Source organism: Aquarana catesbeiana, linkage group LG08 (genome assembly GCF_042186555.1).
Source record: "Aquarana catesbeiana isolate 2022-GZ linkage group LG08, ASM4218655v1, whole genome shotgun sequence".
NCBI classification, from domain to species: domain Eukaryota; kingdom Metazoa; phylum Chordata; class Amphibia; order Anura; family Ranidae; genus Aquarana; species Aquarana catesbeiana.
In genome coordinates this window covers 53,703,686-53,775,774 of record NC_133331.1, presented here as the reverse complement: position 1 = coordinate 53,775,774, position 72,089 = coordinate 53,703,686, and positions in this window count along the sequence as shown.

Here is a 72,089-nt window from a genome sequence, read left to right as displayed (position 1 = left end):
AAAGAAATAATTAAAGTTTGATTGGAATAGAAATGTCACTTCAATCACAGAAAGTGTTATTTTCTAAAGATTTTCTTGCAGTCTGCTTGATGCAATGTTAATAGAACAAGTATAATATTACAAAGTCACAAATACTGTAGATGCTCTGGAAAATTTAGATCTATGAAAACGTCCTATCCGTCACAAAGGATTTGTCTGTGAAATCGCCCAATTCCTGGCTGTGTGGAAGATGAAGGCGACTTTTTATTCTGCTAAATTCTTTTGGTATGGCATGTCAATAAATATTAACACTGTGCAATATAAAGAGCATAACAGGTATTATATTATAATCTAAAGCCATTTCCAGGATTACCATGTGTTTGATATTGGTGGATACTGGGGCAGATTTCCATCATCTATAGGAGCAGACTGACTCATATGTATGGTACTATGTACTGTATTTAAAATGCTCTGATGTCATTGTGTGCGTAAAGTTGTTATTTATAGATATACTATTTTGCAAAAGTATTGGGACGCCTGCCTTTACACACACATGAACATTAATGACATCCCAATCTTAGTCTGTAGGGTTCAATATTGACTTGGCCCACCCTTTCCAGCTATAACAGCTTCAACTCTTCTGGGAAGTCTGTCCACAAGGTTTAGGAGGGTGTCTATGGGAATTGATCATTTCAATTGATCAATTTGACCATTCTTCCAAAAGAGCATTTGTGAGGTCAGGCACTGATGTTGGATGAGAAGGTCTGGATAGCAGTCTCCTCTAATTCGTCCCAAAGGTGTGCTATCGGGTAGAGGTCAGGACTCTACCAGTGCAGGCCAGTCAAATTCCTCTACCCAAAACTGGCTCATCCAATTAAGGACCTTGCTTTTTGCACTGGTGCGCAGTCATGTTGGAACAGGAAGGGACAATTCCCGAACTGTTCCCACAAAGTTGGGATTATGAAATTGTCCAAAATGTCTTTGTATGTTGACACCTTAAGAGTTCAATTCACTGGAACTAAGGGGCCAAGCCCAACCCCTGAAAAACGACCCCACACCATAATGCCCCTCCACCGAATGATTTGGACCAGTGCACAAAGCAATGTCCATAAAGACACGGGTGAGCGAGTTTGGGGTGGAGGAACTTGACTGGCCTGCACAGAGTCCTGACCTCAACCCGATAGAACACCTTTGGGATGAATTAGAGAAGAGACTGCGAGCCAGGTGTTCATGTCCAACATCACAGTGGTGTAGTGGTTAGCACTTTTACCTAGCAGCAAAAGGGTCGCTGGTTTGAATCCCAACCATGGCACTACCTGCCTGGAGTTTGCATGTTCTCCCTGTGCCTGTGTGGGTTTCCTCCAGGTGCTCCGCTTTCCTCCCACACTCCAAAGACATGCTGGTAGGTTAATTGGATCCTGTCAAAATTGGCCCTAGTATATGAATGTGAACTAGAGACCTTAGATTGTAAGCTCCATGAGGGTAGGGACCGATGTAAATGTACAATGTATATGTAAAGCACTGTGTAAATTGGTGGTGCTATATAAGTACCTGAAATAAATAAATAAATAAAATAAATAAAACATCAGTGCCTGACCTCACAAATGCTCTTCTGGAAGAATGATCAAACATTCCCACAGACACACTCCTAAACCTTGTGGACAGCCTTCCAACATTAACCACTTCAATACTGGGCACTGATACACCTTACTGCTCAGACCAATTTTCAGCTTTCAGCGCTGTCGCACTTTTTAATGACAATTGCACGGTCATGCAACACTGTACCCAAACTACATTTTTATCATTTGTTCTCACAAATAAAGCTTTCTTTTGGTGCTATTTGATCACCTCTGGGATTTTTATTTTCTGCCAAAGACCAATTTTTTTTTTTTTTGTTTCTGTTACAAAACTTTGTAAATAAGTAAGTTTTCTCCTTCACTGATGGGCACTGATGGGGCTGCACTGACGGGCACTGATAAGATGGCACTGATGTGCACCAATGAGGTGGAACTGATGAGGTGACACCGATGGGCACTAATATGCGGCACTGATAGGTGGCACTGATATGCAGCACTGATGGGTACACATAGGTGGCACTGATGGGCACTGAAAGGCAGCACTGATGGGCACTGATAGGCGGCACGGATGGGCACTGATAGGCGGCACCGATGTACACTAATGGATGGTACTGATGGGCATCACTGATTGGCAGGCATCCATTGTGGGCACTGATTGGCAGACGCGAGTGAGGAAAAGCCAATCAATGGCTCTTCCTGTTTACACTGGGATCAACCGTGATTGGACATGGCTGATCACGTGGTAAAGAGCCTCCGTCAGAGACTCTTTACCTAGATCGGTGTTGCGGTGTGTCAGACTGACACACTGCAACAACGATCGCCGTGATGCGCACCCCTGGGGCTTATTATCCTGAAAGACGTTATATGACGTCCAGTCAGGATAAGCAAACTGGTTACATTAAATGTCCAAAAGGATGAAAAGATGACAAATGACCAGTGGTGGCAGGTCCATAAGGGGCGCGGGGCGCCGCCCCCCCTAAAGTTTTGACCAATAGGAAAGCGATTTATAGAACGATTTATTTTTAAATAAATTATAATATGACTAACAATTTTTGAACATCTTAAAGTTAAAAAATGTTAGTCATATTATAATTTATTTAAAAATAAACGTTCCACTGTATGGAGCCTAATAGCTGTCTATTAGCTCCATCAATTTTTAACAAGCACGCGATTAGAGCCTGAGGCTCTAATTGACTTGTTTGACATTGTCCTGAGCACTGCGCCTCAAACCCTCCCACTTTTGCTTTTAGCGAATCAAAAGTTGCTATTGTGTCACTTCCGGTTGACAGCCCAGGCTGAAGGCTCTGTTTGCAGGTAAGGACCTGGAGAAGTTTGTTTGCACCCCCCCAAAAAAAAATTTTTCACCAGCTGCAACTGCACATGAAGATGTATATATGTTTGGTCTTTTTCAAATGGTAATTTCATTCTATTTAATAATATGTTGGTTGTTGGTCTGTAAAATATACGTTCATACATATTTTAAATTAAAAGGGTGTTTTCTGAAGTATAATCGAACTTACATCACACCCCTTAGCCCTTTTGTTTGGGTGGGTTTGGCTCAAGGACACCCTCTAAAGCAAGGGTCTCCAAAGTACAACCCATAGGCCACTAGTAAATTTTTTTCAGCCCACAGCTTGAGTCCTTGTACTCCCTGCAGGGACAGTCTCTGTACAAGCTTTGTCAGGTTGTGGGACCTCCGCTGCATATCCCAGCATTATGTAGCACAAGTGCCTGCGCCACACTGTGTTATTGGTTGCTAGGACCACCAGTATCCTAGCAACCAATTAAGTAGTTCCATGAGAACCTGCTGCACCTCGCAGGTCCCGCCCTGCTGTTCACATCAATGGATCTGTGTAACAACGGGGCAGAAGCCAGGAGGTGAAGCAGATCTGCAAAAAAGACCCGGGCGGGGGGTTCTCTGAGGGGGACTCAAATGTGCATGGGAGGCTGTGATGGGTACAAAAATGTGCATGAGGGAGCTTTGAGGGTGACAAAAAATGTGCAGGGGGGGCTCTGAGGGGGACACAAATGTGCGGAGAGGTCTCTAATGGAGACACAGATGTGCAAGGAGGCCTTTGATGGGGACACAAATGTGCGTGAGGGGGCTCTGAGAGGGACACAAGTATGCAGGTCTCTATAGGAGACATAAATGTGCAGGGAGGTCTCTATAGGAGACACAGATGTGCGGGGAGGTCTCTATAGGAGACACAGATGTGCGTGGAGGTCTCTATAGGAGAAACAGATGTGTGCGGAGGTCTCTATAGGAGACATAGATGTGTGGGGAGGTCTCTATAGGAGACACAGATGTGCGCGGAGGTCTCTATAGGAGACACAGATGTGTGCGGAGGTCTCTATAGGAGACACAGATGTGCGGGGAGGTCTCTATAGGAGACAGATGTGCAAGGAGATCTCTATAGGAGACACAGATATGCGCGGAGGTCTCTATAGGAGACACAGATGTGCGGGGAGGTCTCTATAGGAGACACAGATGTGCACGGAGGTCTCTATAGGAGACACAGATGTGCGGGGAGGTCTCTATAGGAGACACAGATGTGCTCGGAGGTCTCTATAGGAGACACAGATGTGTTCGGAGGTCTCTATAGGGGGACACAAATGTGCATGGGGGGCTCTGAGAGGGACACAAATGTGTGGAGAGGTCTCTAATGGAGACACAGATGTTCAAGGAGGCCTTTGATGGGGACACAAATGTGCCTGAGGGGGCTCTGAGAGGGACACAAATATGCAGGGAGGTCTCTATAGGAGACACAAATGTGCAGGGAGGTCTCTATAGGAGACACAGATGTGCGGGGAGGTCTCTATAGGAGACACAGATGTGCAGGGAGGTCTCTATAGGAGACACAGATGTGCTCAGAGGTCTCTATAGGAGACACAGGTGTGCGGGGAGAGCATTGATGGGGAGACACATTTGCAGGGAGACTCTGATGGGTGATGAGGACACTAATTTGTGGGGAGACTCTGATGTGTGATGGGGACACAAATGTGCAGGGAGGGGCCTGATGGGGACATTCTGATGGGTGATGGGGACATAAATGTGTTAGAGAAATTAGATTCTTATTTTATAATCATTTAATGCATACTTGCAAAAGATTGCTTAGAAGTAGAGTTTCAAGTTACACAGAGTTTTGATTCCTTGAAATGCATATAAATCACAGAGATAAGATAAGAAAATCTTATACAGGTGGTTTAGAAATAATTATGTGGAATATGGAAAAGTTATGTACAGTACATTAATTAAGTTTGACAGGGTCAAACAAAGGTCTGCTTGTGCCCTCATTAAATCTGTTAAAATACATTGAATAAGAAAACACTGATATGTATTGTATATATTAATAATTAGACAATATTGAATAAAGTAGTTGGCCTTATATATATATATATATATATATATATATATATATATATATATATATATATACAGTGGGGACGGAAAGTATTCAGACCCCCTTCAATTTTTCACTCTTTGTTATATTGCAGCCATTTGCTAAAATCATTTAAATTCATTTTTTTCCCTCATTCATGTAAAGACAGCTACCCATATTGACAGAAAAACACAGAATTGTTGACATTTTTGCAGATTTATTAAAAAAGAAAAACTGAAATATCACATGGTCCTAAGTATTCAGACCCTTTGCTCAGTATTTAGTAGAAGCACCCTTTTGATCTAATACAGCTATAAGTCTTTTTAGGAAAGATGCAACAAGTTTTTCACACCTGGATTTGGGGATCCTCTGCCATTCCTCCTTGCAGATCCTCTCCAGTTCTGTCAGGTTGGATGGGAAACGTTGGTGGACAGCCATTTTTAGGTCTCTCCAGAGATGCTCAATTGGGTTTAAGTCAGGGCTCTGGCTGGGCCATTCAAGAACAGTCACAGAGTTGTTGTGAAGCCACTCCTTCGTTATTTTAGCTGTGTGCTTAGGGTCATTGTCTTGTTGGAAGGTAAACCTTCGGCCCAGTCTGAGGTCCTAAGCACTCTGGAGAAGGTTTTCGTCCAGGATATCCCTGTACTTGGCCGCATTCATCTTTCCCTCGATTGCAACCAGTCGTCCTGTTCCTGCAGCTGAAAAACACCCCCACAGCATGATGCTGCCACCACCATGCTTCACTGTTGGGACTGTATTAGACAGGTGATGAGCAGTGCCTGGTTTTCTCCACACATACCGCTTAGAATTAAGGCCAAAAAGTTCTATCTTGGTCTCATCAGACCAGAGAATCTTATTTCTCACCATCTTGGACTCCTTCAGGTGTTTTTTAGCAAACTCCATGCGGGCTTTCATGTGTCTTGCACTGAGGAGAGGCTTCCGTCGGGCCACTCTGCCATAAAGCCCTAACTGGTGGAGGGCTGCAGTGATGGTTGACTTTCTACAACTTTCTCCCATCTCCCGACTGCATCTCTGGAGCTCAGCCACAGTGATCTTTGGGTTCTTCTTTAACTTTCTCACCAAGGCTCTTCTCCCCCGATAGCTCAGTTTGGCTGGACGGCCAGCTCTAGGAAGGGTTCTGGTCATCCCAAACACCTTCCATTTAAGGATTATGGAGGTCACTGTGCTCTTAGGAACCTTAAGTGCAGCAGAAATTTTTTTGTAACCTTGGCCAGATCTGTGCCTTGCCACAATTCTGTCTCTGAGCTCTTCAGGCAGTTCTTTTGACCTCATGATTCTCATTTGCTCTGACATGCACTGTGAGCTGTAAGGTCTTATATAGACAGGTGTGTGGCTTTCCTAATCAAGTCCAATCAGTATAATCAAACACAGCTGGACTCAAATGAAGGTGTAGAACCATCTCAAGGATGATCAGAAGAAATGGACAGCACCTTAGTTAAATATTTGAGTGTCACAGCAAAGGGTCTGAATACTTAGGACCATGTGATATTTCAGTTTTTCTTTTTTAATAAATCTGCAAAAATGTTAACAATTCTGTGTTTTTCTGTCAATATAGGGTGCTGTGTGAACAATAATGAGGAAAAAAAATGAACTTAAATGATTTTAGCAAATGGCTGCAATATAACAAAGAGTGAAAAATTTAAGGGGATCTGAATACTTTCCATCCCCACTGTATAACACATAAGGTGGGGTTATTGAAAGTTCAATCTCTCAAAGTCATAAATTTGTTATCCTTGAAGTTGGTTAAGTCTTATCAGGACGAGGAGGGTTTGATTTAACACAGCTGGGTGCCATACTGTCTTTACACAGGTGTTTTTAATTGGACAAAACCAGTTATAAATCACTTTAATGAACATATAGGTATTCTGGGAAAGAATAAGTTTGTCTGGTTGTAGAACAGGTGTCAGATTTATGGTTAGTTACATTGACGTAGATCTTAGCAACCAATCATATCTAGGAGAGATGGCTAAGATAAGGCTTGAAAAGGTATATAAATGCAAGTTTTACAATTGTTAGACAGACAAGTCAGATAGGAGCCCATAAGGCTGAACTCTATGTATGCTGCCCTATTGCACGGGTCATAGAGATCAGAACCAATTGGCAAATATCTGTCCTTTTGTTGTAACTTGATCCAGAGTGTGGTCTAAGGTGCATTTCCCTCACCAAATGTGCGGGGAGGGCTCTGATGAGGACATTCTGATGGGTGATGGGGACACAAATGTACAGGGAGACTCTGATGAAGATCAAATGTATGGGGGGGTCCGATAAAAACACAGATGCAGGTTCCCATGCACACTGGAAGCTTAGTCCCAGTTCATAAGGCTCTGCTACAGTGCATTGCAAAAGTATTCACCCCCCTTGGCTTTTTACCTATTTTGTTGGCGAGGCAACAAAACACGAAAAATGCCAAGGGGGGTGAGTACTTTTGCAAGGCACTGTATTTAGATGCAGATGGAGGATACATGTACGCCATCCAGCCCTGCTGCTGGCAGCTAGTCAAATGTTACTCTATTCTGCTGCTGTGGATTCATTTATAAATAGGTCATTTCTTTTCGACCTGCAATTATGTGAAAAATATACGATGTGGTCCTTGAAGTGAAAAGTTTGGATACCCCTCCTATAGAGGGTCACAAAAAGCTGCTGGAATTGGCAGCTGTACCTTTCAATTTTCCATCAAAACTATGCACAAAATGTGTCATCTCTTCACTTCTGGCAGTTTTTGGTGCGGATCACATATTTACGTCATTGCTTTCCTCGTTTCTCCTGAATTGTGACTAGTATTGGAATGTTATTTATGGACTGTGTACACCTTTTCTTAATGTTCTACTTCTGTGGTTTGACAGACATTCGTAGGTGTGTGGTGGGATGGCGAAAGTCAGGGAATCTATATTTTAAATCAGTGGAACTCCTTTTCACAAAATAAGTATTTTTAGGAGTTGTTGGTGAACTCTAATGTCTGTATCAGGGGAGGGGGGGGAGGGGGGGGGGTATTGGTACCTGCAAATGACGGAAACGTCATCCCTGTCACCTGGGGCATAAAATGTAGGCAGGATTATGATACTGACAAAAAAATAACTGTATCTTCTGAAATTTCCTTGTCAAAAGAAGTTTATTGAGTATACAATGTTATAAAGATACATAAAGTAAGTTTACAAGGATCTATAAAGTAAGCTCATTGTTTTACAGTAGGGTTTATATAGGTAAATATCATGAAATTTCAAATATTAAACATTGGGTTCACGTAAACCTAAATTAAAGATATATATCATTTCCTTAGTTACTTTTGTAGGTATTTAAATGATTTATACCTACTATACATATTGTTTACAAGTAGAGTGTATATAGGTCAAATAAATTCTGATAATGAGCTTTAATCGTAAGGTGGAGAAAAGGAAAGAGAAAGAAGAAAAAAGGTTGAAATGGTATGGTCCACAAGTTGTCCCGCTCGTCAGTTTATTATTCTTTTTAGTTCTCTTTGAAGCCTTAGAATGGGTGTCTCTGTAAGTCATTTAATCTGTTACCATGGCAACAGGACAGAGTCATTGAAGTTTGACAGGAACTGTTGTTTTATCCAAGGATGCCAAAGTTTTTCAAATTTTGGAATTTGATTTTGATCGATGGCTACCATCTTAGCATGGGACATTGTATTATTCATTCTGTGAATTGTTTCTGCTAGTACCAATGTAGGAGATTTCCATGCCTTGGCCACTGTTTGTTTTGCAGCCGTTATTAGTTGGATCATAAGTTTGAATTGAGAGAGTGTTAACCATTCCGGTTTTAGATTAAGTAAAGTTAAATATGGATCTGGTTGTATTATTTTTTTAAATATTTTAGATGCAATCACGAAGACTTCCTTCCAGAAGGTTTGGATTACTGGGCACGTCCACCATATGTGTAAATATGTGCCTATTTCTGGGCATCCTCGAAAACAAAGAGCTGAGGTATTAGGTGAATATTTTGCCACTCTAGCGGGTACAAGGTACCAGCGAGTTATTTATCCAGGATAAAGGAAGTTGCGACCATTGTTTTATTAGATTTGTGATCTGTCTTAATACAGGAGGATAATTGGTTGAGAATAAGTCAGAATGAGATGCTGTTAAATGAATTCCAAGATATGGGATTGATTTTTCTGCCCATGTGAATGGGAGTGCAGCCCTAGCCGGGATCAATTCCATGTTTGTGAGTGAAATATTAAGCACTAGGCATTTCTTAGGATTAATCATAAGGCCGGATAGGGCTGCAAATCCATCAAGAGCTGGTATTAAGTTAGGACCAGAGACCTGTGGTGATGATAGAAAAAGTAATATATCGTCTGCAAATATACATAATTTGTGTGTAATACCTCCTACTTCAATGCCAGTTATAGTTTGGTTTGTTCTGATGTATTGGGCCATGGGTTCGAGTATAAGGGCAAATAATAAGGGAGATAATGGGCAACCCTGTCGGGTACCTCTTTCGATATTAAAGGCTTCAGATTTGTATCCAGCATATTTTATATAGGCTTTGGGTTTATTATATAATGCTTTGATCCATGTTAAAAAGTGGGGTCCAAAACCCCATTTTTGTAATGAATATTGCATATATTGCCAGGATACTGTGTCAAATGCCCTCTTAATATCGAGAGATAGAAAACATAAAGGGATTTTCCGTTTTTTAGCAATATGTGCCAATAACACTGCCCTGCGTATATTATCGCCTGCCTGTCTATTTGGCATGAAGCCTACTTGATCTCTATGTATTAATTTTCCTATAATGCTATTGAGGCGTTTTGCTATTATTTTTGCTAATAATTTAATATCGAGGTTTAACAGAGAGATAGGCCGATAATTCACACAGGAAGTATCATCAGAAAGGGGTTTTGGGATCATACAAACAATTGCCATTAGTGTTTCTTGCCGAAAAGAATGTCCATCTAGAAGTTTGTTAAAAGTTTCAGTGAGAATGGGAGAGAGTATTTCTGAGAATGTTTTATAGTATAAAGCCGAGTAGCCGTCTGGGCCTGGTCTTTTGTTAAGTTTTAGGTCTTTTATGGCGTTAGCAACTTCATCTATAGTTATAGGCTCATCCAAACTGCTTTTTTGATTCTGAGATAACTCAGGTAAGGTTATTTTTGAGAAGAAGGATTCAGCCTCTGTAGGATTAAATTCATTGTTTGTCTTGTATAAAGTTGCGAGATGTGAGTGAAATTTATGGACTATTTTAACTGGATTACAAGTGTAAACATTTTTTGATAATTTCAAACGTATTGGTTTGAAAGATTTGTTAGTTGAATTTAATGCCCGAGCCAAATATGTACCTGGTTTGTTTGTATTCATGTAGAAATTGTGTTTGGAGCGTTTGAGGGATTTATCAACTGACTCAGTGAGAAATAGATCGTATTCCAATCTAGATTTTTCCAGATGAGATTTTGTACTCTGAGATGGATTATCCTGAAATGATATGTAGGCTGCATTAAAATTGAGTTCTAGTTTTTTTGCTAGATTTTTGCGTTCCCGTTTAAATAGTGCCATTTGTCTTTGTATTGTACCACGCAAGACAGGCTTATGAGCTTCCCACAGTGTTATTGGGGAGATGTCTGTTGTATTATTAATTGATATGTATTCCTTTAAAGCTTGTTCAATGGCCATCTGATGTAGTGGGTGTTTGAGAATTATGTCCGGTAAGTACCACGTTGGGTCATGCGCTTTTGGTATGGCTGAGGCTATAGTAGTGTATACTGCATTATGGTCAGACCACGGAATCGGAATTATATCTGATGCAATAATTTCTGGTATCATTCCTATTGTTAGAAAAATATGATCTATTCTGGTGAAGGTTTGATGAGGGTGCGAGAAATAAGTGAATTTCTTTTTCATTGGGTTACTTTCTCTCCACGAATCTACCAGATTGTATTTGGAAAGAAGTTGAGAAAAAGGTAATCTAGAGGTTATTTTGGATGGTGTAAAAGGTGATTTATCTAGAAATGGGAGGAGGACCTGGTTCGAATCCCCACACATTATCACTGTTCCTATTTTGTGTGTATTAATCACTTGTAATATATGTGAGAGGAATGGTGTAGGTTGTTTGTTAGGAGTGTAGTAGGAAATCACCGTGATTGCTGTATCCATTATATAACCCATGAGTATCAGGTATCTACCTTCTGGGTCTTTAATTTCTGATGATAAGGTGAATGGTGTGGATCGGTGAAATGCAATTAGAGTTCCCCTTTGCTTGGTACAGGCAGAAGCCGTGTAAATTTGTTGATAAAAAGGAGAAATATATTTTGGAGTAGAATCTTTGGTGAAGTGTGTTTCTTGGAGGCATACTATGTGAGCCTTTTTGTTATGGAAAGTACGGAAGGCTTTGGTCCTTTTTTGAGGGACATTTATTCCCTGAACATTCAGGGAAAGTATATTCAGTGGTGCCATGGCAATAGATCAAATAGTTTTGACTTACTTTTTGTTATGCAGAGCTGACTGCGCAGATCAACCTGTGTGGACTGAAGAGATGAAAAGATAGAAAAGAAACCAGTGAATTCTGGAGTAAAGAGTAAACAAAAAACATATGAGATTAGATGATACATTGTATAAATTATTTTTTGCAAGTAATCACAATTTACCCGTGAAAGAGAATAAATATCTCTCTCAGGGGAATAAGTGCCTTCGTCACACTCCCACATAATATGGTTGGGAGAATGAGGAGGGCTAATGGGGGTACACGGATCTTCCGCTTACAGGAGAGAAGTGCTATGTCAAAAGACATCAAAATGATGTTTCATTAATTGGAGTGCAGAATATAGTTTTTGTTGAAATTATTTATTCCAGGGTGGTTGTATATGGTTAGTCTTGCCCTAGGCTAAATAATTCAGTTAGAAAGGTACTGTTAATAACTTTGGTATTGATGAAGATAGTTTGAATTATTTTGGGATTTTAACCCTTTTAGAGTAAACAATTACATATTTTATTCATATGTAACTGTTTAGATATGTTAACTCATAAAATTGAGGTTGTATTGCTTCAGATTAGAATAAACAAAAACATAATTCTAGGAACTAGTTAGGTAATAATATATTTGTTTTAAGAAAAGAAAGAAAAAGCTTCCATTACTTCTGGATTATTGAACATATTTGTCCTAAAAAGTAATAAATCTATTGTTATTACCTGATAATATATAACTGAACAAGAATTTCCTTATTTCACTTATATATTCTAAGGCTATATGAATCAGAAGTAATAAGAAATATAACTGGAATGTAACATGATCCCACACAGTGTGTGACTATCAGAATGTAGTTACATTCAGTTATAAATACAGGTTTTTTTATAGAGAACCATCTCTTAGTATAATAAATGAAGAGATATCAGGAATTAGGATGTCAGTCCATTGAATCTTCTTGGTCCATGGATGATGTGGCATAACGGCCTCTTTTGTGAGAATGATGATTCCCATTTTGTTCTGAAATTTTCTGGGTGCTGCCTGAAGGTGAAGATGACGCCATTCTTCTGCGTGTGGGAGTGTTGCTGCTTGTGGGTTCTGTCAGATTTAATTTTAAAAGGGTTTGTTGTAGTTCATCTGCTGATCTGCTTCTGTAAATTGTACCTTGGTAGTTAAATCTGACTGAAAAGGGGAAGCCCCATTGATACATAACGTTGTGGCGTTGCAGTTCCATTAGTTGGGGTTTCATGGATCGTCTTTTAGTAATAGTAAGTTGGGATAGGTCAGCAAAAATTTGATAATTGTGTCCTTGAAAATTAAGTTCCTTTTTTTCTCTTGCAGCAATTAGTATTTGTTCTTTCGTTCTGTAATAATGAAATTTTGTGATTATATCACGTGGGGGTCCATCTTTCTTTTTGGCTGTGAGGGCTCTGTGTACTCTGTCCAGTTCTAAACGTTCAATAGGGATATCTGGCTTTAGTTCTTGTAATAGAGCAGTAATAGTAGATTGCAGGTCTGTCACAGTTTCAGGTATTCCCCTTATGCGCAAGTTTGAACGTCTGGCTCTATTTTCGTAATCTTCGAGCTTAGTTTGAAGTATTAAATTCTCTTTTTTTAATTGTTCCAATTCTGTTATATTTTCTTGGGTTGTAATTTCAATTTCATCCATTTTTATTTCTAAGGCTGCGGTGCGGTTTCCCAGCTCTCTTATTTCTTTGGTTAGGCTGTTTGTTATTTGGTCTGAGGTTTGTTTTAAAGCCTTATGAAGCATCTTTTCAAATTGTAATAATATTACTGGGGATGCTGAGGAGGCTTGTGGAGAAGTTTGTGAGAGGATTTGTTCTGTATTTGACTCAAATGGAGAGTCTTGCTGTGACATTTTCTGTCTGTGAGAGCGCCCTGATGCTGTATCTTGTGAGGTGACTGGAGCTGCTTCAGCTGCAGTGAGTGCCTGTGAGCTCTTTGTGAGGTGATTTTTATTTCTGCCACGGTTTCCTCCAGTACCATATTTCCTGCCCAAACTTTCACAGTTTGTTCCCTGGGGCAAAAAGGTTCAAATGGATACCTTTTGAGCCTGCAGGCTCCGCTTTGTCCTTCTCTTCTCTCCTCAGCGGTGTGGAGCTCTAACAATGCATGTCTGCTCTGCTAGGCTCTGCCTCCTGCCCCCCCCTCTTCTGAAATTTCCAAGTATTGCCTGATAGGGGCTCGTGCACACACTGCAGCTCAAAAAATGCCTGCTTTTACAGGCATTTGAGCTTTTATTTCTCTGCCTAAAAGCTTGAAGAAGTTTGTGCTTTTTTGTACTGTAGCACCCTGGTGTTCAGGCAGGGTTGCTCCTAAATGTACCTGCCAAATTTACCTTGGCTAATTGTTGAGTATCAATTGATTTCCCTCTAAGTCTGTGATTGCTGCACTTTTCTCTTTTTTCACTAGGTGGCCGGGTACTTGGTGGCGCTAGACAAGGCAAGGGCACTGCAAGGTCAGATTATGGGTATAAGGGGTATCTCAGCCAATGGGCAGGGGTTTTCTTGAATTCCTTGGTCTGCTAGGAGAGCCTATATATTTGGGTGGAGTCAGGTGATCCAGAAGCAAGAGAGCAGTGTAGGGTTGGGATTGCAGCTTGCACTCTAACCAGAAGTGACGGTTCTGCCGGCTGGAGAACCTGTCGTGGTCGGAGGTAGGGGGGAAGCTGTCGCCACTAAGGGACCAACCACCTTATTACCAGGGACCACAGTGAGTAGCTGAAGCAAGTACCAGAGCAGTATTCTCACCAACCGGGGATGGTAAAGAATCTGGAAACTTCATCGGGAATTAAGCCAGGGACCCAGCCAGCGGGTGTGACGCTTGCAGAGCAGCCTTGTGTGTCAAGACTGGGACCGGGCAGGCCAGTGGGGTGAAGCTTGAGAAGTATCTGGAGTGCCATGCTAGGGACCCAGCAGAGAAGCCGGGGTGACGCTTGAGGAAGATACCACCGTGAAGATTGGAGGAGCTCAATCAAGGGATTCAGTGGCAGGGAATAAACTAGTCCGGTGAGAGACTGGAAGCTCAGTGGGTTGAAGAAGTACAAGTAGGGATTATAGTGGAAGTGATGGAACTGTTATGCCCCGTACACATGATCGGATTTTCCAACAACAAATGTTGGATGTGAGCTTCTTGGCGGAAAGTCCGACCGTGTGTATGCTCCATCAAACATTTGTTGTCAGACTTTCCGACCAAATAATGTTGGCTAGCAAGTTCTCAAATTTTCCGCCAACAAATGTTTGTTATCGGACTTTCTGATCGTGTGTACACAAGTCCGTCGGACAAAAGTCCACGCATGCTTGGAATCAAGTACAAGCTGGAAGCGCTCGGTCTTGTAAAACTAGCGTTCGTAATGGAGATATCACGTACGTCTTGTATGTCACTACGTTCGTAATTGTTGGCCAACATTTGTGTGACCGTGTGTAGGCAAGACAAGTTGGAGCCAACATCCTTCGAACAAAAATCCACGGTTTTGTTGTCGGAAAGTCCGATCGTGTGTACGAGGCATTACACTTTCGTGTTGGAAACTGTTAAAGACTGTTGCCATAGGAGACAGCATTCCTACACATGAAGATGTGGCGTCTTGCTGGATGCCTTTCCCTGCATGGCTGTTCTTCTGTAGAAGTCTCGCAGTCTGCCAATTGAAGCTGCAACTACCTAAGGGTGTCCTGGCCCTAACCCCTTTTCCCAAAGTTCTGTTAAGAGAAAGTCTGGCACCTATGAATCTAGTTTGCACTACACCCACTATGCCTTGAAACCCACCATATACAGAAGGATGTCAGCTATCTCTGGCCCTGGAGGTTCTCATTAGAGTGAAGGAGGCCTGGGACCATGCTACAGTACTCTTTTTCGCATTTTTATTGAGCTTGAGTTTTTTTGAGCATAAGTGGTTTTTTTTCCACAAAGCTCATTTTATGGGTTTTTCATGCATTTTCAAGCTTCTTTGAGCTTTTTTTAGCTTTTTCGTGCGTTTATTGAGCACTTAGGTGTCTTTTCTGTTCGAAAGCTCCTCTCAAAAACGTGAGTTTGGTGGGGTTTTTTTATGCTTGTAAGAGCATATGCCTGTAAAATCGTGAAAAAGCCATAGTGTGCAAGGACACATTGGCTAACATGGAGTGGAGTTTCCAGGCTGGAAATACATTAGCTAAAAAGCCTGTAGGAGCAGTTTCTTTGCGCTTCTTTGGGCTGCAGTGTACATGAGCCCTTAAAGACAAATTAACAAAAAACAACTTTGGTTGCAATATTGTACTTCAAACCAGAGATTTACCCTGCAATACTTTTTGTTGCCACTAGTCTGATGGTCAGCTTCATTTAATCCACTTCCTCTGAACCCTCAGCTTGTGACTGGACAGTGAAATTAGATGCAGCACAGTGATGAGCTTGTCAGCACCTGATTGGCTGCTTCTTCCTCACACACTCCAGCCTTGGTATACAGGGAGTGCAAGATGCTAATACCAATGTCATGTTCAGAGAATTACACTGCTTGCATTTAAATCTGAACTCCAGGAAAGGCAAATATTGTCTAAATACATTCATCATGTGTATTCTTCCTTGAATCTTGGTGAGCTTTGTGTATTTCTTCCAGATCTGTGCAGTAATCCAGTGTGAGACTTTTCCTGTAATAAAGACCGCTCACTGCTGCTCTCTCTCCTTGTGCAGGGTGACTGGTCTGGTCTCCGCCCCTCCTGTAGTTTTCTGTAGGCAACCTGTAGTGGGTGGAGCCTGCTGGGCCCCTCCCACAGCTCTGCTCTCTGCACAGGCTATGTACAGTACAGCAATGATGTCACTTCTGCTTTTTCAAGGTAATATCTGGGTTTGGAAAGGCATTTGGTGTGCACAAAGTGGACTTAATGTGTGTTCTATATCTGCCTGGATTTCAGCATTAAGTAAATTAAGTGACCCCCTGACCAACTTAAATTAAGCGGAAGTTCCAAAAATAGAACTTCCGCTTTAAGAGAAGGTGACCCCCTGACATGCTACATTTGGCATGTCATTTTTTTGGGGAGGGGAGCGGATACCCTCTTTTCAGAGGGTTCCATCTTACACTTCCTTCTGGCACACCCTCGGCGCCGGAAGATCACCTCTCCCTCTCCCTCTTGGCAATCATCTGGGACACGTCACAGGTCCCAGATGACTGCGCGGCCAGTCGTGATGCGCAGCGCGGCTCGCGCATGCGCAGTGGGTGCCCGGCTGTGGCTTCAGCCGGCACCACAGAGCGGAGGGGGAGACGAGCGGGGCTTCAATCCCCCGAATCGCTGGACCCTGGGACAGGTAAGTGTCTGATTATTAAAAGTCAGCAGCTGCAGTATTTGTAGCTGCTGACTTTTATTTATTTATTTTTTTTAAGTGGAACTCCGCTTTAAGTGGTTAATCTAATAAATCGGTCTGTAAAAGTAAAAAGTTACCTGTGGGTAAGATGGTATGCAGTATGGACAGTTCTTTTGGGTCGTCAAACATCCCGGATAGCGCATCTGGTTTGACATTCTTTGATCCTGGCAGGTATGTAATGTGGAAAGCGAATCTAGTAGAACAAGAGCGCCCATAGAGCTTGCTGTGGCCTCAAGCGTCTGGCAGATCGTAAATACTCCAAGTTCTTGTGGTACATGTATATCAGTATGGGATGTGCTGCGCCTTCCAGTAGGTACCCCTATTCCTCTAATGCTGCTTTGATGGGCAGTAATTCTCATTCTCCCATATCATAGTTCCTTTCAGCTGGAGAGAGCTGGCGGGAGAAGAAAGCCACCGGGTGCATCAAGTCCTTTAGTCCCTGGTGTTGTGACACCACTGCTCCTACTGCTGTCCCTGAGGCATCCACTTCAAGAATTTATGGTAGGGCAGGATTAGGTCCAAGATAGGTGCTGATGTAAATAATCCTTTCAGGGTTTTGAAAGCTTCTTGTGCTTCAGGGTTCCAGTTGAATCGTATAAGTAGTTTAGTCAACTGTGTGATGGGGTGATGATTGCAGAGAACCTTAATGGACTTCCTATAGAAATTGGCGAACCCCATGAAACGCTGTACCCCCTTCTTGTCGGTGGGTCGGGCTAGTCTAGTCTGTCAGAGACCTTCTGTGGGTCCATCTTGATTCCTGCTGGGGAAATCATCAATCCTAGGAACTGAATGCTCTGGCATTCAAACTCACACTTTTCCAGCTTGGCGTATAGCCTGTGCTGGCGAAGTTGGAGCAGGACACTCTTGACGTGTCCTCGGTGTAACTCCAGGGACATGGAAAAGATCAAGATGTCGTCCAGATATACAATGACAAAGATGTCTAGGAAGTCTTGAAACACATTATTGATAAAGTGCTGAAAAGTGGCTTGGGCATTACAGAGGTCAAAAGGCATGACCAAGTATTCATAGTGACCAAACATGGTGCGGAATAGTGTTTTCCACTCGTCCCCTTCGCGGATGCGGACCAGGTGGTATGCTCCTCGGAAATCTAGCTTGGTAAAGATAGTTTCCACTCTCAACTCTTGAAACAACTCAGGCATCAGGGGAAGAGGATATCGTTTTTTTAACCGTGATCTTGTTTAGTTCCAGATAATCGACACATGGTCATAGAGAGCGGTCTTTTTTGGCCACAAAGAGGATTCCAGCTCCTGCGGAGGATGTAGACTGGTGATGAATCCATTCTTTAAATTCTCATCCACGTACTCTTTCAAAGACTCCTGCTCTCGTTCTGACAGGGGAAAAATACATCCGAAGGGGATCTCTCAGCCCCAGGAAGGAGTTCAATGGGACAGTCATAAGGCCTATGAGAGGGCAATGTGTCTGCTCCTCGTTTGCTGAAAACATCCTGATTTTTCTCATAGTCCTTAGGTACTGGCTGACATACCTCTGGGTCAGAATCCATGCATAATAGCATGGTGGGACCCTCTAGGGTCTGGGGGAGACAGTGTTCTTGGCAGTACTGTGACTGGAAATTGACCTCTCCCGTGATCTAATCGATCTGGGGGTTATGGGCTTAGAGCTATGGTAGGCCTAGGAAAATGGGAAATAGTGGAGAGGAGATAGCATCCAGACTTAGTACTGTAGCTCCTTATGTTGAGCCGGAGTAGTTGCAGGCATAGGTGATATCTCTTGGGTGACTAGTCCGGATATGAGGAGGGAACCGTCAGCTAAGTATACTGACAGACCCTGAGTCTTCAGTTGCAGCGGGAAGTGTTGCTGGATGGCAAATGATAGATCGATAAAACAACTGCAGGCTCCTAAGTCAATAATAGTGTTGACCCACACCATTCCTTTCGGAAGCTGAAACGAGAGAAGCAGAGCGGGATGAGTTGCTTGCGATGACATTGAGGATAGCTGGACTTGGGGTGTAATTGGGAACTTACATAGTTTTGCCGGGCAGGAATGTACGTAATGGCCAGCCTTTCCACAGTATAGACATAAGTTCTTCTGTCTGCGACGCAGATGCTCTTTAGGGGTTAGTGCGGGACGGATTATCCCAATCTGCATGGGTTCAGGATCATTGGGTGCTGGGTTATGTGGCATGTGGTAAGCTGGACTTGGAGCTCTTGGTGTCATCCAGATGGACCGGTTAGGTTGGGTAGCTCTCTCCGTCCTGCGCTCACGGAGCCGTCGGTTGATTTGGATTGCCAGCGTAATTAATGCTTCCAGGGTGTTGGGTACTCCGATCCGGGCGCGTTCGTCCTTAAGATTTTCAGAAAGACCCAGGTGGAACTGGTGTTACAGAGCTGCATCGTTCCATTGGATGTCACCACTCCAGCGTCTGAAATCTGTGGCGTAGTCCTCGGCAGTTCAACGGCCCTGCTGAAGTGCGTGAAGCGCTGCCTTGACTGTGACGGTCCGCTGAGGGTCATCATACAGCTGTGCCATTGCATCAAAGAAATGTGACATTCCTTGGACTTGTGCGTCATTTCTCTCCAGTAGTTGATGGGCCCAGGACTGAGGTTCCCCTTAAAAGAGAGCAACAATGAACCTGACCTTGGTAGCCTCCAGAGAGAATGTCTGTGGTTGGAGAGCGAAAAGTCCTGAACTTGCTGCAATCTCCAGAGAACCACTCTGGCGTAGGGACCTGGCAACATCATCACGGTGGCTGGAGGCATAGCCTAGGCTGTAGAACTGGTTGGGGTAGCTAAGGACTGCACCCGTTCCTCTAACTGTACATAGCCCTCCTGTAAAGCCTTGACGGCCTGTGTAAGGGCGGAGAGATGTTGACAAATCTCATCCACGGGAGAGGGTCCTCTGGCAGGCTCAGTCATGGCTCTCTGATACTGTCACGTACCTTCAGCTAGAGCCTGACAAGCAGAGGACGGCCTCTTGTAAAGCCCCGGTTCGAGGACCACTGAGATTGCAACAGCAGCTGCGAGAGCGCGGTGGGGTAGAAGTGCCTGCAGTGTTCGTTAGTAGATATATAGTAGAGGCAGGTAGCAGCAGTAGCAGCAGGTGCTGCTTGACTCGGATGCAGAGATGATTCTGATGCCAGGTGCTGTGGATGCAGGTGTGCTGCAGATGCAGAGATGAGGTAGGTGGCGGGTGCTGCGGATGCAGGTGTACTGCAGATGCAGGAATGAGGCAGGTGCCAGGTGCTGCGGATGCAGGCTGGTGTGATTGAGAAGACTAGTGCAGAGTCAGACAAGCCAGGGTCATACACGGGAAGGCAGATACAGCAAGACGTTAGACAAAGAATAGTCAAAAATTTCAGGCAGAGGTTTGGCATCAGGAGATCAAGCAGAATAACAGAATCAGAGTCAAAATAAGCCGGGGTCAGATTTGGAGATAATCAGGATAGTCAAGAAAGGCCGGGTCAACAAGATCAAGCATAGGCACAGAATACAGGATACAGGGAGAGACTGCAGATCAGACATCAAAGGCCCTAGTGCAATTGTCATCCTTATATATGCCATTTGGCGCCAACGTTAAGGGCCACGCACACCCACGCGCATTGCTCGGATCCTAGTGCGCATGTGCTGGCCAGTATTTCCCTGACAGATGGTTGTATGTGTAGAGGTGCCCCCGTGGGGTCGCTGCGTGTTTCAGCTCCACACATCACCCTGCTTGGCCAGACATCCATATCAGACACGCTTTCTCCAGTCAATGAACAGTCTTTTGCTTGTTTTTGTTGTTTTTTTATTAGGGGATTAAACTTGGATGGGAAAAAGGGACATGGGATGCCCAAATGATGAATCTTTCTTAGTTGAAATAAAGGTAGTTAAATCTAAATTGACAGTCCCCAGAATCCCAGAAAGTCTGGTGAAAATCCTGCCAACCCTCCTGGCTGCAGCAACCTGACTTCAACAACACCACAGTCTCTCCCTCTGGCTCCACATCCAATCTTGGCATGTCTCTCCCAGAGCTTCTCACTCACCAACCCTGGCATGGATCCCTCCTGAATGACTTGCTCGGCAGTGCTCCCCATCGCCCTCCTCCTGCTCCTGTTCCAGGACACCTCTCAATGACAGTGTAGAGAGAGGCTTCCGAGCTCCAGGGCTGAGTTCACCCGCCCCCCACCAGACAGGTGGCTCCCTCAAAGGCAGTTTAACACTCCATCATTCAGTTCTTCCAACCGACAACTCCTCCCCCAGCAGGCTGACCATGAGTAGGAGGCCTGCCCCCTGCCAATCCTAGTTGGGGACTGGTAAGGGCTCCCAATATACATCCCATGTCACTCCATCCCCTGCCCTGCCTCCTTCCCAGAACCTTCTGGAAACAGAGGAGACGCCAGAGAGATAAAGCACACGTCAGTCACCTGCTGCTACACTAAACCACTCCCCTGACCCCAGATCAAAAACAAACAGGCCTAGCTCACAGCTAGGCCTGCCTAAATTTACCTGCACTGGCAGTACACACAAAAACACTACTCTAGCAGCTACCTACCTAAGGTAGAGGGTGCTGCATATGTGAAAATCCTAGTAGATCAGCAGTTGTTGAACTACTCAGACCAGCCCATCTGGCACCCACAACCATGCCACGTTCAAAGTCACTTAAATCCCCTTTCCTCCCTATTCTGATTCTCGGTTTAAATTTCAGCAAGTCATCTTCACCACATTTAGATGCCTAAATGCATTGAGTTGAGAAAGTAAAGCGGTGTGTGTGATATAGGTTACATGGCTACTCCATCCCTGTATTAGAATAATCAGAAAAAAGTATCTCCCATGGGATTTTAGTGCAGCAATTAGATTCAAGAACAACTGAATTTTTTATCAAAAATAGAAAAAAGTTTTATTTAGACACAAAAGCACAAGCACATACAAGTTTTTTTTTTTTAAATATACGGCCTGGTATAGACAGTCCAATTCCTGGTCTATTATGCAAAAAGATTAAAACATGTACTGAGTTACTACAGTGCCTTGAAAAAGTATTCATACCCATTGAAATTTTCCACATTTTGTCATGTTACAACCAAAAACGTAAATGTATTTTATTGGGATTTTATGTGATAGACCAACACAAAGTGACACATAATTGTGAAGTGGAAGGAAAATGATAAATGGTTTTCAAATTTTTTTACAAATAAATATCCGAAAAGTACGGTATGCATTTGTATTCAGCCCCCTTTACTCTGTTATCCCTAACTAAAATCCAGTGGAACCAATTGCCTTTAGAAGTCACCTAATTAGTAAATAGAGTCCACCTGTGTGTAATTTAATCTCAGTATAAATACAGCTGTTATGTGAAGCCCTCAGAGGTTTGTTAGAGAACCTTAGTGAACAGACAGCATTGTGAAGGCCAAGGAACACACCAGACAGGCATACCTCCCAACTTTTTGAGATAGGAATGAGGGACACCTATCAGCAAAAGTATTCAGGCATAGGACACACCCCATTGCCACGCCCCCTTAAAGGAGAATTGTACAAAAAAAAAAACAAGATTGGTTAAACCCACAAGTGCTTTTTTTACCACTACTATTCCTTTATATTGTCTTTTGGAATTTACAAATGCAGCAATTTAGAAATTAGATGAAAGGTTTAGCTCTGGGAAACACTTTTGATAGGTTAAAAGTGCATTTTATATACATCTATATAGATCAGACCAAAATGAGGGACAAATGAGGAGGAAAGAGGGACAGAGAGACATTGTTCCAAATCAGGGACAGTCCCTCCAAATCAGGGACAGTTGGGAGGTATGCAGACAGCTCTGGGATAAAGTTGTGAAGAAGTTTAAAGCAGGATTAGGTTATAAAAAAAAAATATTCCAAGCTTTGAACATCTCACAGAGCACTGTTCAATTCATCATCCAAAAATGGAAAGAGTATGTCACAACTGCAAACCTACCAAGACATGGCCGTCCACCTAAACTGACAGGCCGGGCAAGGAGAGCATTAATCAGAGAAGCAGCCAAGAGGCCCATGGTAACTCTGGAGGAGCTGCAGAGATCCACAGCTCAGGTGGGAGAATCTGTCCACAGGACAACTATTAGTTCTGCAGTCCAAAAATCTGGCCTTTATGGAAAAGTGGCAAGAAGAAAGCTATTGTTGAAAGAAAGCCATAAGAAGTCCTGTTTGCAGTTAACGAGAAGCCATGTGAGGGACACAGCAAACATGTGGAAGAAGGTGCTCTGGTTAGATGAGACCAAAATTGAACTTTTTTTGGCCTAAAAGCAAAACGCTATGTGGTTGATTTACTGAAGGTAAATCCACTCTGCACTACAAGTGCACTGCAAGTACACTTGAAAGTGCATTTGTAAGTGCAGTCGCTGTAGATTGCTGTAGATCTGAGGGGAAGCTCTGAAATGAGGAGAAGCTCTGCTGATTTTATCATCCAATCATGTGCAAGCTAAAATGCTGTTTTATTTTTTCTTTGCATGTCCCCTTCAGATCTACAGTGACTGCACTTCCAAGTACACTTGCAGTGTACTTGTATTGCAAAGTGGATTTGCCTTTAGTAAATAACGCCTTATGTGTGGTGGAAAACTAATGCCGCGTACACACGACCGGTTTAGCCTTCGGAATAAACTCCGAAGGTTTCTCCAACGGAATTCCATTCAAGCGGTCTTGCCTACACACGGTCAATTGAAAGTCCGACCAAAGTCCGACCGTCCAGAACGCGGTGACTTACAGCACGTACGACGGGACTAGAAAAAGGAAGTTCCATAGCCAGTAGCTAATAGCTTCCATCTCGTACATGCTTCAGAGCAAGCATCGTTTTTTGGTCCATCGGAACAGCATACAGACGAGCGGTTTTCCCGATAGGAATTGGGTCTGTCGGAAATATTTAGAGCATGTTCTATTTCTAGGTCCATCAGAGTTTTCGAAAAAAAAGTCTGATGAGGCATACACACGATCTGAATAGACGATGAAAAGCTTCCGTTGGACTTTTTCTGTCGGACATTCCGCTCATGTGTACGTGGCATAACACTGCACATCACCCTGAACACACCATCCCCACCGTGAAACATGGTGGGGGCAGCATCATGTTGTGGGGATGCTTTTCTTCAGCAGGGACAGGGAAGCTGGTCAGAGTTGATGGGAAGATGGATGGAGCCAAATACAGCGCAATCTTAGAAGAAAACCTGTTAGACTGGGGTGGAGGTTCACCTTCCACCAGAGCAACGACCCTAAACATACAGCCAGAGCTACAATGGGATGGTTTAAGATCACAGAAAATTATGTGTTAGAATGGCCGAGACAAAGTCCAGACCTGAATCCAATTGAAAATCTGTAGCAAGACTTGAAAATTGCTGTTCACAGATGCTCTCCATGCAATCTGACAGAGCTTGATCTATTTTGCAAAGAAAAATGGGCAAAATTTCACTCTCTAGATGAGCAAAGCTGGTAGAGACATCCCCAAAAAGACTTGCAGCTGTAATTGAAGTGAAAGGGGGTTCTACAAAGTATTGACTCAGGGGGGCAAAATACAAATGCACGCCAAACTTTTCACATATTTATTTGTAAAAAATTTTGAAAACCATTTATAATTTTTCCTTACACTTCACAATTATGTGCCACTTTGTGTTGGCCTATCACAGGGGTAGGCAACCCCCGGCACTGGTGCCGCAAGCGGCACTCAAAGCCTCTTTTGCCGGCATTCAACTCTCTCCCCATCAGCAGAGCAGCGCAAGGAAGTGTCGGTGAGACACTAATGCATTCCAATTTCAGAATTCCACACACCGCACCCGCACTGATGGGGAGGCACTGTGCATACCCTCACATACATCACATACATCCCATACATCACATACATCACATACAAGCACGTGGGCTGGATGCGAGAGTTGGATCAGCAGGATGAGTGTGCCAGGACAGGTAGATGTGTCTCATCTCTGCTTCCTTATCTGAGGTGTGGAGTTGCAGGAACTGGGGCTGATCTGAGTCGTGAGAGTGCAGGATGTTAATTTCCCACTACTAAAGTTGTTTACAGCATTTACTTTATAAAAAAAGATTGAGAGTGTGAAGTTGACATTTTTTTGTTATAAAATTGGCACGCTCAATTTCTTTGAAAACATTTTTCCGCACACTGTGCTCAAAAGGTTGCCTACCCCTGGTCTATCACATAAAATCCCAATAAAATACATTTACGTTTTTGGTTGTAACATGACAAAATGTGGAGAATTTCAAGGGGTGTGAATGCTTTTTCAAGGCACTGTACTTAATCTAATATAGTATTGTGTTGTATACATACATATATACTGTATATACTTATGCTCATAGCTATGCACGATGATCTGGTTCTGGGTGTGACCGCATGCATATGACCACCTTGGATCCCCTGTGAGCTCCTGAGTTAGCCTCCTGTCTGTGATCTCTGAAGCGCAGCCTTTTTTCTAATTGGTCTATTACGTTTGTAAATGCATTGAGTTGGTGCCATGTGATTGACTGATTAGCATTTTGTGTTACCAAGCAATTGAACAGGTGTACCTAATAAAGTGGCTGGTGAGTGTATATTCAAAAATAATATATATGTTATTCACTCCGTAGGGTAATCCCAACCAATGCATGTGTATTTATTAGGCTCCTTTCACACTGGGTCATCGGCGGTAAAGCGCCACTATTTTTAGCGGCGCTTTACCATAGTTTTTGCGGGGGTTTTTGGCCACTAGTGGGGCACTTTTAGCCCCCGCTACTGGGTGAAAAAGAGTTATAACGACCCGCAAAGTGCCGCTGCAGCGGTTCGGCAGAGGTGCCCATTCAGTTCAATGGGCAGGAGCCGTGTATACACCTCTCCTTCACTGCTCCAAAGATGCTGCGTGCAGGAGTTTTTAACGTCCTGCCAGCAGGCTTTCACACTCAGACTGCAGGGGAGCCGTTTTTCAGGCGCTTTACAGGCACTATTTTTAGCCCAAAAGCGCCTGAAAAACGTCTCAGTGTGAAAGGGGTCTTAGGATCATCGTAACAAAAGGGTTAAAGCGTATCTAAAATTAAAAACAAAAAAATGTTTTCTTTTTGCACTACTATTCCTTTATATTGGCTTTTGAAATGTACAAATGCTGCAATTGAGAAATTGGATGAAAGGTTTAGCACCGAGAAACACTTTTTGAAAGATAAATAGTGCATTTTATATACAATTATATAGATCACACCAAAATGAGGGAGAAATGAGGGAGAAAGAGGGACAGAGGGATATTGTTCCAAATCAGGGAGAGTTGGGAACTATGCTTTATTGTATAGATCTGTTACTTTTTTGTATTGTATATTTACATTAAGATGACACAACTAGAAGGTCATTTTAAGGATTGTGTGATCGCTGTTCTACCGATCTCCAACACTTCACCACATTCCTGGAACAAAACCACATCTATGGCAGTGACGGGATCTCCATAGGAACCTTTCTGTTTTGACGTGGAAACATATATATCACAGACACTGGATGTATATGGCATGCAAGACAAGCTCCTACTTCAACAAGAAAAGGGATTATTAATGTGATAATTGCATGACTAATAATGGGAGAATGAGCCCACCCATCTTATAATAGCTCCTCATTCTTCTATAAGCAGATGGTGGAATTTTCCACATTCTAGATCCCTGGTTTCCAACGTATGGTCTGGGGCCAGTGGCGGCCCGTCCATACGGGGCGCAGGGGCACCGCCTCCCTAATCCATGCGACCGGCCACTAATCTACATGCAGGGTGCCAGACGTATGGATTCCAATGAGGCTTTTTTTTTTTTTTTTTTTTTTTTTTTTTTTAGGATGTGATTAGAGCCTGAGGCTCTAATTGGCTTAAAAAAATGGTGGGCTCAGGGCACAGAGCACTGCGCCCAGAGCCCACCCAGCTGTGTGACAATAGTGAATTAATATTCACTATTGTCTTCCTGATTCTCCTCACGGCCAATCAGGAAGCGGGTCCTGAGACTCGTCACTCGATTGGCCAAGAGGAGACGCAATCCTATTGGCCGCCGAGGCAGAGGAGGGAGGAGATGCAGGGGAAGCCGCCAAAGTCGAGGAGGAGGAGACGCAGGGTGAAGCCGCTGCCCGCCGCCCAGAGGAAGCGCTAGATGGGGTAAGTGCGGGGCTGGTGACCGACCGACCGGGGGAGGGGGTGCCTGTGACCCAGCCGCCACAGTCTAGGTTTGCGCTATATCCCTACTTTTTATACAGCTGCTGTACTGGATCAGAACGCAATCTAAGATACAAGTTATATAAATATGGCGCTCAGCCAAACTACAAAAAATCCCAACAGAAAAGCGAAGAGAAAAATTTTTATATATAAATAAATAAGCAATTTATATATAAAGTGCTACTTACTCTATACAAAATTGCCCTTACAAACACATGATTATATATAAAAAATCAAGACAGTATAAAAAGTCCAAAATATATGTAGAAGTCCCAAATAAAGTGCCTTGTACAAGAAAAAGTGCCTTAGTGTCCCATGTGCTTTACGGGGTGTGTCTAAAAAGTTTGGTGAATGGTCTGATATCTCAGGTACGTGCGCATGCACATGGCTATCCAGAGACACGTCACCTAGTGTGAAGTACACGTGACCTTCAGGGTAAACCTGCTACGGGCAGTCGAACGTAGTCAGTGTTTGAGGTAGGGTTACAGTGCAATGGAACAACAAGTGACCATCAAGTTCTGCTACAATTTGGGGAAAATGGCGACGGGGACAAATTGTTGGTGCCAGTGTACAGGACGGAAGCCATAAGCAGAAAATGCGTTTACGACTGGTTCAATCGCTTTTGTCGACATGCGAAATCCAAGACACGAGTGCGAAAAATACTCGGCGACTGACTCTACCATTGATGGTTTTGGAAATGGGCATTAGCAAGGACACAGTGCGCACTATCATCCGCGAAGATTTGAGTAAGTAGAAGATCTGTTCCTGGTTGGTGCTGCACAAGCTGACAGACGATCAGAAAAAAAAAACGGATGGAAACCTCTGGAGATTTCATTACCATGCGTGAGCAGGATCCATTATTTCTGTGCGATCCGTGTGCGCCAATTCTTGGCTCAGCGGGCCTGTTCTCAATCAACCACCGTACTCCCCTCATCTGGCACCTGTGGACTTCTTTCTGTTGCCCCGCCTGAAGAGCGTCATGAAAGGAGCACGTTTCGCGGACGTGGCAGCAATCCAAGAATGTGTGACAGCGGTTCTGCGATCGATTCATAAAGAGGCCTTTGCTGACAGTTTCCAGAAGCTTTATGAACGTTGCCAAAAGTGTGTTGTAAAGGATGCCGATTATTTTGAAGGCCAATAAAGGTAATTTGTTTGTGTCTTCTGTTTTGTTGGTTTTCTGATACCATACACCAAACTTTGTAGACACACCTCATACAGCCACCATTGTACTTTTCACTTTAAGCCCACATTCACACTGGGCCAATTTGAAATGTGATTTGACATGTCAAATCGCATGCCAAATCGGCGGCTATTGCCGGATATGACACCGTCCAAATTGGTGCGGCGCCGACTTTGCGGCTCTGCACCGATTCCCAAAAGTAGTTCCTGTAATACTTTTGGTGACTTCGGGGTGATTCGAATAGACATCTGTGCATGAACACACACAGATGTCTGTCAAATTGCCCCTGAAGTCGGACTGCATTGCTGGTTAGAAATCGTGCGAGTTCAGCTGAACCCGCATCAGTGTGAACCTGGGCTTAGCCTGCATTCGCCGTGTGCAGCCTGCACCTTCACAAACCACTCACCAGACATTTACAGTAGACCCACTGCTGTTTAGGGTGGAAACACGCTTAGGATCCTGGAAGGGTTTCCTCACTCCTCCACCTTGCTTATTCAACAGCACCGCCTCAATCCTCCTGCTCTCCAGGGTCTGAACCTAAGAGGTTCCACCACTGCTGTTCTCCTTTACTCATCAGCTAGCTAACTCCCCTTTTATTCTCACATGGATGCTGGCATAGGGATAAAATCCAATATAACTTTCATAGTTTAATATTGTTTATTTAAATAAAAACATACTTAAAAGCAATAAAACCCACAATGCTTTGTGCTGTCTCCCAGCATTAACCTGTTGGGTAGACTTGTGCAATTGGTTTTGTTACGAATTAGACAAATCCGTTAATTTGGAAATATCAGAATTAACGAAAACCCATTTAACAAATTTTTCCAAATATTCCTAAATTCGAAAATTCGTAAATTCCTAAATTCATAAATTAGAAAATTTGGAAATTCAAAATTCCAGAAATTCGGAAATTCTAAATTCGAAATCCGAAAAAGCTGAAAATTCGGAAATTCGAAAATCAGAAATTTCAAAAATCCAAAAATAAGAACGAAGATCTGAAAATTCAAAAACCCAAAAATTCGAAAATCGGAAATAACTAACTAATAATAATTTAAATATTACTAAATATTTAATTATAGGTTTAGGAATTTCCTTTCAAATATGGCTGTTAGTAAACTTACGATTATGAATTTATCCGAAGTTGCGAATTATCCGAAATAACGAATTCCGTATCTAAACTAATGGAACATAACAAATTATTAATAATAAATAACAATAATAATAATAAAAACGTTTTATTATTATTATTTATTATGAATTCATTCCGTTCCATTCGTTTAGATGCGGCATTCGTTATTTCATTTATTTATTCATTCATTTATTATTATATTAACACCCCCCAAAAAAAAAATATATATATAACCCTAACTCCCTAATCCTAACCTTAATCTAACCTTAACTGTAACCCCTAATGCCCCGTACACACGATCGGACATTGATCGGACATTCCGACAACAAAATCCATGGATTTTTTCCGACGGATGTTGGCTCAAACTTGTCTTGCATACACACGGTCACACAAAGTTGTCGGAAAATCCGATCATTCTGAACGCGGTGATGTAAAACACGTACGTCAGGACTATAAACGGGGCAGTAGCCAAAAGCTTTCATCTCTATATTTATTCTGAGCATGCGTGGCACTTTGTGCATCGTATTTGTGTACACACGATCGGAAATTCCGACAACGGATTTTGTTGTCGGAAAATTTTATAGCCTGCTCTCAAACTTTGTGTGTCGGAAAATCCGATGGAAAATGTGTGATGGAGCCTACACACGGTCGGAATTTCCGACAACAAGGTCCTATCACACATTTTCCGTCGGAAAATCCGACCGTGTGTACGGGGCATTACCCCAACGAAAAAAAAAATAATAATAAATGCATAATAATATTAAAAAAAAAGAAATAAAAGCTAACGGAAAAGCTAAAAAAGCTGAAATGCCTAACAACAAATGATGCAACAGATGATAGTTTTCTCTATTGGCTAATAAAAAAACGCCAAAGCTCAAAAACGCTGTATAAAAACGTGCAAGTCGCACATAATAACACGCTAAAACCGCGCATTAAATGTGCAGAAAAAAATGCTCAAAGACGCTACGCTCAGGTGTGAATGTAGCCTTAAAGTAACATCCACTATTGTATAATCAGGCCCTTATCCCCACCAAGTGATAACACCAAGTTTCTAGCATCCACTAAACCACAACATATCTGGGTCTGCAAAGGCCTTTGGTGCACATAAATAGATGCATATCCTTTGTGACTATTATAGAATACATTTTAATTAATGCATCTGTGCCCAGAGCTCAGCTTTTTTTTTAAATTAAAAATTTAATTCAGGAGTTTTCAATAGCTCACAGCCGATCCTTTTTCAGGGACTATTTGCGCTAGATGCAGGGTCAGCAGTCAAAGTCTGCTCCTGAGCTAAACCAGTTAGTTGGCATATGCATAGGCATGCGCATAGGGTGTGCCAGGTGTGCCTGGGCACACCCTAATCACTCTGTGAGGTGCCGATTCCCCCTTGTGCCCAGGCTTCCCTCATGTTGCGCACCCCCACCGCAGTGCTGCTGGCTTCACTCCCCACCTCTCCCCTGACTGCTGCGGGGGATGTTTCAGCATGGAGAGCGGGGGAAGGGGCTAATCAATATGTAATGTACCAGCCATTCCTTTTCTAAATGTGAATACACTCACTTACTGTGTTCAATCATAACTGAAGCATAGTAAACTGTGTGCTTCAGTTTGTAAATGAACAGGAAGTCGCTCAGCACAGAGCACTTCCCATTCATTCACTGTCCGGTGCAGCTGAGGCTGCAGCAAAAGGCATGTGTGTTTAAGCTTTGAGGTGCACACCCTAATGCAATAGGCTGCACAAACCTTTGGGCCAGTGGCGGCTGGTGTTTTTTTTTTTTTTTGGAGGGGGGACAGCAAACAACCACCCCCCCTCCTACGGCGGCACGACACTATGGCCCCCTGGCACTACCATCCCCTGCTGTCTGTCTGTCCAGCAGCTCTGGTGTCCTCTGATCTAGCGGCTTCCTCCGCGCCTTCCACCCTGCGTCTCCTCTCTCCTCCTCCTAGGCACTAGGCATCCAATAGGATCACCTGACGCTTTGGCCAATCTGGAAACGGGTCTCGCGACCCACTTCCTGATTGGCGGGGAGGAGATTTAGTGTGAAAATAGCTGCGCCCCAAGCCCACCCTTTTTTGAAGCACATTAGAGCCTCTGGCTCTAATCACGTGCTTCAAGAAACACCCCCCATTGGAATACATAGTCCGGCACCCTGTATGTACAGTGTCTTGCAAAAGTATTCACCCCCTTGTCTTTTTACCTATTTTGTTACATTACAGCCTTTAGTTCAATGTTTTTTTAATCTGAATTATATGTGATGGATCAGAACACAATAATCTAAGTTGGTGAAGTAAAATTAGAAAAATATATACATAAAACTATTTATCAGCAGAAAAAAAAACTTATAATTGGCATGTGCGTATGTATTCACCCCCTTTGTTATGAAGGCCATAAAAAGCTCTGGTGCAACCAATTACCTTCAGAAGTCACATAATTAGTGGAATGATGTCCACTTGTGTGCAATCTAAGTGTCACATGATCTGTCATCACATATACACACCTTTTTGAAAGGCCCCAGAGGCTGCAACACCTAAGCAAGAGGCACCACTAACCAAATACTGCCATGAAGACCAAGGAACTCTCCAAACAAGTAAGGGACAATGTTGTTGAGAAGTACAAGTCAGGGTTAGGTTATAAAAAAATATCCAAATCTTTGATGATCCCTAGGAGTACCATCAAATCTATCATAACCAAATGGAAAGAACATGGCACAACAGCAAACCTGCCTAGAAACGGCCGCACATCAAAACTCACAGGCCGGGCAAGGAGGGCATTAATCAGAGAGGCAGCACAGAGACCTAAGGTAACCCTGGAGGAGCTGCAGAGTTCTACAGCACAGACTGGAGTATCTGTACATAGGAAACAATAAGCCGTACGCTCCATAGAGTTGGGCTTTATGGCAGAGTGTCCAGAAGAAAGCCATTACTTTCAGCAAAAAACAAAATGGCACATTTTGAGTTTGCGAAAAGGCATGTGGGAGACTCCCAAATTGTATGGAGGAAGGTGCTCTGGTCTGATGAGACTAAAATTGAACTTTTTGGCCATCAAAGTAAACACTATGTCTGGTGCAAACCCAACACATCACATCATCCAAAGAACACCATCCCCACAGTGAATCATGGTGGTGGCAGCATCATGCTGTGGGAATGTTTTTCAGCAGTCGGGACTGGGAAACTGGTCAGAGTTGAGGGAAAGATGGATGGTGCTAAATACAGGGATATTCTTGAGCAAAACCTGTACCACTCTGTGTATGATTTGAGGCTAGGACGGAGGTTCACCTTCCAGCAGGACAATGACCCCAAACACACTGCTAAAGCAACACTTGAGTGGTTTAAGGGGAAACATGTAAATGTGCCCAGACTTCAATCCAATAGAAAATCTGTGGTCAGACTTAAAAATTGTTGTGGAAAATTTTATATTAATGTGTTGTCATAAGTCTCCCAGTGTGTGTGTTCAATCACAGTCCGCTCTAATAGCTGACTGGGGCAGGCCAACCCTGGTTGAGATCCGTTTGGTAGTGAAAAGCTCTTTGGGGACGTAGAGAAATGTTTGTGGAGTGGGGACATGTCCGCCAGCTAAGGGCCCCTGTGCAATGCACAGAACGATCGTCTGGTGGGGATGTGTTCGCTCTGCAAAGACATTGTCGGTTTAACGAGTGTGCTCTCATGTTGCCCCTGTGTGCCTGATCAACACATTTGTGGCCCAATGAGTGTACGCCTGCCGATAATCTCTCGTCCACAAAGACAGTAGAATAATCCCAGGTATACATTGTTCTCTGGAACAATGTATAATAGGGATTTCTATCAACGGAAATACGGGAGTCTTTTGGGTTCTGGTTGGAGACAGGGTTAATGTTTGAAAGCCATGTGGCTTCTAAAAACATACATGCACCCTGTCTCCGCTCAGACACACCCATAAGACTCCTGTAGTCATTGTTCATTGGTTGTTGCATTTTCCTGTGTTAAATCCTTATATGGTCATTGATATCCTGTGAGGTCACAAGCTTTGTAAGAGGTGTTTGGCTGTTGGAGGCGGAACCCTCGAGCTTTTGGGACCTTCTATTGATATGCTAATAAAGTGGCTCACGCAGACAGCTGGGACAGGCTGGCGGCAGTGGGTTTTTTGGAGCTGGAACGATGAGGATGTGTTTTGTCTAGTGGTCTGGATGGGGCACACACCAGAGGATGGATACGATCAAAAGGTGAGATGGTATTGGTATTATATCATTAGATGAAATTGTTATTAACAGGAGATTTGGCTGTGTGCTTTGTGTACAATCAAATTTCGCTAACAAGACTGATGTTCACAAGCGCAAACCATCCAACTTGAAGGAGCTGGAGCAGTTTTGCAAGGAGGAATGGACAAAAATCCCAGTGGTAAGATGTGGCAAGCACATAGAGACTTATCCAAAGCGACTTGGAGCTGTGATAGCCGCAAAAGGTGGCTCTACAAAGTATTGACTTTAGGGGGAGAATAGTTATGCACATTGACTTTTTCTGTTATTTTGTCCTATTTGTTGTTTGCTTCACTATAAACAATAATAAAAAAAAATCTTCAAAAGTTGTGGGCATGTTCTGTAAATTAAATAATGCAAATCCTCAAACAATCCATGTTAATTCCAGGTTGTAAGGCAACAAAACACGAAAAATACCAAGGGGGTGAAGACTTTTGCAAGGCACTGTAGATCAGGGGGCCGGACGCATGGAAGGGGGGGTGGCACCCATGCGCCCCTACTGGACGGGCTGCCACTGCTTTGGGCATATGTAATATGTTGCCATTTATATCATCTGACCAGATTGTATAGCTCATAAGAGTATTTTGGTTGCTTCTAAATAAAGAGTACTAGTAACAGCAACTGCTGGCATTTGTGGATTGCGTGCTAGGACTGTGCTGCCAGCAGTGATGGGGTTAAATTCAAATCATATTCATGAGCACCTCTCTCTCTCTTTCTCCATCTCGCTCTCTGACTCCAAAGACTCAATGAGAAAAGCTTTGGGGAGATTAGACAAATACAAAAGATCAAAAGGCTTCAGATTGCATTAAATCTCAGGGTCACCCAAATGAAAGGGTCAGACAGGCTTCACCCAACCAGACTGCTCGAAGCCCCATAATTACTGCCACGGAGGAGGAGGCGCAATGCAACCTCACTTCTCCTTAAAAGACACTAAATTGTCAATTTACCACAATTGGACAGGACAATTTACAAATGCCAAAATTGCAGTTTAGCTGTTGTATGCAGGAAACAGGGAATCCAGCAGGTTAATTTCTTAATATATCATCCCCATTAAACAATCAAATATTTTTAAATCAATTTACAATGTTATTATCTTTTCTCATATATCTATATCCATAATTATTTTGTCCCGCTTAAGACAAGTTCACATTTGTGAATTTCGACCCCTCTATGGGCAGGCTGATTGCACTGAATTCAATTAATCGATCAACTTCAGTTAAACCAGCCTGTAGAGTTCTTTTCACCTTATCGCTACTGGTGGCTATAAATGCCAACAGTATAGGATTGGGCCGAACTCCCCTGGTTTGGTTGGCGCCAGAACTCTTGAACATCGCAGAAGTTCGGACCCAAACCCTACTAAAAAGTCTATGGGACTTGAAAAATCAAAAGACCCCATTTAGAAGGCTTATATGCAAGTTATTGGCCATAACAAGGGATATGGGGGTCTGGGTACTGCCCTGGGCGACATGTATCGATGCAATTTTTTTTTTTAATATTGTTTTTATAGGAGCAGTAATTTTAATATTGGGTAAAGTGAAACAATAAAAATTAAAAATTCCTTTAAATATAACGCCTGGTGGGTCCCCTTAGTCTGCTTGTAAAGTGGCGCATCCGTACCGTGTATAGATCCTGCTGCAGAAAAATGGACATTTCTAAAGAAAAAAATGACAATTAAATTGCCGGCAATACAATACCATTTCCAGCAATACAAAAATGTTAAAAAAAAAAATGGTGTGGGGGTCCCCCCCCCAATCCATACCAGACCCTTTGGGTCTGAACCCATGGTTGAAGGAAATAAAATTGCATTATATATGGCCTGCCTTATTCTTATAGGCATCCCATTGCACCTTATGGTCTCGTTCACACAGGTGTAAAAAACGTTGCATACCAATGCATGTGGTGTCTAGTTCTGCATGTATTTGTATGCGGCATAAAACAAATTATTAGGACCATTCAAACAGGTGCATTGGGGGCCATTATGTAGCACTCTGTTTACAACATAAAAAAAAAAATTGAGCAGAGATGCGCCTTTGGTTTTATGGATTCAGCGTTTTTAGTAGCTGTACACATACAAATGCACTTAAACCAGTGGCCCTCTCCGTGTCCTCCTCCTCCTCTGCCCTCTGTGTGCTCCTCCGGCCCCCTGTCCTCCTTCTCCGCCCCTCTCCGTGTCCTCTTCTTCTGCCCCCTGTGTGCTCCTCTGGCCCCCTGTCCTCCTTTTCCGGCCCTCTCCGTGTCCTCCTCCCCGTGTGCTCCTCTGGCCCCCTGTCCTCATTCTCCTGCCCCCTCTGTGTACTCCTCCTCCTCTGCCCCCTGTGTGCTCCTCTGGCCCCCTGTCCTCCTTATTCGGCCCTCTCCATGTCCTCCTCCTCTGCCCCCTGTGTGCTCCACTGTCCTCCTTCTCCGGCCCCCTCAATGTCCTCCTCCTCTGCCCCCTGTGTGCTCCACCGGCCCCCTATCCTCCTTCTCCGGCCACCTCCATGTCCTCCTCCTCTGCCCCCTGTGTGCTCCACCGGCCCCCTATCCTCCTTCTCCGGCCACCTCCATGTCCTCCTCCTCTGCCCCCTGTGTGCTCCTCCAGGCACCCTGTCCTCCTTCTCTGGCCCCCTCCATGTCCTCCTCCTCTGCCCCCTGTGTGCTCCTCCAGGCCCCCTGTCCTCCTTCTCCGGCCACCTCCATGTCCTCCTCCTCTGCCCCCTGTGTGCTCCTCCAGGCCCCCTGTCCTCCTTCTCTGGCCCCCTCCGTGTCCTCCTCCTCCTCTGCCCTGTGTGTGCTCCTCCGGCCCCCTGTCCTCCTTCTCCGGTCCCCTCCATGTCCTCCTCCTCCTCTGCCCCCTGTGTGCTCCTCCGGCCCCCTGTCCTCCTTCTCCGGCCCCTTATGTGTCCTCCTCCCCCCCCTGTGCTCCTCCGGCTCCCTGTCCTCCTTCTCCAGCCCCCTCCGTGTCCTCCTCCTCTGCCTACCGTGTGCTCCTCCGGCCCCCTGTTCACCTTCTGCGGCCCCCTCCATGTCCTCCTCCTCTGCCCTCTGTGTGTTCTTCTGGCCCCCTGTCCTCCCCATCCTCCCCCTGTATGCTCCTCTGGCCCCCTGTCCTCCTTCTCCGGCCCCCTCCGTGTCCTCCTCCTCCTCTGCCCCCCGTGTGCTCCTCCGTCCCCCTGTCCTCCTTCTCTGGCCCCCTCTGTGTCCTCCCCCTCTGCCCTCTGTGTGCTCCTCTGGCCCCCTGCCCCCGTTCTCCGGCCCCCTCCGTATCCTCCTCCTCCTCTGCCCCCGTTGTGCTCCTCTGGCCCCCTGTCCTACTTCTCTGGCCCTCTCCATGTCCTCCTCCTCCTCTGTTCCCTGTGTGCTCCTCTGGCCCCCTGTCCTCCTTCTCCGGCCCCCTCCGTGTCCTTCTTCTCCTCTGCCCCCGTTGTGCTCCTCCGCCCCTCTGTCCAACTTCTCCAGCCCTCTCCGTGTCCTCCTCCTCCTCTGCCCCTGTGTGCTCCTCCGGCCCCTTGTCCTCCATCTCTGGCACCCTCCATGTCCTCCTCCTCTGCCCTGTGTGTGCTCCACCAGCCCCCTGTGCCATTTGTTCTGTTTATAAGAGCACTTTCACACTCACAGCGCCCGGGAGTTCAGCGGTAAAGCACCGCTATTTTTAACGGCGCTTTACCGTCGTTTTAGCGGCGCTTTTCGGCCACCAGCGGGGGGGGCTTTAAAAAAGCAGAGGTGCTTTGCCGGCGCTTTCCCCCTTGATTTCAATGGTCCTGCTAGCGGGACTTTTTGGACGTCCTGCCAGCGCACCGCTCCAGTGTGAAAGCACTCAGGCTTTCACATTGGAGTGACAAGAGAGGCACTTTACAGGCGCTTTGCAGGTGCTCTTTTTAGCACTATAGCCCCTGTAAAGTGCCTCAGTGTGAAAGGGGTCTTAATGAAAAATCCATTTTGGATGGAGTGACCCTTTAACTATATAACTTTCCAGTTCTATTTTCTCCAGCTGTATCTAGCGGTATCTTCTCTCCATATCCTCGAAGCTCCTCCTATTTTTTTTGGCTTTCTGCCATTTCGGCTTGTCAAAGGAGCACCGCTAATAGCTTGCATTCCGAAATAGATGTATACATTACAATGACATAAATGTCGGGGAGTTATCAGGCGTATACTGACGCGACTCCCACCAACGATCAGTGAAAAATATGACAATATGCAAATGAGGCGTCAATCACCAGGCTGATTTGAATACATGAATCTTAATGTATACGTGACTCACTTATTTAATGTGATCAATTAACAAGTCTCTCTGTTCACCTTTCCCGCTGTGATTACATCTTCCCGTCCCCCAACATCTGCCGTATTTAATGATCAGCTATTTGCCTTCATTTATATGTTATGGCTTTTCAAGGTGTCGGTTTAGATAAAGTTTCAGTTCTATGTGGATGTCTGTAGGATAGATGACTAATGGATTTTAGTTTCTCTTGGGTAGTCCATTGGTGAGATCCCCCATCATAGATCCCTTTTACAGCACTGAGTATCAACATGCCGTATCTTTTTAACATCTTGCCTACCGGGGCAATTTTCAAATACATGTTGTTGTTTGTTTTTTTTTTACAGACTTTTTTAACTGGAAAATTACTTAGAAACACCAAACATTATATACAGTATTTTGTGAAATTAGCAGCCCTGGAGAAAAAAATGGTGGCATTTTTTAATGTTACACAATATTTGCGAGCCGTTGAACTGCAAATTTTCAGGAAACAAATACACTTATAAGAATTTTAGTGCATACAAACACAATATAATATCCAATTTTTTGGTAAACTATAAAAAACAATGTTGCATCAAGTAAATACAATAGATATCAAACATGTCAAGATCACTTTTACAAGAAAGCTGATCACTGGCTGTAAAAAAAATCATGATCCTGGTCTAACTACTTGCCATCCAGGATGTTTATATACTGTAACACCATGTCAGGAAAAAAAAAATTTCAAAAACAGAATCAAAAAAGGAAAAAAGGATCACCCCTCTTATGTCAGTATTTTGTTGGACCACCTTTTGTTTTAATAACAGCCTTTGTCTGTTGCGATATGTCTCTACTAACTTTGCACATCTAGACTTTACAATATTTGCCCACTCTTCTTTGCAGAACTGCTCAAGTTCAGTTAAATATTACCCCCTCCATGCCTTACTGTAGGAATGGTGTTATTTGGATGGTGGGCTGTATTGGATTTCCGCCAGACATATGGTTCGGTGTTGACGCCAAATAATTCAATTTTAGTCTCATCTGACCACCTTAAATGCATCTTGAAGGTTCTGAGGCCACATGGAAAAAAGTGTTCTGGTCAGATGAGACTAAAATTGAATTATATGACCTCAACACCAAATGATGTCTGTCGGAAATCCAATACAGCTCACCATTCAAATAACACCATTCCTATAGTAAAGCATGGGGGTGGTAATATCCTGTTATGGGGGTGTTTCCCTGCAGCAGGGACTGGAGTACTTGTCAGGATAGAAGGAAAAAATGGATGGGGCAAAATTCCTTCAAATTCTTGAGGAAAATCTGTTGCCCTCTGCCAGAAAGTTGTCAGTGGGAAGAGGGTTTACCCTCCAACATGACAATGACCCAAAGCAATCAGCAAAAATGACCACATAGTGGTTGAAAGAGAAAAAAGATGAATCTCCTCGCATGGCCTAGTCAGAACCCAGACCTAAACCACATTGAAAATCTGTGGAATGATTTGAAGACTGCAGTCCACAAACGGTCCCCATCAAATTTAACTGAACTTGAGCAGTTCTATAAAGAAGAGAGGGCAAATATTGCAAAGTCTAGATGTGCAAAGTTAGTAGAGACATATCCCAACAGACTAAAGGCTGGAATACAGCAAAAGGTGGTTCAACAAAATATTGACATGAAGGGGGTGATCCTTTTTCCAACTCAGTGATTTTGTTTTTGATCTTTTATTAATTTTTCTGACATGTTGGTGTTATTTTATAGAAAAAAATCTTGCTAGTGTGTTATCAAAAGTAAATACAGCAGCTGTGCACTAAAACCTAAATACCAGGTTATTAAAAAAATGTATGTCCTAAAAGTGCAGCGCTAAATAAAATAACCATGTGCAAAACACCGTATATGACATAGTGCAAAACCTTTAAAGTGAACAGATAATCCAATCAAAATATTATTCAATCCAAAAATGTCAGGAACGATCTATCCAGTGTGGGACACTGGCATGCATGAACTGTTTGCACAGGAGCACTTTAGTGATCAATTTATTAACTTTGACCTTTATGAATATAATATATTTTGCACTTTTGCACAAGGACATTTTTGGATTGAATAATGATTTGATTGGATTTTCTTTTGTATATCCACTGTATGCTGGATGACACGTCTTAAAGTAATATTAACCAATTCAATACCCGTGTATTGTCATATGACATCCGCAGGTGGGATCTCCCATCCTGAGCGGACATCATATGAAGTCCTCGGTTTCCCGGCGGTATAGGGGGTGCACACTGGGCACGCGCATTTGCTCCAAATTGATGTGGCATGAGCAAGCATGCCCGCCGTGTCACTCGGGGAGCAGATGCGCGTGCCCGGTGGCCGCAATGTCCGCTGGGCACCCGCGATTGCTGGTTACAGAGCAGGAATGTGGATCTGTGTGTGTAAACACACAGATCCACATCCTGTCAAGGGAGAGGAGACAGATCGTGTGTTTCTAGTATATAGGAACACCGATCGGTCTCCTCCCCTACTCAGTCGCCCCCCCCCCACAGTTAGAATCACTCCCTAGGTAACAAATTTAACCTCTTGATCGCCCCCTAGTGTTAACTCCTACCCTGCCAGTGACATTTACACATTATCAGTGCATATTTATAGCACTGATCGCTGCATAAATGTCAATGGTCCCAAAAATAGTGTCAAAAGTGTCCGATCTGTCCGCCGCAATGTCACAGTCACAATAAAAATCGCAAATCACCACCATCACCATTACCATAGATCTATCCCCTATTTTGTAGTTGTAGGCGATACAACTTTTGCGCAAACCAATCAATATACGCTTATTGCTATTTTTTTTTTTTTTTTTTTACCAAAAATATGTAGAAAAATACATAATCGGCCAAAACAGAGGAAAAAATGTTTTTGTTTTTTTAAATTTGAGATATTTATTATAGCAAAAAGTAAAAAATATTGTCTTTTTTCAAAATTGTCGCTTTTTTTGTTTATAGCGCAAAAAATAAAAACCGCAGAGGTGATCAAATACCACCACAAGAAAGCTCTATTTGTGGGGGAAAAAAAATGATAAAAATTTTATTTGGGTAAGTCACAATTGTCATTCAAACTGTTACAGCACTGAAAGCTGAAAAATAGGATTTTTATAACAGCTTACCTGTAAAATCCTTTTCTTGAAGTACATCATGGGACACTGAGCCTTTAGTAATTACTTAATGGGTTATAGGCCACCTTCAGGTGATGGACACTGGTTATACCCAATCCAGGAAGTTCACTCCCTGTATAACCCCTCCACCTTCCCAGAGCACATCAGTTTTTTCGCCAGTGTCTAAGGTGTTGGTCACGAGTGAAGGTGTGCTCTGAGGAGCTCCAGGAGGGATCCATGCTGGATTTAAATAGCCTCCATAAAGACCAGATCCATTCAAAGTGCCACTAAGGCCTAAAAGGATGGCACCTGGGGCCTCGTATCCGAAGCACAAGGTTTTGCCTGTAACGCCTCTCTTTGTAGGCCTGGACCCCAGGAACCCAGGGCTTTGGTCTTGCTACATTACCTAACTTTCCTGGTGGGGTGCTTTACAGGTCCAAGGGAGTTGGAACCCCGATATTTAGGGACCCGTTCCTTGAAGGTTTGCTAAAAGCAGCCCGCCGTGATGGGTGAAGGTTGGATTGTCTGTTAATTCAGCATATCCAGCGGCGGGCATAAGGTAAGGCAAGAAACTTAGGTATTAAAAACACCTATGTATTCTTCCATTAGGGAAAAAGTGTAGTCATGCCTTAATTCTCCACTAGAGGGAGTCTATGCATATACCTTACTCTGTTGTCTTCACTGTAAAGCTCAGTCTGTGTGTGGTCGCAGTAGCGTGTGCAGGGAGATTTTTTTTTTTCCCGAGCGTGGGAACATTTTTAAATGTACAAAGGGGCGGGATTTTCCTCTGAGGGGCGGGGCCTAAGCACTGTGCCGTGAACGTCCACGAGGCTGCATGGCAGGCTAAAACAAATAAAACTACAGCTGTGACAGTCTCTCCTCATGCAACACAGGGACACAGGAGCTGTGGGACACGTGAGGGTTGCAAACTGGCATTCCTGATACAGGAAGGACACCTTTTTCCCAGCACTAGGCTGAACTTTATATCAGCTTTAAAAATGTCATGACTATATTCAGCGATTAATTGCAATTTGTATAGTGCCTCTGTATTTGACACCACAAAAACCAAAAAAGTAAAGGTTTCACCCCCAGGCGTTAGGATCTCGAGTCGCATTTCCACGCTGTCATCCTCGCCTGAATTACCAGTTATGGCAAGCCAGGGTGAGCCATTGGAACAAATTGATGGTGCAAACTGCTTCTCACATCTCAGCTCCTGTATACGTGACTGAAGATATCCTTTCCTCCACCCTGCAGGGTCTGGAAGGAAGATTAGCGGCTTTAATCGCATCCTCCATTCAAATGTATTGGAAGCGTGCTAGATCCCCCTCCCCCACTTCAGAACCTTTGCAAGGGGAACAGTGGGCTCAGGATGAGGTGTTACCTTCAGTCAATCAGGAGGAAAGATGCATATAACTCTATCTATGTATAACAGATGCCAGTATTTTGTTAGAGTGTCAGAATCCTAATACTTTTCTGATATATCTCACCAGAGTACAAATCCCCTTGAAGAAGACTGTGATAGCATTGGTCGAAACGCGTCGGGGTACTCATATGGATGTCAATTTTATAATTGCATACAATGTACTGTATTGTTGACTTTTACTAACATTGATGGTACATTTCTTAGACTGCCTGTAACCAGAGTTTATAATTTTAAAAATGTAATTAATTTGTATCTTGATTCGTTGTATAAATAAAAGAAATTGTTTGATTTTAATATATCCCCATTTCCTTTGACTAATACACCATGTCGCTAAAAAACCCCCTGGGGGAACATCTCCTTTTTTCCATATATTCTTTGGGGTGTGCGGCCTCCGGACTCTCATTACATGCGTTTTCCCATTTTTTAGGGGGAGGAATAGTGCCCCATTGTTGGTATCAGTGGGAGGAATAGCCCCCCATCATTGGTGTCAGTGGGAGAAATAGTGCCCCGTCATTAGTGTCAGTGGGTGGAATAGTGCCCCATCATTGGTGTCAATGAAAATAACGACGGTGCCCCGTTGTTAGTGTCAGTAAAAGGAATAGCGTCCTATTGTTGGTATCAATAGGAGAAATAGTGACTCATCAATGGTATCAATGGGAGGAATAGTGTGCCATACATAGTTGGTGTCAGTGAGAGCACTAGTGCCGCATTGTCGCTGTCAGCCGCAGGAACTATGCCCCACTGTTGCTGACAGTGGGGAGAAAGATGTCCCAAAGCGAGCAAAGGGCAGAATTTGTCCCCCCTGGCCGGAATTTGGAGACCACTGCCCTAGATTGTTTATTGGAGCCAGTATGAATTGACTGTTGCTTGTGTGGATGGGCAGTCTCTGTACTTATTGGGGAAGAACTGGTAAAAAAAGAAAAAAAACAAAAAAACGGCCCCTGCGGGGGTAGTGCTATATTATTTTATCCTATATTGTATTCTATTTTTTATAATATATTAGTTTATCTTATATTATAAATTTATTATTTTGTATATTATATTATATATTATATTATATATCTTTCTTAGTAAGTCTTTATAAAGATTTTTGTTGCACAAACATACAAAGATGTGTAGTGAACAGATAAACACTAGAAAGTAGATAGACACCTTTGTATTTCTGCAGTTTTCTTCCTGCAGGACATAGGCAGGTTCAGAAACTGAAAATAAAATGCAAAGTTGAACCATCCGCCCTCATGTAATATTCATGGTAAAAGATGTCAAACTTTTTTATTGCTCCTCAGGATCTCGTGCTGTGATTACATAAAGATTAATATCTTCAAATCAGATCTCACGTAATAAGTTGAGCACAGAGAGTCATAAAACGTTCTTTGGGGTGCACGGGGTGACAGTCCCAGTCGGTGCTGAGAGGTTCCCAGAGAACACCGAGCCAAGAATCACAGCCTTTTTCTGTCTTGCTGTTTTATATCTGGGTTGCCAAGCAGCAGAGTGCTGAGTGATGGGATTCTGCATCCAGAGGAAGATGCAGGTAAAGGCATTTACTTTGATATATTACTTAATTTTGCCTTAAAGTACAACTCAAGGCTGGATGTCTCCATTTTATCCAAACTATACAACCTCTTAGCATAGCTCATTAGAGGTTAACGGCATGCCTCAGTTTTGCTTACCTCTACAATTATTACAAATTGTAATACCAAGGTTCTGATTACCGCCGCTCGCAGCCAAAGTCCGAAGAATGAGGTGGGTGAGGTTACCCACGCTTCCCATATTGTCTGGACCCCCATTAAAATAGCCAGTGGTGGGGGAGATCATTTGGTAATACACATGATCAGGAGACAAGTTGCAAGTTTAGGGCTCTCCTATGACTCTGTGACGTCATCACGTTGCATCAGCTAGGCTTGCTGCAACACGATGAAGTCAGAGAGTCATAGGAGAGCCCTAAACTTGTAACTTGTCTCCTGATGTGGCAGGGTACTTTGGCATCGTCTCTTGAAGAGAGGAAATAGTGAAAGAAGGCTTCAGAAACTGGGATTAAGTTAAATTACGCAGTTTAAGGCCTCGTGCACATGGACATTTTTAGGCATAAAATATGCCTATCAGAAAAAATACTGCATTTCCCCATGCCCGGAGAGTAGAGCTGCACGATTAATCGTCAAGAATCGTTAACGCGATCTTGACTAAAGTGTTTCCCGATTCTTTCTATGCAAAGAATTCTCTCTGCTCTTCTGAAGCCACAGCCCTCAAAAGAAAGGAAGAGAAAAACTGGGCAGTCTGCCAAGAATCAAAACATTCTTTATCAGTTGAACTTAAGTATAAATATTGTAACAATGTGTCAATGGAATAGACTTTGGCCCCTTTCACACGTGCGGTCAGTATGTCCGTATTTCATCTAACCATTTTCGGATGAAATACGGACATACAGTCAGGTCCATAAATATTCCTACACCGTTCACCTGATTTGGATGTAAATACCCTCAAATTAAATCTGAAAGTCTGCAGTTAAAGCACATCCTGTTTGTTTCATTTCAAATCCATTGTGGTGATATATAGAGCCAAAAAGATTAGAATTGTGTCAATGTCCCAATATTTATGGACCTGACTGTACATGCATCCCTATGATATAGCAGGTGTCAGCGGATGAACATCCGCTGACACCCGATATCATCTGTCCCCGCTATGGCCTGATTCTGCAGACGGAGGAAAATGTTATTTTTCTATCTGTCTGCAGAGCCGATCGGATGAACACGGACAGACGGTCCGTGTTCATCCGATCCCCCATAGGGGAGAACGGAGATCTGACAGGGTGGTCCCTGCACAGTGTGCAGGGACCGCCCTGTCATCCGCCGGCTCAGCGGGGATCAACGGAGCGATCCCCGCTGAGCAAGCGGATGTTCACAGGGCGGATAATCACGGATCCATCCCGTGTGAAAGGGGCCTTTGTGTGTAAGTGAAAAAAGTTTAACCACTTAAACACGAAACCTTTTTCTGACATTTGTTGGTTTCAAGTTAAAATCATATTTTTTTGCTAGAAAGTTACTTAGAACCCCCAAACATTATATATATTTTTTTAGTAGAGACCCTAGAGAATAAAATGGTGGTTGTTGCAATATTTTATGTCATACTGTATTTGCGCAGCGGTCTTTCAAATGCAACTGTTTTGGAAAAAATTACTTTAATGAATTAATTAAAAAAAAAACTAACCAGTAAAGTTAGCCCATTTTTTTTTGTATAATGTGAAAGATTTTACGTTGCGAGAATAGTGAGAGAATTGTGATCTTTTTATTATAAGCAAAAGAATCATGATTCTCATTTTGGCCAGAATCGTGCAGAGAGCCATAGGTGGGGCATACAGCTGGCTAGACATGTGCAATTTGTTTCGTTCTGAATTTGTTTTTTAACAAATTCTCAACAAATTCAGAAATACCCAAATTAACGAAAACCTGTTTGACGATTTTTTTCAGAATATTCGAAATTCGTAAATTCGAATATTTGAAAATTCGTAAATTCAAAATTTGAAAATCCGAAAATTCAAAAATCCAAAACTAAGAACGAAAATTCAAAAGAACGAAAATCCAAAAATAAGAACGAAAATCCGAAAATTAGAAAAACCCCAAAATGTAACTAATAATAACTTAACAATGATTAACTATTAAATTATAGGTATTGGAATTTCCTTTCAAATTTGGCTTTTAGTGAACGTAACAAACACAAATTTATCCGAAGTTACGAATTATCTGAAATAACGAATGCCGTATCTAAAGGAATGGAATGTAATGCATTAATAATAATAAATAACAATATTGGTAATAAAAAAAACATATTATTAATATTAATTAATTCCATTCCATTTGTTTAGATGCGGCATTCGTTATTTCGGATAATTCGTAACTTCGGATAAATTCGTGTTCGTTACGTTCACTAACAGCCAAATTTGAAGGGAAATTCCAATACCTATAATTTAGAATAGTTAGTTATTAGTTAGTTATTATTTTGAATTTTTGTATTTTCATTCTTTCGAGTTTTCAGATTTTCTTTCTTATTTTGGAATTTTCGAATCGAGAACGAACACGTTTTTCGGCAGTGCACATGTTTACAGCTGGCCATAGAAGTGAATGGCTGTATGCCCTTGTACTTGTGTAAGTGTAGATGCAGACTTTTTGCATTTAGTAAAATATGTTGTACGCACATGCGTGGGTAAACGTTTATGCTAGAACAGGGGCATACAATCATTCACCTCTATGGCCGGCTATGCGCTCCACCTGTGCATCTATAGGAGTTGGGAAAAAGACATCTTGTTTCTTTACACTAGATATACACTCACCGGCCACTTTATTAGGTACACCTGTTCAATTGGTTGGTAACACAAATTGCTAATCAGCCAATTACAAGGCAGCAACTCAATGCATTTAGACATCTAGACGTGGTGAAGACGACTTGCTTAAGTTCAAAATGAGCATCAGAATGGGGAAGAAAGGGGATTTAAGTGACTTTGAATGTGGCATGGTTGTTGGTGACAGACGGGCTGGTCTGAGTATTTCAAAAACTGCTGATCTAATGAGATTTTCACACAACCATCTCTTAGGTTTACATAGATTGGTCTGAAAAAGAGAAAATATCCAGTGAGTGGCTGTTGTGTGGGGGGAAATGCCTTGTTGATGTCAGAGGAGAATGGGCAGACTGGTTTGAGATGATACGAAGAACGAAGAATGAAGGCAGTTCTGAAGGCAAAAGGGGGTCCAACCCAGAACTAAGAAGGTGTACCTAATAAACTGGCCGGAGAGTGTACTTTATCCCTAAAATCGTGTGCATGTAACCTAACAAGGACTTGAAGGTAAATAAGGACAGCTATGTATCTTTACTATCTATGCTGGATTACATGCATGTTTTTGTATTTTTACAAAATACTTTATTTTATTTATTTATTGTTTTTAAGGTTGAACTGGATGGACTTGTGTCTTTCAACCTGACTAACTATGTAACTATGTACAGTTTTACTTAAATTTTTTAAACAGCACCATTCTTGGTTGAAAAGCAGATATAAGGACTGCCTCACCTGGAAAGATAATATGCCTACACAATTTGGTTCCCCTCCAGCCCTGTGACATAAGAAGAATGTCAAAACGCCACAGATCCTACAACTCTACAGACACGGTGTCACTGCCACACCTCTCCTAAAGTCAGCTTTTCAATCATTCACGCTGAACATATCATTAACAAATATATATGTAGCATTTGCCTTTAGCAAAAACATCACATCAAAACAATCAGCAGATTGTCACAGACATGGGTCGATATCCAATGAGAGAGATTGACAGCCCAGGAAATTACAGGAGTGAATTTGAGGCTACGTGGAGACACAGGTGTCACAGAGGAGCTCAAGCTGCACTAAAGTCACTGGGTGACGCAGGATTCACTGGCGCTACTGGGCGACACAAGATGCTTTGGGGGACTGTGTGACATGGGGTTCTCTGGTGTCACTAGGTGACACAAAATGCTGTGTATGCTTTGGAGTCACTGGCATCAATAGGGGGTCACTAAAGGCACAGAAGTCTCAAGGGTCAAGGAATTACAAGGGTCAGTGAAGACACAGGAGCCACAGGGGTGCTTGGAAGCACAAGAGTCTCCTGGGGTTGCTGTAGACACAAGTGTCTTTGGGGGTCGCTGGAGGCACAAGAGTCTCCGGGGGGGTCACTGGAGGCACAAGACTCTCCGGGGGTCGCTGGAGGCACAAGAGTCTCCAGGGGGTTCGCCGGAGGCACAAGAGTCTCTGGGGGGGTCGCTGGAGGCACAAGAGTCTCTGGGGGGTCGCTGGAGGCACAAGAGTCTCCGGGGGGGTCGCTGGAGGTACAAGACTCTCCGGGGGTCGCTGGAGGCACAAGAGTCTCCAGGGGGTTCGCCGGAGGCACAAGAGTCTCTGGCGGGGTCGCTGGAGGCACAAGAGTCTCTGGGGGGTTGCTGGAGGCACAAGAGTCTCTGGGGGGTTGCTTTAGGCACAAGAGTCTCCGGGGGTCGCTGGAGGCACAAGAGTCTCCAGTGGTCGCTGGAGGCACAAGAGCCTCCGGGGGTCGATGTAGACACAAGAGTCTTTGGGGGTCACTGGAGGCACAAGAGTCTCCGGGGGGTCGCTGGAGGCACAAGAGTCTCCGGGGGGTCGCTGGAGGCACAAGAGTCTCCGGGGGGGGTCGCTGGAGGCACAAGAGTCTCCGGGGGGGGGTCACTGGAGGCACAAGAGTCTCCGGGGGGGGGTCACTGGAGGCACAAGAGTCTCCGGGGGGGGGGTCACTGGAGGCACAAGAGTCTCCAGGGTTAGCTGGAGGCACAAGAGTCTCCAGGGGGTCACTGGATGCACAAGAGCCTCCGGGGGTCACTGTAGACACAAGATTCTTTGGGGGTTGCTGTAGACACAAGAGTCTTTGGGGACGCTGGAGGCACAAGAGTCTCCAGGGGGGTCACTGGAGGCACAAGAGTCTTCAGGGGTTGCTATCGACACATAAGTCTCCGGGGGTCTCTGGAGGCACAAGAGTCTCCGGGGGGTCACTGGAGGCACAAGAGTCTCTGGGGGGGTCACTGGAGGCACAAGAGTCTCCGGGGGGGTCGCTGGAGGCACAAGAGTCTGGGGGGGATCACTGGAGGAACAAGAGTCTCCGGGGGTCGCTGTCGACACATAAGTCTTTGGGATTCGCTGGAGGCACAAGAGTCTCCGGGGGTCGCTGTAGACACAAGAGTCTCCGGGGGTCGCTGGAGGCACAACAGTTGCTGGAAGCACAAGAGTCTCCGGGGGTCGCTGTCGACACATAAGTCTTTGGGGTTCGCTGGAGGCACAAGAGTCTCCGGGGGTCGCTGTAGACACAAGAGTCTCCGGGGGGTCGCTGGAGGTACAAGAGTCTCTGGGGGGTTGCTGGAGGCACAAGAGTCTCTGGGGGGTTGCTGGAGGCACAAGAGTCTCCGGGGGTCGCTGGAGGCACAAGAGTCTCCAGTGGTCGCTGGAGGCACAAGAGCCTCCGGGGGTCGATGTAGACACAAGAGTCTTTGGGGGTCACTGGAGGCACAAGAGTCTCCGGGGGGTCGCTGGAGGCACAAGAGTCTCCGGGGGGTCGCTGGAGGCACAAGAGTCTCCGGGGGGGTCGCTGGAGGCACAAGAGTCTCCGGGGGGGGGGGGTCACTGGAGGCACAAGAGTCTCCAGGGTTAGCTGGAGGCACAAGAGTCTCCAGGGGGTCACTGGATGCACAAGAGCCTCCGGGGGTCACTGTAGACACAAGATTCTTTGGGGGTTGCTGTAGACACAAGAGTCTTTGGGGGTCGCTGGAGGCACAAGAGTCTCCAGGGGGGTCACTGGAGGCACAAGAGTCTCCAGGGGGATGCTGGAGCCACAAGAGTCTCGGGGGGGGGGTCGCTGGAGGCACAAGAGCCTCCGGGGGTCGCTGTAGACACAAGAGTCTTTGGGGGTCGCTGGAGGCACAAGAGTATCCGGGGGGGTCACTGGAGGCACAAGAGTCTCCAGGGGTCACTGGAAGCACAAGAGTCTCCGGGGGGTCGCTGGAGGCACAAGAGTCTCCGGGGGGGTCGCTGGAGGCACAAAAGCCTCTGGGGGTCGCTGTAGACACAAGAGTCTTTGGGGGTCGCTGGAGGCACAAGAGTCTCCGGGGGGTCGCTGGAGGCACAAGAGTCTTCAGGGGTTGCTATCGACACATAAGTCTCCGGGGGTCTCTGGAGGCACAACAGTCTCCGGGGGGTCACTGGAGGCACAAGAGTCTCTGGGGGGGGTCACTGGAGGCACAAGAGTCTCCGGGGGGGTCGCTGGAGGCACAAGAGTCTGGGGGGATCACTGGAGGAACAAGAGTCTCCGGGGGTCGCTGTCGACACATAAGTCTTTGGGGTTCGCTGGAGGCACAAGAGTCTCCGGGGGTCGCTGTAGACACAAGAGTCTCCGGGGGTCGCTGGAGGCACAACAGTTGCTGGAAGCACAAGAGTCTCCGGGGGTCGCTGTCGACCTATAAGTCTTTGGGGTTCGCTGGAGGCACAAGAGTCTCCGGGGGTCGCTGTAGACACAAGAGTCTCCGGGGGGTCGCTGGAGGCACAAGAGTCTCTGGGGGGGTTGCTGGAGGCACAAGAGTCTCCGGGGGGTCACTGGAGGCACAAGAGTCTCCGGGGGTCACTGTCGACACATTATTCTTTGGGGTTTGCTGGAGGCACAAGAGTCTCCGGGGGTCGCTGGAGGCACAACAGTTGCTGGAAGCACAACAGTCTCTGGAGGCCCAGGTGTTTAAGAGGTTACTGGAAACACAGTAGTTGCTAGAGTCACTGGAGAAACAGAAGGCTGAAGGGTCACTGGAGACACTGGTGTTACTTGAGGTACAGGAGTCTCAGAAATCACAGGGGACATGGGAGTCACAGGGGTCATGAAAGACAGGGGTAGGTCTCTGCAGCAGGGAGCTCTGCTTGAGCGTAGTAAAGCACTGCTTGAGCTCAAAACCATAGTCATGCACACAAACGCTTTGATTTTTCTTCTCCGGGGGTCGCTGTAGACACAAGAGTCTTTGGGGGTTGCTGTAGACACAAGAGTCTTTGGGGGTCGCTGGAGGCACAAGAGTCTCCGTGGGGGGGTCACTGGAGGCACAAGAGTCTTTGGGGGTCGCTGGAGGCACAAAAGTCTCCGGGGGGGCTGGAGGCACAAGAGTCTCCGGGGGGTCGCTGGAGGCACAAGAGTCTCCGGGGGTCGCTGTAGACACAAGAGTCTTTGGGGGTCGCTGGAGGCACAAGAGTCTCCGGGGGTTCGCTGGAGGCACAAGAGTCTCTGGGGGGTCGCTGGAGGCACAAGAGTCTCTGGGCGGTCGCTGGAGGCACCAGAGTCTCCGGGGGGTCCCTGGAGGCACAATAGTCTCCAGCGGGGGTCGCTGGATGCACAAGAGTCTCTGGGGGGTCGCTGGAGGCACAAGCGTCTCTGGGGGGTGCTGTCGACACATAAGTCTTTGGGGTTCGCTGGAAGCACAAGAGTCTCCGGGGGGGGTCGTTGGAGGCACAAGAGTCTTCAGTGGTTGCCGTCGACACATAGGTCTCCGGGGGTCTCTGGAGGCACAAGAGTCTTCAGGGGTTGCTGTCGACACATAGGTCTCCAGGGGTCTCTGGAGGCACAAGAGTCTCCGGAGCGTCGCTGGAGGCACAAGAGTCTCTGGGGGGGTTGCTGGAGGCACAAGAGTCTCCGGGGGATCACTGGAGGCACAAGAGTCTCTGGGGGGGTTGCTGGAGGCACAAGAGTCTCTGGGGGATCACTGGAGGCACAAGAGTCTCCGGGGGTCGCTGTCAATACATTATTCTTTGGGGTTACCTGGAGGCACAAGAGTCTCCGGGGGTCGCTGGAGGCACAACAGTTGCTGGAAGCACAACAGTCTCTGGAGGCCCAGGTGTCTAAGAGGTTACTGAAAACACAGTAGTTGCTAGAGTCACTGGAGAAACAGAAGGCTGAAGGGTCACTGGAGACACTGGTGTTACTTGAGGTACAGGAGTCTCAGAAATCACAGGGGACATGGGAGTCACAGGGGTCTTGAAAGACAGGGGTAGGGGTTTTTCTTCTCCGGGGGTCGCTGTAGACACAAGAGTCTTTGGGGGTTGCTGTAGACACAAGAGTCTTTGGGGGTTGCTGTAGACACAAGAGTCTTTGGGGGTCGCTGGAGGCACAAGAGTCTCCAGGGGTCGCTGGAGGCACAAGAATCTACGGGGGGGGGGGCGCTGGAGGCACAAGAGTCTCTGGGGGGTCGCTGGAGACACAAGAGTCTCTGGGGGGTGCTGTCGACACATAAGTCTTTGGGGTCTTCAGGGGTTGCCGTCGACACATAGGTCTCCGGGGGTCTCTGGAGGCACAAGAGTCTCCGGGGGGGGTCGCTGGAGGCACAAGAGTCTTCAGGGGTTGCTGTCGACACATAGGTCTCCGGGTGTCTCTGGAGGCACAAGAGTCTCTGGGGGTTGGCTGGAGGCACAAAAGTCTCTGGGGGGGTCGCTGAAGGCACAAGAGTCTCTGGGGGGTCGCTGGTGGCACATCATTCTTTGGGGTTCGCTGGAGGCACAAGAGTCTCCAGGGGTCGCTGGAGGCACAACAGTTGCTGGAAGCACAACAGTCTCTGGAGGCACAAGAGTCTCTGGGGGGAGGTCGCTGGAGGCACAAGAGTCTTCAGGGGTTGCTGTCGACACATAGGTCTCCGGGGGTCTCTGGAGGCACAAGAGTCTCTAGGGGGTCACTGGAGGCACAAGAGTCTCCGGGGGTCGCTGTCGACACATTATTCTTTGGGGTTCGCTGGGGGCACAAGAGTCTCCGGGGGTTGCTGTAGACACCAGAGTCTTTGGGGGTCGCTGGGGGCACAAAAGTCTCCGGGGGGAGTCACTGGAGGAACAAGAGTCTCCAGGGTCGCTGGAGGCACAAGAGTCTCCGGGGGGTCGCTGGAGGCACAAGAGTCTAAAGGCAGTTCTGAAGGCAAAAGGGGGTCCAACCCAGTACTAAGAAGGTGTACCTAATAAACTGGCCGGAGAGTGTATTTTATCCCTAAAATCGTGTGCATGTAACCTAACAAGGACTTGAAGGTAAATAAGGACAGCTATGTATCTTTACTATCTATGCTGGATTACATGCATGTTTTTGTATTTTTACAGTTTTACTTAAATTTTTTAAACAGCACCATTCTTGGTTGAAAAGCAGATATAAGGACTGCCTCATCTGGAAAGATAATATGCCTACACAATTGGGTTCTCCTCCAGCCCTGTAACATAAGAAGAATGTCAAAACGCTACAGATCCTACAACTCTACAGACACGGTGTCACTGCCACACCTCTCCTAAAGTCAGCTTTTCAATCATTCACACTGAGCATATCATTAACAAATATATCTGTAGCATTTGCCTTTAGCAAAAACATCACATCAAAACAATCAGCAGATTGTCACAGACATGGGTCCATATCCAATGAGAGAGATTGACAGCCCAGGAAATTACAGGAGTGAATCTGAGGCTACGTGGAGACACAGGTGTCACAGAGGAGCTCAAGCTGCACTAAAGTCACTGGGTGACGCAGGATTCACTGGCACTACTGGGCGACACAAGATGCTTTGGGGAACTGTGTGACATGGGGTTCTCTGGTGTCACTAGGTGACATAGAATGCTGTGTATGCTTTGGAGTCACTGGCATCAATAGGGGGTCACTAAAGGCACAGAAGTCTCAAAGGTCAAGGATCAGTGAAGACACAGGAGCCACAGAGGTGCTTGGAAGCACAAGAGTCTCCAGGGGTTGCTGTAGACACAAGAGTCTTTGGGGGTCGCTGGAGGCACAAGAGTCTCCGGGGGGGTCACTGGAGGCACAAGAGTCTCTGGGGGGGTCGCTGGAGGCACAAGCCTCTCCAGCAAGCCCGGACTGGCCATAGGGCAGATCGGGCATTTGCCCGGTGGGCCGCCCGTTCCTGTGCCTGTTGATGTTCAGGCTGCACAGCGGGAGGTAAGCGGCGACTGTGGCCTGGACAGGGTTAACACAGGCCACGGCTGCCGCTCGCCTACTGCTATGCGGCCGTGCCTGTGCCTTCTCCGGCGGAACTAGCAGCTGCATGGGCTGAGCTGTGTGTCTCTCACACACAGCTCAGCCTCAGAGCCGCGCTGAGAGTTCCGCTCTCGGCCCCTCGTTCCTCCTATGGGCCGCTGTAAGGATGTCCCCCCCTCTCCCCCTTTCTTATGTCAGGCTCATTGGCAGCACGAGATAGGAGAGAAGAAAGCTTCCTGCTTGTTGTTCTTCCCTCCCAATTGGCCACAGCGGAGGGCCAATCAGAAATAACTAGTTGGGCATCATGGGAAATGTAGTCCCAGAGATATGATGCCCAATTGATCTCAGCAGGGAGACAGCTACAGTCCCCAGCATACACTCTGCTGGGGGGGGGGGGGGGGAGAGAAAACCCAGAAACAAGCAGGTACTACAGGAGACATGGAAAAAGAAAGAGGACTGTGCTGGGGGAACTAATAGCCCCAGCACCACTAGATAGAGCCACGCTGTGCCCACACCACCAGAGAGAGAGAGCGCCATGCTGTACCCGCACCACCAGAGAGCCACAATGTACCTGCACCACCAGAGAGCCACGCTGTACCCACACCACCAGAGAGCCACGCTGTACCTGCACCACCAGAGCGCCACGCAGCACCCGCACCACCAGAGCGCCATGCTGTACCCACACCACGAGAGCCACGCTGTACACGCACCACCAGATGGCCATGAGCGCCACGCTGTGCCCACACCACCAGAGAGAGCCATGAGCTCCACGCTGTACCCGCACCACCAGAGAGAGCCACGTTGAACCACACCACCAGAGAGAGAGCCACGCTGAACCACACCACCAGAGAGCCACGAGTGCCACGCTGTACCGTACCACCAGAGAGAGCCACGCTGTACCACCTCACCTGAAAGAGAGCGCCATGCTGTCCAGGACCACCAGAGAGAGCAGGTCAGTGTCACTGGGCAGTGTGGGCACAATAGGAGACAGACAGTACTAGCATTGTATGGCCACAATAGGACTGGGACACTGTAATATAAAGAGGACTGCACTGTAAAGGGGCACTGTAATCATTACAGTGCCCCTTTACAGTGCAGTCCCCTTCATATCACAGTGTCTCTGCACATTACAGTGTGGAGGACCGACACCAGCCACCCCCGCGAATGTCTACCGACATCTCTCCCCCCGGTCCCTGGAAAAGTTGGCTGCTCAGTCTAAAATGCCCGGGCCTATTTTTTGTCCCAGTCTGGGCCTGCTCTCCAGGAGTCGCTGGAGGCACAAGAGTCTCCGGGGGGTCGTTGGAGGCACAAGAGTCTCCGGGGGGTCACTAGAGGCACAAGAGTCTCCGGGGGGGTCGCTGGAGGCACAAGAGTCTCTGGGGGGTTGCTGGAGGCACAAGAGTCTCCAGGGGGTGCTGGAGGCACAAGAGTCTCCACTGGTCGCTGGAGGCACAAGAGCCTCCGGGGGTCGATGTAGACACAAGAGTCTGTGGGGGTCACTGTAGACACAAGAGTCTTTGGGGGTCTCTGGAAGCACAAGAGTCTCCGGGGGGTCGCTGGAGGCACAAGAGTCTCCGGGGGGGTCGCTGGAGGCACAAGAGTCTCCGGGGGGGTCGCTGGAGGCACAAGAGTCTCCGGGGGTTGCTGTAGACACAAGAGTCTTTGGGGGTTGCTGTAGACACAAGAGTCTTTGGGGGTCTCTGGAGGCACAAGAGTCTCCAGGGGGGTCACTGGAGACACAAGAGTCTCCGGGGGGTCGCTGGAGGTACAAGAGTCTCTGGGAGGTGCTGTTGACACATAAGTCTTTGGGGTTCGCTGGAGGCACAAGAGTCTCTGGGGGGGGGGGTCGCTGGAGGCACAAGAGTCTCTGGGGGGTCGCTGGAGGCACAAGAGTCTCCGGGGGGTCGCTGGAGGTACAAGAGTCTCTGGGGAGTTGCTGGAGGCACAAGAGTCTCTGGGGGGTTGCTGGAGGCACAAGAGTCTCCGGGGGTCGCTGGAGGCACAAGAGTCTCCAGTGGTCGCTGGAGGCACAAGAGCCTCCGGGGGTCGATGTAGACACAAGAGTCTTTGGGGGTCACTGGAGGCACAAGAGTCTCCAGGGGGGTCACTGGAGACACAAGAGTCTCCGGGGGGTCGCTGGAGGTACAAGAGTCTCTGGGAGGTGCTGTTGACACATAAGTCTTTGGGGTTCGCTGGAGGCACAAGAGTCTCTGGGGGGGGGTCCCTGGAGGCACAAGAGTCTTCAGGGGTTGCTGTCCACACATAGGTCTCTGGGGGTCTCTGGAGGCACAAGAGTCTCCGGGGGGGTCGCTGGAGGCACAAGAGTCTTGGGGGGGGGGTCGCTGGAGGCACAAGAGTCTCCGGGGGGTCGCTGGAGGCACAAGAGTCTCTGGGGGGTCACTGGAGGCACAAAAGTCTCCAGGGGTCGCTGTCGACACATAAGTCTTTAGGGTTCGCTGGAGGCACAAGAGTCTTCGGGGGTCGCTGTCGACACATTATTCTTTGGGGTTCGCTGGAGGCACAAGAGTCTCCGGGGGTCGCTGTAGACACAAGAGTCTCCGGGGGTCGCTGGAGGCACAACAGTTGCTGGAAGCACAACAGTCTCTGGAGGCCCAGGTGTCTAAGAGGTTACTGGAAACACAGGAGTCACTGGAGAAACAGAAGGCTGAAGGGTCACTGGAGACACTGGTGTTACTTGAGGTACAGGAGTCTCAGAAATCACAGGGGACATGGGAGTCACAGGGGTCATGAAAGACAGGGGTAGGTCACTGCAGAAGGGAGCTCTGCTTGAGCGTAGCAAAGCATTGCTTGAGCTCAAAACCATAGGCCACTTCACCATTTGCAGTCAACATCGATCAGGAATGCAGTCTTCTCATTGGCTGCAGGGCTAGCACTATGGGTGGAACCCGGAAGTGCTGGCAGCACCAATGAAAAGACCCAGCTCTGGATGCCTGAGGAGGTAAGTGTAACACAGATCATTATAAAAGTACATTGTTGGATTATATCTTAAGTATCTGTAATACTGTCATAACAATAATCTGAATACTGAGCGATGTTTACCTGCTATGTTTGTGATGTCTAAAACTTTTCAATAAAAATATTGGAATATAAAAGTACAATTGTTCAAAGCTCAAATCGAAAAATAAAAAGATTTTATCAACCACAGAATATTCCAAGCCCATTAGAAAACAAACAAATGTTGCCGATTCCGTCAATTCAATCAGAAGGAAATGGATAGAGACATGCACACAAACGCTTTGATTTTTCTTCTTGTAGCTGATTCAGATATTGAGGCCGGACAATAACCAGTGAAAGATTTTCATCCCGGGCAAATTCTGAAAATACTTCCACATTCTCCATCATGGTGACACGTATGCTGCCCGTTACCTGGAGATGTCACAACGAGTGCTTTACATGTGCGTACCACTGGGGACTCTGAACCACGCTGCGGGCCAAAACAACCGTTTTACTGTGCTAAATAGACACACTGATGAATGTTTTCCTGTTACACAACACATGACACATGGGTGCTGACCTCCACAGGACACACAGCAGCTGGAGAAATCATGCCTTGTGTCTGCAGAGCTGCCAACACCAACAGTCATTTCCAGGGATGCTGAGCTAATGACACGCACTGTACTGAAATCATGGACCCCAACATTCCCGTTCTGCCAGAACTGGTTTATATATATATTTTTTCAATTAAATGGTTAACAGCTGCTAACATTTATCATTAAAAGTAATCCCTGGCTGTGATGATGTCATCAATTTGCTGCAGGCAGGAGGAAGCATTTCCTCAGTCTCCTCTCCCCTCAGTGACCAGAATGAAACATTTTAACTCTTTTAAAGTCACAAGGTAAGAAGCTGCACCAGTGCCTGATGTAATGCCGTGTACACACGATCGGACTTCTCGTCGGAAAAAGATATGATGGCTTGCCATGCATACACAAGGTCACACAAAAGTTCGCTGAACTTTCGACCGTCAAGAACGCGGTGACGTACAACACTACGACGAGCCGAGAAAATGAAGTTCAATGCTTCAGAGCATGCGTCGAATTGTTTACGATCATGTGTAGGAATTTTGCTCATCGGAATTGCTACAGACGATCGCATTTTCGGATAGGAACTTTTTCCGACCGAAAAATTGAGAACCTGCTCTCAATCTTTTGCTGGCTGGAATTCGGCCAGCAAAAGTCCGATGGGGCATACACACGGTCGCAATTTCCGACCAAAAGCTCTCATCGGTCTTTTGCTGGCTGATTTTCCAATCGTGTGTACACGGCATTAGACATTTGTGAACGTAGCCAAGGACTGCACCGGATTTATATAACTCTGTCATCTCTGAGCCAGCCAACCCAGAATGATGTCTGCACAAAGATGGCTCAGTCATTCTGGAGAAAAAAAGCAGACAGCAGACCACCACTGCAGCCCCCACCACCATCCTAAGAAGCTATGAGTAAAAAAGAAAAAAAGTATTAGACCCCTTTCACAATGGGACGGTTTTTAGGTGCTTTAGAGCTAGAAATAGCCTCTGTAGTCATTCTGCCTCCCATTCATTCCAAGTGTGTCTTTTCACACTGGGGGGGTGCGCTTGCGGGACATTCCAAAAAGTCCTGCAAGCAGCATCTTTGGGGCAGTTTGGGAGCGCTGTATTTAGCGCTCCCCCAAACGCCCTGCCCATTGGAATGAATGGGCATCGCTTTCACAGCGCCTTAAAGTGGTTGTATTGCCCGCTTGGTCGTTTTTAGCGTTTTTACCTAAAGGTAAGCCTATAATAAGGCTTGCCTCTAGGTAAACTTATTATCTCCTAAACATGTACATTTTAGGAGCTATTCACCTTGCATGCAGCTGTTGACGTCAGCGGCGCAGAGAAGGTCCGGTGAAGGTCCGGCGTATCGTGCGGGAACTTGCCAAAACGGAGGGGCCCCGCGCGAATGTGTGGAAGTGGCGTCATCGCGGCTCCGGCCACTCACAGCGCTGAAGCCGCAAACCTGGAAGAAACGCAGAGGGGAACATGTCAGCTCCCTCAGTGGTGACCCGTCGGCCCTGTGGGAGCTTCATTCTAAGGTATTTCATAATCAGCTAATATGCGGTACATACTAGCTCATTATGCCTTTGCCTTACAGTTTTTTTTTGGCATACAACCTCTTTAAAACCACTTTGAAAGCGCCGCAAAACTGGAGTCTTTAACCCTTTTTTTGGGGGGGTTAAAAGCACCCTGCTAACGGCCAAAAAGCGGCGCAGGGAGCTGGACGCCTCCTCCAATGGGGCCGGGCTGCCGCTATGGGCTTTAACTGCCATTAGTGCTAAAGCGCCGCTCGTTTAACCACTTCAGCCCCGGAAGAATTGGCTGCTCGATGACCAGGTCATTTTTTGCGGTACGGCACTACTGCGCTTTAACTGACAATTTGGCGGTCGTGCGACATTGTACCCAAACAAAATTGACGTCCTTTTTTTCCCACAAATAGAGCTTTCTTTTGGTGGTATTTGATCACCTCTGCGGTTTTTATTTTTTGTGCTATAAACAAAAAAAGAGCGACAATTTTGAAAAAAACACAATATTTTGTACTTTTTGCTGTAATAAATATATTTATTTATACAATTTATTTTTTAAAAAGCTAATTTTTTCCTTAGTTTAGGCCGATATGTATTCTTCTACGTATTTTTGGTAATACAAATTGCAAAAAGCGTATATTGATTGGTTTGCGCAAAAGTTATAGCGTCTACAAAATAGGGGATAGAGTTATGCCATTTTTATTATTATTTTTTTTTTTTTTACTAGTAATGGTGGTGATCTGTGATTTTTATCTAGACTGCAACATTATGGCGGACACATCGGACAATTTTGACACATTTTTGGGTCGATTGACAATTATACAGCGATCAGTACTATAAAAATGCACAGATTGAACCTGTTGAAGATCTAACCCTTAAGCTGGCCATACACCATACAATTTTCTTATGCAATTTTCTTTCTTTTTGATTGATCATTTAGGCCTGGTTCACACCTATGAATTTTTTAGTGCGTTTTCAGTTTTACAGAAACACAGTACAGTTCATTTAACATGGTTTCCTATGGGTCACGTTCACATCTGCGCATTTTATGGAAAGGGCCAGGGACTTTTTTCTGGTTTTTGGTTCCATAGACTTTAATGGATCAAAAACTTGTATTGAAAAACGCGAAATGCACCTGGAATATACAAACTGCAACCTGCATAGGTGTGAACCAGGCCTTATACGGATTTTTTTGACTTTCGTTGGTATTTTTGTCAGTTGTCTGTAATAAATGCGGTTTTAGCAGGATCTCTTTGGATTTGTCTTGGTCTTTTTCCCAATTATGCAGGGAGAGGCCATTTCATGGTAGGACGGCATTAATAACCCTCCTTATTAATCTTAGCATTATGTGAGATGGACTATAATTGTAATCATGTGCTCCTTTAATTATTTTCACATGCTAATTTCATGGCTGTATAAATGCGGCTCCTCCTTGTCTATAATGAAGCCCAGTTTGGGAGAAGTTAGCAGAGGAGGAGGTCCCAGGCGGGGCCTTGTGTTGTTTGGAACAATAATGGTTCACTTACCAAGGATTTTATGGCATGTCACTGGCTTCCTTTATTGGAGAAACAGAAAAATGAAACCTGAGAGAAGTTCTAACCCTTCCCTAGTCTATCCTGAAAAAAACAAAAAGTTTTGGCTTTACATATAATTAATCACTTTAGCCCCGGAAGGATTTACCTTCTTCCTGACCAGGCCATTTTTTGCAATACGGCACTGCGTTACTTTAACTGACAATTGCGCGGTCGTGTGACATTGTACCCAAACAAAATTAATGTCCTTTTTTTCCTAGAAATAGAGCTTTCTTTTGGTGGTATTTGATCATCTGTGCGTTTTTTTTCTTTTTTGCGCTATAAACAAAAAAAGAGCAATAATTTTGAAAAAAAAAAAAACAATACTTTTTACTTTCTGCTATAAAACATATTCAATAAGAATATGTAAAAAATCAAATTTCTTCACCATTTTTTTTTTTTAAATCAGATTTTTTTTTATTGATTTTATACACAAACAATCCAAACAAACATACAACCCATCTACATTTTGAAATACACAGCAGAAAAAGAAAAAAAAATTCAATGAAGGCCAATTTGTATTCTGCTACATATTTTTGGTTAAAAAAAAAATGCCAATTAGCGTATATTGATTGGTTTACACAAAAGTTATCACTTCTACTTTGATTTAGTGACTTTTTATTTATTTAAATTTTTTACTAGTAATGGCGGCGAGCAGTGATTTTTAGTGGGACCGCGACATTGCGGCGGACAAATTAGACACTAAGTGACACTTTTTGGGGACCAGTGACACCAAAACAGTGATCACTGCTAAAAAAAAAAATACACTGTCACTGTACTAATGACACGGGCAGGGAAGGGGTTAACATCAGGGGCAATCAAAGGGTTAAATGTGTTCCCTTCTCTATGTGTGCTTTCTAACTGTGTAGGGGATGCTGACACTAGACAAAGAGAGAGATCTGTGTTCCTGATTAGTAGGAATCGCAGATCTCTCTCTTCCTCTGTGACAGAACGACGGTCTGCCTTGTTTACATAGGCAGACCGCCGTTCTGCCATTCCCCTGAACGATCGCGGGTGGCCAGCGGCCATCGCAGCTGCTGGACCTGCTGAACGGGTCGCCAACGCCGAGCGTGCGCCACGAGACAAGGAAGCACAGGTACGTTGTTTCGCATAGCCAGGCCGCCCTGCTGCAGTATATGTGCGGTGGGCTGTCCGGAAGTAGTTAAATTATTACGTTTATTAACCATTGTTATAGTTTTTTTAATTATTATTATTATTATCATTATTATTAATGAATAATAATGAAACTAAAAACGATAATAATAGTTATAAACTATTAAATTATAGGTATTGGAATTTCCTTTCAAATTTGGCAGTTAGTGAACGTAACGAATACAAATTTATCCGATTTTCCGAATTTTGAAATAAAGAATATCGATCATAACAAAAAATGAATGAAACGAAAACAAAAACAAATTTTTCACGTCTACGCTGCAGTGTGCATGAGCCCTTAAAGTGGCTTCTTCCAAGTGCGAGGTCTTCAGATGCGCACAGGAGTTCATTCATTCTGACACCGAGGCATGCCGGGAATTTACACTGAGCCATGCATGCGCACTGATGTTCATTCATTCCAGCACCATGGCACACCAAGAATGCACACTAAACTGTGCATGTGCATCAGAGTTTATTCATTCAAACACTAATGCCGCGTACACATGAGCGGACTTTACGGCATACTTGGTCCGGAGGACCGGACTTCGTCGGACAACTCGATCGTGTGTGGGCTCCAGCGGACTTTTTTTCCCCCAAAAGTCCGACGGATCTAGAAATAAAACATGTTTCAAATCTTTCTGATGGACTCGAGTCCGGTCGAAAAATCCACTCGTCTGTATGCTAGTCCGACGGACTAAAACCGAGGCTAGGGCAGCTATTGGCTACTGGCTATCAACTTCCTTATTTTAGTCCGGTGTACGTCATCACGTACGAATCCGTCAGACTTCGGTGTGATCGTGTGTAGGCAAGTCCCTTCGTTTGAAAGTCCGGCGGACGTAAGCTGCAAAGTCAGTCAGAAAGACTGTCGGACCTAGTCCGTCAAAAAGTCCACTCGTGTGTACGCGGCATAAGACATGCCAAGAATGTACACTGCGATGTCCATGCGCGAAGAAGTTAATTTATTCCAGCACCATTCATCCATCTTGATTGGCTGGTGGAGAATGATGTAATTCTTGCACATGTGCACACAGGAGTTCATTCCAGCACTAAGGCATTCTGAGAATGTAAACTGAGTTGCGCATGTGCACAGGAGTTTAATTATTCTGGTACATGCCAAAAAAGTACTCCGAGCTGCGAATGCATGGGAGCTCATTCATTCCAGCACAGAAGTGTGCCAAAATTGTATGCTGAGCTGTGCATGTGCAAAGAAGTTTATTCAGTCTGGCATTGAAACAAACATACAAAACCATCTTTTTAATGGGACTTTTAATGCAGATATAGCAATCATGTGCAGTTCAATAAAAGGCGAGGGTGCCAAATTTATTGCAAAAGATCCACAGAGTATACAAATACATACACAAAACACAGTATGAATGTTATTACATAAACACGGCTAAAAGTCTTAAAACCCTCATATGTCCATAATATATAAAAACATTTGTGTAGTATGCCTATCATGGCTTGAATTTTTGCAGAGATTTTAGGAAAAATCCAACGCGTTTCAGAAAAAGTATGCCATGTATAATGAATCAACAATATAAAAAACGGTTGAATATAGATGCTTACAAGAATAGGGCTCCCAACAAACTGCTTGTCCACCAGTAGCGGCCCATTGATTAGGGGCACACGGGCGCCGCCGCCCCATTCATGTGTCCAGCCTCCTAATCTACATGCAGGGCGCCGGATGCATCGATTCCAATGGGGGGGGGGGGGGTTGAAGCATGTGCTTAGAGCCTGAGTCTCTAATAGAGCTCGGGTTCAAAATAGGGTGGGCTCGTGATTCAAAGCACTGTGCTTTAAGCCCACCCAGTTGACAATAGCGATCTAATATTTGCTATTTTCACACTGATTCTCCTCCCGGCCAACCAGGAAGTGGGTCTGAGACCTGTTTCCTGATTGGCCGAAAGGAGAAGCGTTCCGATTGGCCACCAAGGAGGAGGAAGTAGGAGACAGAATCCTCTGTGATGCCTGCGGAGGAGAGCAGGGGAAGGGGAAGCCACCCGTGATGCCAAGGAGGAGAGCAGGGGAAGGGGAAGCCACTCATGATGCCAAGGAGGAGAGCAGGGGAAGGGGAAGCGGTCTTTGATGCCCGTGATGCAGAGGAGGAGAGCAAGGGAAGGAGAAGCCACCCAGGTGAAGCACTGGCCGCCATAGATGTAGTAAGTGCTCCAGTGCTACTGATGACCCAACCAACCGACCAGACCAGAGGGGGGTGGGCGTCTTTGTGTGCACTGTTTGCCAAAAGAAATTTACCACCAGCCGCCACTGCTGTCCACCCCGATAAGGATACATCCCAGGGGCCAATGCACATCCACTGGGTCTGCCATGTGTGAGACAGAGCAACCAACCACTCCCATCTAGATGTCAGCCATGAAAGCAAGGTTCATAAAGACATGGATGAGCAAGTTTGGGGTAGAGAAACTTGACTGGCCTGCGATGGAGAAACCCCATAGAACACCTGTAAGATGAATTTGAGTGGAGATTGCGAGCCAGGCCTTCTCTTCCAACATCAGTGCCTGACCTCACAAATGCTCTTCTGGAAGAATGGTCAAACATTCCCATAGACACACTCCTAAACCTTGTGGATGGCCTTCCCAGAAGAGTTGAAGCTGTTATAGCTGCAAAGGGCGGGCCAACTCAATACTGAACCCTACAGACTAAGACTGGGATGCCATTAAAGTTCATGTGCGAGTGTTAAGGCAGGTGTTCCAATACTATTGATAATATAGTGTAGCTTTACTTTAGTGCAGACAAATGTTTTATTTTGTCTCTTTGGTTCTACTTTAAAGCTGCACAGGACTGGATGTCTTTGGACAGTAGTTCCCATTATTGTACACAGCGATATCTCCAGTATTCTAGGTGTTGGTGGACCCGGTTATTCTATTACAATTCTCTGTTAGTAAAATGATACAGATTGACTTTCCAGTGTTGTAATTATGGATACTTCTTCCAATATTTGCTCACCTCCTCGGTCCGGTGATTTCCATACGATCGGTATTGCACATTGATTTCACAATATGGATTATTCATAATGTATTACCACAGAAGAATGCGTGACCGCCGAAGAATTCCCGATCACCCAATGGAGGCCGACACACCATCTTTATATATACATTGTTCCAAAATCTCAGGATGGGAACAAATCTGGATGAATTTCTCTGAAAATGAGGTTAAAGAATAAAGATGATCAATTACCGCCATCAAGATGTTCTATTACATAAGATGATGTCCGCCTCGGCTTGACAGAATAATTGAGCGCTGTGATAGAACTGAACATTCAGGATAAAACCGATTCATATAAAATTACAGGTTTTTATCAGTAAAGAATAGAAGCCTCTGGCAAGGATTGCCTTTCCTTGGCTATCTGTGCTGCATTATGACTAAAGTGGACCTGTCGTCATACATCATTTTCATGGTAAGTGCACAATGAGTAATGTGTCCGTGTCACCCTTCCAGGTATTTATTACCTCGCACAGAGATCACAGTACTCCCCTGACAATGCCTTCATCTGCTTTTCTCTCCAGAAGGAGTCCAGTGGTGGCCCCTACATACGGGGCACAGGGGCGCCACCCCCCTAATCCATGCACTTCTAGCAGGGACTCGACTTGACTTGCTTGCTTTTCGCCACAGTAACTTGGGACTTGCTTGTGACTTGAAGCTTAAGACTTGAGACTTGCTTGTGACTTGCACATGTGTGACTTACTCCCATGTGTGCACTGAACCCAGCGCTGTACTAATAATCCAATGTTAGTACAGCGATCTACCCTGCTATCTTATTGTGCACTGATCTCCCCCCCCCCCCCCCCCACCCTGCCCTCTCCAGAACACACCAGCCAGAGCTGTCAGTTATTAGCTGAGAGTGCTGATCAGGTGGCCATCGCCAGACCCTTTTGGTCATGTCGATCTCTGTCGGACCGTCTGAGGTACACACTGGCCGAATGTCGGACAGTTTCTATATTCGGCCCGTGTTTATGGGGGCTTTAGAGGTTAATGCATCTCTTAATGATCACATCTGACTCTGCTCGGGTTTTCATTGATCCATTTGGCTGATTTTGCTGCCTCACAGCACAATGGAAGTTCCACCACCACTTCTGCCAGGGCCAAATTATACATTTGGTAACATGTCTGCCTGTGTATGGGAGTCATATACTTCAGCAGAAAGTATTAGCTAATGCACGTGTCCATAAAATGTGTCCTGTCACCTCGTATCTATCGCCTACACATGGGGTCTGATCACCCATGTCAGTGCACTTAACCCAATTTGAGTTGCTTCAGTAGGCTTGGGCTTTAAAAGACTATTCATCAAATAATTCCTACCATCTATTGAATTTTCCAACTCTCTCTCCTGGGGCAATAAGCTCCACCCTGAGGCCTGGCTAGCTCAGGTGATAGAGCATGAGGCTCTTAATTTCAGGGTTGTGGTTTCAAGCCCTATGTTGGGCGTATCACATTGCAAAGTTTTGAGTGGGGCTTCTTGGTCCAGGAGAGAGAGCTGGAGACACTGTGGGCTGCTTAAGTGAGCCATACCTGAGCAGTGATTCTCATCTAATAGCGGCAATGGTTCTCTGTGCATATCTTTTTCAATTTACAACGTGAATGCAGTATTTTTTTATTTATTAATAAGGGAAAATAATCAGTGAGTACTATGGAGGTTCTTCTTTTTTTGTTGAGCTTGAGGTTTAGAGCCTATGTGAACCACTAATTAGGAGGAGGACCTGTTGGGGAGTAAAATCCTGACCGGAGTGCTGTGTGCTGATTGAATCCATCTGGCAGGATTGGGGATTATGTGTTCTTCATGCAAGTTTGACCTTAGTAGTGATTGTCAAACTACAAGGTCAGAGTACACCGTAGGAGGATCCAGTGGAGAATTTGTGTCACCCACCCAATGATGAGGCATCATTTCTTCTACTGACACCAATAGTAGGGTATAATTCCTCCTACGTGATACCAACAATGTGGCACTATGCCTCTTACTGACACCAATGATGAGGTAGCATTCCTTCCAATGACACCAACAACGGGGCACTATTCATCCCACTGACACCAATGATGAGGTACAATTCCTTCCAATGACACCAACAACGGGGCAATATTCCTCCCACTGACACCAATGATGAGGTACCATTCCTTCCAATGACACCAACAACGGGGCACTATTCCTCCTACTGACACCAATGATGAGGTACCATTCCTTCCAATGACACCAACAACAGGGCACTATTCCTCCCACTGACACTAATGATGAGGTACAATTCCTTCCAATTACACCAACAACAGGGCACTATTCCTCCTACTGACACCAATGATGAGGTACCATTCCCTTTTAAATAGTTTATTGAGAATAAATCATTACATATTAATCATACAATTTTTAACATTGTATAAAAATAACAAGTTTTCAGGAATAACTTCTCAAAGTAAAAAAAAGCAGATAATATAATATTGCAGTACCGTAGATACAATATAAAAGGAATGTGGGAATTTTAACAATCAATATAAATATAGGATATGATTCTTATAATGAATATTTCGATAATAAATTGCATAAGGGAGATATAGATAATGTATCATATATTAGGGAGTAAAGGGTAGAGGTCAAAATATTTATCAATCAATCAGTTATCATTAGGATGTCCTAAAATGGTATCCAGACATCCAGGGCCAAGGTCACCAGGGCCACTAGACACGTGCGCTCATGCACATCCCACTCCCACCTTGCCTTCCTCACCCTCCTCCTTCTCCTAGTCTCAGGTGACATTTCTCCTAATCCTGGTCCGCCATTTTCCAAATGCAAGCCACATATCCAATACCCCTCCCCCTCTGGCAACCACCGCAATCCACTCAGTTTAATTTCTATCCCCCTGCTTCCCCAAAGCACCCCACCAATCTCATGTGCCCTTTGGAACGCCCGCTCCATCTGTAACAAGCTAACATCTGTACATGACCTCTTCATCTCTCATGGCTTGAACATACTCGCCATAACAGAAACCTGGCTGCAAAATTTTGACTCCTCCTGCTGCCCTCTCCCATGGTGGTCTCCATTGGACTCACTCCTCCAGACCCAACAGACAGAAAGGAGGTGGAGTTGGCTTCCTTCTGTCCCCACAAAGCACCTTCCAAGTCCTTACTGTCCCTCCCTCTCTATCCCTCTCTTCTTTTGAGATGCACTGTATTCGTCTGTTTTCTCCCATTTCTCTGAGGATTGCAGCAATTTATAGGCCTCCAGGACCGGTATCGCGTTTCATTGATGACTTTGGTGCCTGGCTACCCTACTTTCTCTCCTCTGAAATACCCACCATTATTCTTGGTGACTTTAACATTCCTGTCAATGTTAACAGCCCAACTACAGCTAAACTTCTCAACTTAACCTCATCTTTTGACCTAACCCAATGGACACATACTTCCACTCACTCCAATGGTAATACCCTTGACCTTGTATTCTCCCATCTCTGCAACCCTGGCAACCTCACCAACACCCCCTTTCCTCTATCTGATCACAACCTCATTACTTTCACTGTATCCTTGCCTCCAACCACCCATCCCTCCAAGCAGCAAACAATTACTTGTAGAAACCTTCGCCACTTTACCCCTTCTCTTCTCTATTCTGCTACTGACCACCTATATGACATAATCTCTCCCCTGTCCTGTCCTGACGTGGCCACTTCTGTCTACAACAGTTCACTCTCATCATCACTAGATGCACTTGCTCCTCTAACCACACGCAGAATTAGGCCCCGACCGTTACAACCCTGGCAAACTGACAACACTAGAAATCTCAAGAGACGTTGCCGTGCTCTTGAACGACTGTGGCGTAAAACCAAATGCCTGCAAGACTTCACCCTATATAAATCTGCCCTTCTAAAATACAATTCATGCCTCCATGCTGCCAAACAAGCCTACTTTGTCTCTCTTATTAATTCCTTGTCATCCAGTCCCCGTCGGCTCTTCTCAACCTTTAACTCTCTGCTTCGTCCACCACCCCCTCTACCCACTAACTCACTCACTGCCCAAGAGATTGCCAATCACTTCAAAGACAAGATCGATGCAATTCGTGAGGACATCTCCACTGTGCGTACGTCTTCCCCACCCATCATACCTTGCCCAGCAGCACATTCAACACTCTCCTCTTTTGAATTGGCTACTACGGAAGAGGTTACAAAAATTTTCTCGGCTGCCCACCTAACCAATTGTCCCTTGGATCCTGTTCCCTCACAACTACTACGGTCACCCTCTTCTTCTATCCTATGCTCCCTCACCCACATCTTCAATCTCTCCCTTTCTAGTGGCATTTTCCCCTCCCCTCTAAAACATGCACAGATCACTCCCATTCTTAAAAAGCCCTCACTGGACCCTACCGACCTGAACAACTTAAGACCCATCTCATTACTCCCATTCACCTCTAAACTTCTAGAACGCTTAGTCTACAACCGTCTTAGCTCCTACCTCAATGAAAATAACCTTCTTGACCCCTTACAGTCTGGCTTTCGCTCGCAGCACTCCACGGAAACTACCTTACTAAAACTCACTAACGATTTACTAACTGCTAAAACCAACAGCCAGTACTCCATACTCCTACTACTTGACCTCTCTGCGGCCTTTGATACTGTTGACCACCCGCTCCTTCTCAATAAACTACATTCCTTGGCCTCCGAGATTCTGCTCTATCCTGGTTCTCTGGCTATTTATCACAGCGCTCCTTCAGTGTCACCTACAACTCTGTCTCCTCTTCTCCATTGCCCCTTTCTGTGGGGGTCCCCCAAGGCTCGGTTCTTGGACCCCTTCTCTTCTCTATCTACACCTCCTCCCTTGGTCACTTAATAACTGCCCACTTCTTCCAATACCACTTATACGCTGATGACACCCAAATCTATCTGTCTACTCCTCACCTCACTCCTTCAGTCTCCTCTCGCATTACTAACTTACTAACTGACATATCAGCATGGATGTCGCACCACTTCCTTAAACTAAATCTCTGTAAAACTGAGCTATTAATATTCCCCCCTGCCCGTGCCCCCCTCCATGACTTTTCCATCAAAATCAACAATGCAACCATCAGTCCCTCCCCTCACGCCAGGGTACTAGGTGTAATCCTAGACTCTGACTTGTCATTTCAGCCTCAAATCCAATCGCTGTCAAAAGTTTGTAGAATTCACCTCCGTAACATCTCTAAAATTCGCCCTTTTTTAACAAATGAAACCACCAAGCTCCTCATTCACTCCCTTGTTATCTCTCGCCTTGACTATTGCAACTCCCTTCTCATTGGCCTACCGCTCCATAGGCTATCCCCTCTTCAGTCTATCATGAATGCTGCTGCCAGACTTATCCACCTTACCAACCGCTCAGTGTCTGCCAACCCTCTACTTCAATCCCTACACTGGCTCCCAATCACCCAGCGAATTAAATTCAAAATTCTAACCACAACATACAAAGCCATTCACAACTGCCCCAAGCTACATCACTAATCTTGTCTCCAAATATCGCCCAAATCGACCTCTCCGCTCTTCTCAAGACCTCCTGCTTTCAAGCTCTCTCATCTCTTCCTCCCATGCTCGTCTCCAGGATTTCTCCAGAGCCTCTCCCATCCTCTGGAACTCGCTACCTCCATCTATCCGGCTATCCCCTACTCTTGCTACCTTCAGGCAATCCCTGAAAACTCATCTCTTCAGGAAAGCCTATCATGTCTCCAACTAATCTCCTACCACTTCCACCAGCTCATTCCCCACAGTTACAACCTTTTGTACCACTTGCCCCACCCTATTAGATTGTAAGCTCTTCTGAGCAGGGCCCTCTTAATCCTATTGTATTGTATTATAACTGTATTGTCTCCCTTTTATATTGTAAAGCGCTGCGTAAACTGTTGGCGCTATATAAATCCTGAATAATAATAATAATAATAATGTGGTCCGGTAAATCCCAGATGACCGGGTACCTAACAGAACACCCCTATTGCAGATCAGGAAAAGTTGTTTATAAACCGATTAATATCCTACTATCAAGGTGTAATTCGGTATGAGAGTAAAATAAGATATTCCCACTGTCGTTTATAGTGAAAGTAAAATAATTTATGTGGGAAAATGGGGTGGGAACTGAAAGGGGGTTGGGAGGGTGTGGGTTCTTCAAAAGGGGGTAGGTTATCTCAATACAAGCATAGTCATATATAATTTTTACCATAAAATGGTTAAACAGCTAGGGTAAAAGTAGGGAGTAGTCTAAATTTGATGGTAGGAAATGAGTTATCCATGGAAGCCAGAGTGTATTAAATTTATCAAGTTGATCGAGTATAATTGCTTCCATTTTTGCGTGTATTATAGCTTGTGTTATACGTTGTTTCACCGTAACGTCACAAAGTTTGTCTGACTTCCATGCTTTTGCTATTGTCTGTTTTGCAGCAGTTGTAACATTTAATAAAAGTTTAAATTGAAGTTGTGTGATGTTTCGTGGTTTATTGTTTAGGAGAGCTACGGAAGGATCTAGTTGTATATTAGTGCCAAACATTGTAGAGAGAAAGTAAAATATTTTTGACCAAAAGGCCTGCGCTATGGGGCAAGTCCACCAAATGTGTAAATAAGTATCTGGGTCACTACAACCACGAAAACATTGAGGGGGATATTGGGGAAGGAATTTAGATACTCGTGCAGGTACGTGGTACCACCTAGTGAGAACTTTATAGTTTGTTTCAAGAGGTATAATGTTAGGTGTAGCGGATTTAGTATCTTTCCAGATTTGTACCCATCCTAATGCGAGGTACCATTCCTTCCAATGATACCAACAATGGGGCAATATTCCTCCCACTGACACCAATGATGAGGTACCATTCCTTCCAATGACACCAACAATGGGGCACTATTCCTCCTCCTACTGACCAAATGTGCAATGGAATTTTTTTTTTCACTCCCACTGAGTAGGTTATTCTCTACTCCCAATGGCCACAACCCAGCCTCAATGGCCACAACCCAGTAAACTGGCCCTTTTTTTTGAAAGTTTGGAGGCCCCTGCCTTAATGCATGAGGGGGGGGAGCATTAAAATGAATAGCACTGAAATGCACTAATGTTCGTTATGTGTATTGTGGTAACAGGCGTAAAAACACACGTTAACACAATGCGTTAGTGTCAACTGGCCCTCAAAGTATAACTAAAAGCAAAACTGTTTTTTTTTTTGTTAGTTTTGGATAGAGTGGAGATGGATTAGAACACCCGTCAGGTTTTTATTGTTGACTCTGTCCCCATTAATTCACCCCATTTATCTTGTTTACTGAGAGTGAAAGTAAAAGAAAAACCCAAATTTTGATTTGTTCCCAGAACAGTATTAGAGGGGGATTCATCCATTGGGGACACTCGCTCTGGTGACCTAGGGGGACCCAATGGATTCCCTTCATTTGCAGGAATTTCCTCTCACTTCCTGTTTCGGCTATGGGACAGGCAGTGAAGGTACAGTAAATCTCCCCAATGTGACACAGATGGCAAAAAAAGTGACTGGGTTATAACCCTCCCTTTCTGTATCCAAAGTGGCAACATACATTTTACATATAGTTGTACTTTAATGAATTTAAGGGGGAAATGAAAAGCAGATAGCCTGAGCTTTTTATTTATTTACTTATGGAAAGTGTCAAATATGACCCCATAGCAGTCTA